General features: G+C 40.2%; 1 long non-coding RNA gene across 2 annotated transcripts; it reads left to right on the plus strand.

Moving 5' to 3' along the window:
- Nucleotides 1–19963: 19963 nt before the first annotated feature.
- LOC124554105 lies at nucleotides 19964–49522 on the plus strand. 2 transcript variants are annotated; one of them, XR_006968242.1, is made up of 4 exons: nucleotides 19964–20085; nucleotides 48705–48815; nucleotides 48896–48949; nucleotides 49135–49522. It is a non-coding gene; the product is annotated as an uncharacterized LOC124554105 (long non-coding RNA). The 2 variants fall into 2 exon arrangements; XR_006968241.1 differs by lacking the exon at nucleotides 19964–20085 and having other exon boundaries at nucleotides 47928–48815.
- The last annotated feature ends 22567 nt before the right edge of the window (nucleotides 49523–72089 follow it).

The following is a 72089-nucleotide window of genomic DNA, read 5'->3' on the forward strand; positions in this document are numbered from 1 at the left end:
AATAAATAAAATTCTCTACTTTGGCCCACTAATCGAGCAAGTGCTTCCAACTGCTGGTGAGATTCTAATGAGCGACTTGCTGTTACGTTAATTCAAATGTAGATCTGACTCTCGATGTAAATTACACACTTTCCCATACTGTCGCCATCTGTACATGAGCGTGTCGTTATTTCCTAACTTTCGTCACCTGAGTCTACGACGTTTAATAAAAATGACGGAACGAGCAGCGGGGATGTCAAAAACAAAACGCACTACGACAACTAACTTTTAAAACACGGTTCCTGTGACAGCAGTGCTGCACTGGAGCGAATACCTGGTGGGGGAAGAGATACATGTCCAGTGTGCACAGAGGGGGTTCTTATATAAAGTGTCAAGCGATGTGAAAGACTCATAAAATGTTGACGTCGAAAGGGAACTGGCTGGATTGAGCGTGGGAGGTTCCTTTCCCTATCGACAGCAACTTATTTTTCCAGGTTTCAGTGTGACGCTGCAGCTAGGGGAACAGTGCAGAATACAGCAGCAGTGGCGGCGGCGAGCGGGAAGGCGTTCTCCGCGCATGCGCCGGCAGCGGATTCGCCGCGCGGCGTGACGGTGAGTGGCTGGGGTGAAGGCTCGCGAGCCAGCCGTGGGGCCGCGACAGAGACTCGCGCCCGCCAGCCTCCAGTACTCGGCTGCGAGACGGACCTGCAACTTCCCCTCAGTCAGCATCGGCCGCCAGGGCCCACCTGTGGCGCAGCAGGCGGTCACGTGTGTAACCGCTACACGGCGAGACAAACAACTTAGACCCACACATTCACACCAGGCTATGATCGGAAACATAAAACACACTAAATTTTCTGAATATCGCAGTATAATAAAGGAACAACACCCATGGCTTCACAATATTCGGGAAACCGACAGCCACGAAGCATCGCCGTTCACAAACCGCCGAATCACCCGGTGCCGCACAAGCTTCAGATTCGGACTCCACAGACTGAACAGAACATCCGTAAGCAAACACCATTACAGACAGGAGATAGACACAATAAAAAATACCAGAGGAAATTAATGGCAAGTCCCATATGATCGAGAAATTAAACTAACAAATTAGTAGAGACAAAAGGAACACACGCGCGCGCACACACACACACACACACACACACACACACACACACACACACACAGAGAGAGAGAGAGAGAGAGAGAGAGAGAGAGAGAGAGACCGATAGTGTAAACAAAATTAAAATTCGTCGCCAAATACTCTCGAGAAAAGTTGAACGCTAACGGCTTTAGCAAACACAACGTGTGTTTGTGTGTGCAGTGCCCTCAGAACGCAAAAAGAATGATGTCGCAAAAAAATTGAGCAATAACATGTATACGCTAAATGTTTTGACGCCAAAATTACGTCGCTGAATAATCAAGAGGTGTGCAGTGCAGGACACCATACAGATAGTCCTGCAAAACTGCGTATGTAAAAATCACGGTAAGAAGAAAAAAAAACTTTCTTTAGGCCTGTCTTTGTTAGATCAATTAAAACATAAAATATGTTCACTTTCTAAAGCTTACAATAATCAGATGTCCACTGGGTATGGCACAGAGGTGCCTAAACATGTTTGGGTAACAAGAGAAATTACTCTTTCTGCATAAAAGGGGAACCTGTTTTCAATAATGTATGTAGATATTCGCCATTTACTGTAAGAGTTATTTTCACAACTGCAATGTCGCCTTTGGGCTCTGAACAAGATTTCATCTCGGCACATGTCAGACTTCAAACTCCTCCGACACACACACACACACACACACACACGTCCCGATTTTTGTAACTTCATGTGGTGAACCGTTTCACCTATTCAAATGCTAACTGTTTTACTGCATTCTTTAATAAATGTACTGTGATGGCGTCTTGGAATTTACTTCAAATGGGTTAGCTACTCTCACCACCAAATTGGACACACAGATCGCCTGCTTGCATCTAAATAGCTATCCGTTCTGCTGCAAGAACTGCCCAAGTGGCCATATCAGCGAGAGACGTACGAAGAACAAGCAGGAGGGATTGCGGTGCGTCGGCTCATTAACATCGTACAGGAAATAGTTAAGTGTAGCAGTCTCGGGAGGGAAGTTACGGTGTCATTATTGCTTCCTTCGCAGTCGTGGCTACATTCAGAAACATGTACGGAGATTTCGTACCAAATGGGGGTCTTGCGCGTAAAAAAGCGTTCGGAAGAGAAGTAACGAGTAAATATTTGTACAAAGAACGGGTGTTCAAAAATTACAGACTGTATAGACTGAGGACAACCGGAAATCTGGGAAGAACCCGTGAATTTTTTCATTGTTTTAGTTTTCAGATAATTTTTTGTAATTTTGGCTGGTGGGAACTGATTCTGTGGCAAATTGTATCCCGCTATTGGAGAATAACACTGCAGCAATGAAACATGAACGGGAGGGAAAAAAATAAATCTTTAGTTGCAAAGGAAATGCGCCATTTACGACAAGAAAACACAGCTAAAAATATGTCAAAGGCCTTGGGGCGAAGACGATGTGATACTTTGTAACAGGAAACTCCTTTCTGTGAGCGTGACGTCACAGCTGCTAACGTCAGGTTCATCTGGGCAGTCGCCAGCGGGCTGTTGCGCATGCGCAGTTGACTCGCCCGCTGCTCGGACTGCTCCGGCCGTTAGCTGTACTGCGCGCCCTGGCTGCCGCATTCGCGCATGCGCAGAGTTATCTGAGTTGCAGGGGGGCGGGGGGGGGGTAGTGTCCACGTGACCCGTGTTTGCGTTCAGTGATTTGGCTGCTTCCTCTTCATTTACAGCTCCCACGTCTAATGAACACAATACGTATTTCTGTGGCCGGGAGCTATCAAGCGACTTAAAATGCATTCACATATTTAGTGAAGGCGAAAATATATTATTAGTTTCAGTTTTCTGGATTTTGTTTCAAAGTTTCTGCCAGTCAAGCATTAATTGCTTTGCAGCAGAAAGATGAAGTTATTGTTGTTAGTTTCCTAAAGAAATTTGGCGTTACTATTCTCGCTGAGGAAGTCAATTTATTTGAAACGAAGTGTTTCATTCCACAGCTGTTCGTTGAATGTAAAGTGCACGTTTCCATGTTCTGCCATGTATGGCATTATGTCATAATGAAGAGAAAAAAAAACATGAGATGCTACAGTACTGCTACTCAAAGAAAACTTACGTCGCAAAAACCACACCGAAAAGCATAATGTCAGGTGGGACCTACTTAATTGTGAATCTGGACAGTGTGCACTTCAGACCGAAGTATTCACGTTAGTATAGTTTACGAAATTCTGATGCACTCGGAGTATCCTCTGACGTCCTGTTTCTTTTATGGCGTAATGTAACACCTCTTTGTGCTTTATACACACAAACATGCGGCCTTCTTACGTCACTGCAGCTGCACACGCGCAGTAATGCCTGTTTTCTGGCGCTCTCTGGCTACTGCTAAGCCGAAGGTATTTGTGACAGTCTGGGGATAGTTTTGCGAATGGTGGTTTGAAAAGTGTTACTTTCAAAGTAAATATGCTTCTACGCAGGATGAATTATGTTACGTGTGAGGAAGTGGGATGAATGTCTTAAAAAAACAGAGCGTTCGACTCTCGTTTCGAGCCCTGAAGACCAGACATTTACGTCAGTATTTTAAATTTACTGGCAAATTTGTGCGACGTACCTCAGAGTACAACACACGCAATAAACGTCGATATTGTATGTGAAAGCTTGGCTTTTCTTGTTGCTGCACTTCATATTTTAATGTAAACCCCTAACTTTTCCTATTTGTGTGTTCGCGCTACGTAGGTGATTGCTATTGGCTTAATACAGCGCGTGTCCTATGCTCTGAATGTCTGCTGTCATCGGCTGGCCAAGTCACGTGCCATGACGTCGCAATCTCGATTTCAAAGCTCGGGAAACTAGGGTGCCGTGTTTGGTGCAATCCAAATTTATAGTTTCGTAATACGAAAATATGCGGCGTAGGACTATATGCTGCTGGAAATGAAAGGCCGTTCAAAAACTTCTCTCCACGTTCCATTTTTTCCAGGAAGTTCCACGCCAGTGTATAAACCGTAAACCATTCAAAGGATTGATAAGTTTTACAGTTCCGAGGGAAAATTTACTGGAAACCTACCGTCACTTAGCACGGAAAAAGTGTATTTTCACCCGGGGAAAAGCATATTTTTACGCCCTGAATTACCAGTAAAAGAATCAACCAAAAAAGAGGTGAGAATCCTGGAGGCCAAAGAAAATGCGTGACCTTTAAGAAGCAGCAAATACACTTTCCCACAACGTAAGTAAGACGTCGGGTAAGAATTATTCTCTGTATCAGGAACCTGACTTCGATGCGCTCTGCCCCTAAAATCTCGGGTAAATTACTCTAAAAGCTGACTGATATTGTCGTGTTGGTTCCACTAGCGATGGGAACTACAGGAATTGCCGAGAATAAGTACCATTCATTTCGTTTACCACTATTATTCATGTGCAACAGGTGTATTTACCGGTTTCCGCTACTTGCAGAAGACTCCAAAGGTTGGAAGGCTTCGCCGTAAAACACGTAACGTGGTAATTGATGTACTCGCTGTCCCCGGTCTGCGACTCGTATTTGTTACATTAGAGGGTGCTGTGGCGTGGCTGGAGGATGCGATATCTTTCATTTCGATAACTCTGCTCAGATGCATGCAGACGAACCCGTTAAATACTTCGGAGCAGACTTTGAATAACGTAAACAGTAAACGTAGGTGACTGGACGATTAGTCGGAAAACAGACTGCGCGCCGCTAAACAGAAAGGTGGCAGCTGAAGGGCGTGTTGCGCGATGCCACGGAAGTAGCAGCAGGCAGGAGGCAACATTCTTTCTGAGAGTGTGGCTCATGTCCAGTGTGAGAGGGGCCGTGCAGATCCTGATCTACATCTACATGATTACTCTGCAATTCACACTTAGGTGCCTGGCGGAGGGTTGATCGAACCACCTTCAAGCTACTCCCCTACCGTTCCACCCTCGAACAGTCGCGGGAGAAACAAACACTTACATCTCCCCATGAGAGCTCTGACTTGTCTTGTTTCGTTATGAAGATCATTTCTACCTGTGTAGGTGGGCGGCAAAAAAGTATTATCGTACTCTGAGGAGAAAGCTGGCGATTGAAATTGCATGGGAAGGTCCTGCCGTAGCAAGAAACGGCTTCGTTTTGACGGCTGTCATGTTAATTGCTGTATCATATCCGTAGCGCTGTCTCGCCCATTTCGCGGTAATACGAGACGACCTGCCTTTCTTTGAACTTTTTCGATCTCTTCCGTGAATCCTGTCTGAGGCGGGTCCCACACTGCGCAGCAGTACTCGAGAAGGGGGCGTGCAAGTGTCTCTTTAGTGTACCTGTCACGTCCTCTACTTCTTCTGTCAGTAAATCGTAGTCTCTAGCTTGCTATCTGCACAACATTATCCATGTCATCGTTGCAGTTTAAGGTATAAACAACTTAAACTCTAAGTATTTAGCTGAATTTATATCCCTCAGATTTTTGTGATTTATCGTCTTAGTGGTTTCTTTGTCGTGCTCATGTGGACGACTTCACACTTTCCATGATTTGTACTCAATTACCACTCCTTGCACCATTCTGATACCTTGTCTAAGTCATTTTGCAATTCGTTTTGGTCATCTGATGACATTGCATAACGGTAAGTGGCTGCACCAGCTAGACACTGTCTAAGAGCACTGCTCAGATTGTCTCGTAAGTGGTGTACGGAGACCAGCAACAGCAGAGGGCCTCTTAACACTTACTTTGGAGAACGCCAGGCGTTACTTCTGTTTTACTCGATGACTTTCCGTCAGTTACTAAGAACTGTGACTTTTCCAACGTGAAATCACGAATCCAGTCACACGACTCCACAGGTGCGCGATTTAACCAGAAGGGACGGTGTCAAAAGCGATATGGAAACCTTAAAACTACGTAATCAAATTGACGTTCCTTGTCAATAGCAGTCATTAGTTCGTGGTAATAAAGAGCTAGTTGTGTTTCACAAGAGCTTTATTTTCTAAATGCCTGCTGGCTGTTTCTAAATAAATCGTATTCTTCGAGGTGGTTCATAGTGTTCGAGTGCAGTATATGTTCCAAAACACTACTGCAAACCGAGGTTAGTGATGTGGGTCTGTTATTCAGTGGATTACTCTTATCCCGTTCCTTGGCTATTGGTGTGACTTGCGCAACTTTCCATTCTGCTGGGTACGGAGCTTTCTGCCAGCGAGCAGTTGTATATGGTTGCTAAGTGTGCAGCTATTGTATCAGCATACTGTGAGAGTAACAGACTGGTATACAATCTGGACCGCAAGCTTTGCCTTCCTTGTGGTTTAAGCTGTTTTGCTGCACCAAGAATTTCTGCTTCTGAATTACTCATATTGGCAGTTGTCCTCGATTCGAGTTCTGGAATGTTTACTTCGTCCTCTCCTGTGAAAGAAAGTCGGAAAACGGTTTGGTAACTCTGCCTTCGTGGCGCTGTCATCAAAAAGATCACCATTGCCATCGCGCAGTGAAGGTATCGATTGCGTCTTCACGGTGTATGTGATCCGGGAGAACTGGGAAATCCGCGAGAAACCCGGGAATTTTTTCATCCGGAAGAAAACTAGGAAAAACGTGGTATATTTAAAATGCCGCGAATTTATCATTGTTTTAGTCTGCAGTCAAACTTCCGTAAGTTTGACTGGTAAGAACTGATAAACGGCAAAATGTGTCAAAGGCTTCAGGACGAAGGCTGTGGAGTACCTCATAGCAATAAACTGCTGCCGACGAGTGTGACGTCACACCTGTTTGCATCAAGTTCAAAAAATGGCTGTGAGCACTATGGGACTTGACATCTGAGGTCATCAGTCCCGTAGAACTTTGAAGTACTTAAACCTAACTAACCTAAGGACATCACATACATACATGGCCGAGGCAGGATTCGAACCTGCGACCGTAGCAGCAGCGCGGTTCCGGACTGGAGCGCCTAGAACCGCTCGGCCACAACGGCCGGCTAAATATCACACCGACGCATCCTTTTAAGCGCAAAACAGCGTAGGCTCTGAAAAGATAAACTGTTTCACGCGTCCCTTGTCTTCCTACTACTTTCTGTTCACGAAATGTCCTATACTAAGTGCGTGGTTTGAAGGAACCTGTTTTAAAAAAATCAAATGCCTCACCAATGCAACTTTTTCGCACCTCATTCGCCTTTCTACCGTCTTCTACAGACGACTTAAATTTGCTACTTGGCAGTCAGATGCCGCATGTGTGTGGCTTTTTGTGCACAAAACAGCTAGGCCTGAGGCGGTGAACTTTTAACGTTTCATTACACCAATTTCCGCTGTCGGTTTGGTTGCGTGCTAGAGTGCATTCCAACCTCCTTGTTCACTTACGTAGCTCGCGATACCTGTTGCGGAAATTTTTCATTTTCCTCTAAGATCAGAAAAGAAGTTTTGTTTGAGGAGCCCGCCGGCCGGCCGAAGTGGCCGTGCGGTTAAAGGCGCTGCAGTCTGGAACCGCAAGACCGCTGCGGTCGCAGGTTCGAATCCTGCCTCGCGCATGGATGTGTGTGATGTCCTTAGGTTAGTTAGGTTTAGGTAGTTCTAAGTTCTAGGGTACTGATGACCTCAGATGTTAAGTCCCATAGTGCTCACAGCCATTTTTGAAGGAGCCCGCCTTGTGCGTTGCGCGGTTCTGATGCTTTCTTCTCGTCGTCATTTCGCTACACGGGACCAGCCGTAGTGCTTCTGGAATCTCGACACGCCGGCTTAGACCGCTGTGTAGTTTACCTCCCATCTTTTGCGATCCTGCTGACATATTCTTGTGTAGCCGTGCGGCAGGCAGATTGTAAACGTTGTAATAACCAACTCCAGACTGTATCGAGCAACAACTGGTCATTTTCAGAGTTCTCCTTCACTATCGCGAAATTAGTGGGGTGATACGATACCGCAGATGGGGTGGCAGAGATTAAAATAGTGGCGCTTTTCCGTGCGGCGAGATGTTATACGAAATTTCGGTCACCGGCTTTCTGATCGCAATACGAAAATGTTTTGCTGCCGTGCAACACGTAGGGAAGAATCTTTTCAAAGCCTTAGTGAGTATTTGTGCAGGTTTTTTTGCGACGTTGTACCAGTAAGTACGGATAGCGGAAGTGCTCTCTCCACGACAGACTTTGGTGACGTCACAACACGGACAGCCGCGAAGAATTTATCGCGAGCGATTTCGCACCATGACGTATACCCTAGTGAGCTTGTCCTCGTGTTCTTCTCTCCTATATAATACATTTAGTACCCTGAAGGATTCACCCTTTTATGACGAAACAAAGAGTTTTGGATTCTATTGTGTCTACCTTTTGTTATAATATAGTTGCGCTACACCTTGAAGACACACAATTGACGGACATCTGTCAGACCGTTTCTTACGCTCCGGGTTAGAAGCGCCAAACGAGTACCTGTTTCCCGCTTTATTCCTGCCTCTACAAGCCGGTCACGTGACCTGTGCTGGCTGCAGGTCACCACTGCTGTAACGTCTTCCGTCTCGAAGTTCTGCTGCAGTCTGCTCCATATTCAGGGCGTATATTAAAACTATCACTTACAATGGAACAGACATGTCGAAATCTACTCTGAAATTTTTTACAGAGGAAGAAAACATCGAAAGAAATGGATTGCCAAACTTTTAGCTGCTAAGGAGCACTGCAAGTATTTTGTAAAAAAATGTTGAAGTTACGGTGCACCCTTTTTTTGCCGCGCCGAGAGCAGCTTACGAGAGCGGTCTGTACAACCCTGCCCGGCTAGCGCGGGACACGCAGACAGAAATTCTGAGCACCTGAAGCCTGGCTTACGTTGTGTCTAGGAATCCTACATACTCGGTTCGCTAGACATAAACAGTCAAACAACTCGTACGAATCAATTTCATTGCGAAACACAATTACGATTACTCAACTTTGATACGTGTCGCAGGCAACGGGCGGGATACAGAATGGTCAGCCTGCATCGTAAGAGACGAACAAGTCTGTGCTACGCAGGGGCAGCTGCCGCCGAAGCCGCGGTCCGCCTCGAGTCGGGGGCGGCGCCGACGCCGCCTCCACGCGGGGGCCGCTGGTGGCGCGTTGTCGTCCTGGAGGGAGGCCGTTCTCTGGTGTGCGGCTGGAACCGTCTGTACGGAGGAGAACTGCCTGTGAACGCTGTCTTACTGGTTTCTACTCTCTGGAGCTAATACTCGGCACACAGGGTACAGCTCCGTCCTGCTACAGCCACAACGCGAAACTTTGGTGTTCAGTGAGGATTATTTTGCGTGTCAAGCGCACTCTTGTTGACGGAGCATCCAAAATGGAGCAGGGAAGCAGGAATTTAAGTGTCTCAATTTGTACGGAAGCGTGACATGCGCGGAGATCGTGCACTTTGCACTGGAATTGCATCTCCATCTCTCGTTAGCACTGGTCCAAAGTTTTCCTCGTATGTCGGCTGCCGCCTTTCCCTGGCTTCTCACTACCACTGAGGGAAAATTACAAGCAGGACGCCAGTTACCGACTTCGAGTATCATCTGAAGAGGAGGCGACACAGCTAGCGTTTCCACTAGGTTTGTAACGTCTAATGGTCACATTCTTTTTTGTTCCTTTTTTTTCTCTAAAAGATCTATGATGTAGTGGCAAAGCGCCCGCTTCGTGATCCAGAGAGAGCGGGATCAAATCCCGTTCAGACCACAACTGCTTTCACTGTGATTTCTAACCGAGCATGCACTTCCTCAGACGTTGGAGTGGCCACGAAAGACACGTGGTTGGGATTCCACGTCAAACCGCAGGTGTCCACTTTGCGATCAGGTGACAGGGGAGGGCCAGGGAAGCGCCAGCAGCTGCAGTGCGGCCGCCAGAGAGACCTGCAAGAGGCCTGCCGGGCGGGTTCTCTGCCGCTCGCGCTCGTCAGCCCGTCTGCCGCTGTGGAAACCTGCCTTGAACTGTGCAGACAACTGTCTGAATAACTTCATACCGGCTGTTGCACTCTTGCACGTGTATCAGTGGCTAGCAGAGACAGTAAAATCATGGCAGTGTCTGATGTGGCAGGCGACTTCCATCAGTGAGGACTTGTAACTTGTTGAACTGGAATGTGTCTTGCAGTACCACATTTTATAACATTTCCTGTAGGCCATTCCTTGCAATGATGATCGAATGTTGTACATTTGACTATCAGTGAAGCAGTTGTTTGTTTATTCTGTGTAGTCGTCACAAAAATGCAAAGTGTCTGTCGAATGAGAAAAAGAAACCGGACAAAGGAAACATTGATGCAGCGACCACTATTTTTATTTAGACAGAACTGGGATGGAGTCACAAGTGGTCCCGGCCATTGTTCTGCACATTGCGCTTCATTCCAGGCGTGACTGACGTAATTCGTAAAGTGTGGCCAAGAGAACTGGCGATGCACGAATGGCGGTAGCTGAAGAATACTCTTCCGCTGATAAACCTGAAACGAGAGAGAGGTATCGGAAATGATGTTGTCTGGTAATTTCCTCATAAAATGCTTTCCACTGTCGAAAACAGCCTTTATCGAGAGGTCGAATCGCACTAGTGATTCCAGGCGGAATCCACATTACGTCCACAGATTTTTCGTCACCCATCACAAAAACAGAGGCGTCGTTATGTGCAGAACATGAGTGCAACGAAAGCAATGAATTGGTTTCTGCAGCTGGTAGGAATACTTCTCGAACGAAATGTTGAAAATTATTCTTTCCCATTTTTACAGATTTTGATATATTGACCACAAGATCTTTGGCACTAGACAGTCGATTCTCTATTTTTGGTCCCTACTTTGTGTTGCGGTTCTCGCAGACAGATGTACAGCTGCGGAAACAGTAAACCGCCCACACTTCCTACCGGCATTGTGGTACAAGAATGTGTCGTTGCACTCACTGGGTGGGCTGCCGACTCCGCCCCTTTTCCACCCCGACACGATAAAGAGCGGGCCGCACGCAGTTCTCTCACCAAACCCGACTGATCGGCGCTGTAAACACCAGTTGAGGGGATGGCGGCAGGTTTCGCCCCTGAGTCAGCCGCGAATTCCCGTGCAGCACTGCCCGCCACCGGCAGCTGCTCCACACGGTCACGTGACGTAAACCCGGTGGTTCTGCGGCCTCCTGCTCTGTGCGACTCCTGGAAGCCGCGCAGCCGGCCGGCCAGAGGCCCAGAGCCGGCAGTGGCCGCGCCGGCTGCAGCCCCGCACACCTCCGCCGCTGACGGCGCACAGCCTCTCCATCCGGCCAGTCCCCCATCTCCCCCCGACAGGTTTTCCACTCAGCTGGCCTGGGGCCTCCGTTTGGCGCGTATTCCTTACGTCCTGTAATTCCTTCTTCCACTTCTACAGTTCACGCTCCGACTGTACGAAACGGAAACGCCTTCGCACACTGCGTAACTTCGAGCGTTTTCCCGTCCTTCGTCTAACCGATACTTCGCTGCCTTCTCTTTGTCGCTGAAAGCTGTTGCAGTACGTGTGTTGTTTGCAGACTTGGGAGGTATTCTCCTTCACAACTTTTACTGGCACTGCAGACGCCGTCCCAACCACAGTTCACGGAATCGTCACCGTTATTTCGTATTTCTTCTCACGTATCCACAGTTTCAAACGAAATGTCGACATCATTCGAATGAATGTCAAGGAAATCAACTAACAAATGACAAATATGTACGTCCTCAGGAGAAGTAGGTCATTTCGGCTGGAAGCCACGTTGTCCATATTTCATCGTTGCTAAATTGAGAACGTTAATTCGAATCCACATTATTGTGAAACAAGAACAAAAAAAAATCTTCTGTTAGTAGGCGTGCCTTCCCGAACCTCACTAAATATTAACTCAGCTCTATCTTTATTCTCAGTAGCTCCCAATACTGCAAAATACAACTGATAATTTGTAATACATGTTTCTTGACTGGCTAATTCCAGAGAATAGTAACATTGTACTATAGTGTCCGAGAAACTATCAAGGAAAGGTTACCTGAGACGTCCTTTACAAACTACAGTTGGGGTTGTGTCGTGTTTCCTGTTTATAAATGCACCACCGATGTCGGCTGTGTTGCGCATGCGCAGCTGCTGCAGCATCAGTAGGGGTGTACATATCTACCGCCGCCTGGCGCGCAACGCATTTGGCAATTTTCAACGATTTTGTAAAATATTTGCAGTGCCTCTTAGCAGCTAATATTTTGACAGTGCATTTCTTTCGCTGCCTTCTTCCTGTGAAAAAAATTAGATGGCTGTGTTTCGACTTGTCTTATTGGATCATTACCTTGTTAGTTTTCTTGATCACTATGTGAAACGAATAAAAAATTGTAATCCTTATCTCCTCTTCTAAACTTAGCCATCCGCCTTATTTAACTACTGGACATCATAAAGTTGTTCCATAAATCTGCGCGATTCGAATGTCTATGCCTTCTTCCAAAATCATTGCCCACTGTGGGACAAAAGCATCTACTTTTCATCCAAATTTATTCGTTGTCTTGCGAAAGGCATTCCATACAGTTTCGCACGCCCGCCTGATCAACAAAATAAGGAGCGTAAGGAATATGAGACCAGCTGTGTGACTGGACAGAAGAGCGCCCAGCAAACGGAACACAGCGTATCATCCTGAACGGAGAGAAGTCTTCGGACTTCAGAGTAACTTAAGCGGGCATTACACGAGGATTCGCCGCGAAAGGTACTGGTCTAGCGCGACAGCCATCTGGCGGTACAACGGGTGAAACTACGAAATTTAGCGGACAAATTACCCACAGTGCGTACTGCTTGTTGTTTGGTTGCTGCTAGGTGTCCAGCGGCTAAATTCAGATTTTCGTGTTGGGAAGTTTTCGCGTTGGGGATCTTACACATTTTATTTTTCAGTAAGCAGGTTTCATAAATGCAGTAGACTCTTTCATATTAGCCGTTTGAGAAAGGATTTTTCTATTGATAGCTTCGTATTCTAGAAACGAAATGCAGCAAAGAGGTGTTAAGCGTCTTAAATGAGGCATACAGCGAGGACGGCCATTTATGACCCACTCTATCATATTAAGCTACATCGTAAGTCGTTTCTTTCCGGGTAATATGCATATAACGTAAAGGATATTTATTACAATGTTGGCATCACATATATTCTGCACAGTCACAAATACAGTTTACATTTATGCTAATGGTAATCAAGGTTGCTATGGAGGCACAAGTATTAGTAAAAATGGATAGAGTTTTGCTTGTAATGGTTTAATTACATTAGCAAAACTTGCCACTCGCTAGAAGATATCAGAAGTAGCCCGAAACTTTTACTGTTATTACCAATTGAATTAGTTGTTGTGAAGAGAGGCAACCTATGTAGAGTAAAGATTTGTACTCATGAAAAATAAGTTTATTCATAGCAAGATGGCATTTGATGTTAAGCATTTCCGTGACAGAAATAAATTCAATTGTGATCTCACAGACATTGTGAAATAAACCAAAGTCTTGTTCCTTACTGCAGTTAAATATGTCCATGCAAGCCCATAAAAATTCTGATAAAATGAACTTTGCAAATATTAATGCTTGAAAATTATAAATATGCAAAGTATTTATAATGTTAATTTGAGGGTGAAGCCAATATTTAATATCTAATTAAATATTTTGTAGTGGCTGATTGTGCACCATTACAACAAAAGCCAGATGGCCAACCTTCTACAGACTACACTTTAAATTATTTTTCACTTAAACGTTTCCCCAGAGAGGAAGAGATTTTGAGTAGGAACAGGAGAAATTCACTTTTAACCATATATTACAAAATAAAATACGTATGTCAAATATCTAGCGTGTCAGAATACCAAAGCGATTTAATTCTTAAACATCACAGACAAAAGTAGTAGTCAGTCTTTGAAACAGCTGCTTTTTTCAATTTTAATGAGATTTGATAATAAAATACATTTTGTTTACATTTTTAACAGAAATATCACTGAGTTGCAGGTTTTATAGTTACTTGTTGTATTAGTTATGGTTTTCATCACAGAAATACAGTTTTGTGCTTTCTTTACACTGGACATTTAGACATGTGGTATATGTTTAGCTTCATTTTTATAGGGCTTTCCAGGAGAAGTCACACCCTTCAGCAAGTGTGCAAAGTGTAGTAGTCACTAACAGGCAAAAGCCACCATTCGAAGCAGTTTTTTTTATAAATACACTAAACACAAACTGATTAGTCTAAGGATAACTTTAAAAATTAACAGTGGACTTCAAAAAACAACTCATACAGATTCAGATTCAGCAAATATTTGAGCAAATATTTGAAACACTACACAGGACACTATCATCTGTGTACCTACTGGAAAACTCAAAACTACTCTGTGTTAAACATTACAGCTAAGGCGAATTTACATCCTTAAGTTTGTGTTCTGGAAAAATATACAAAAAGAGTCTAGTAAGATAATTTCTGAAAATTCATGGGTACTGCAGAATGTTTCTGCTTCATGTTGTAATATTCCTAACTTTTCACATTTTGTAGTTCTTGTTGTCAGTCTTGAAAAGATGTTTGTTCACCATCCAGTGGTGTATTACAAGTTCACTTTCATTCATCAGTGCTCTAATCCTAAGATTGGATTGTGTAGAGTACTTTCCAGATAAAATACCACAGGTCAACACTTCACATAATATGAGAGGCTTAACACAGCTTTTAAAGTGTTAACGCAGGCATTATAAGGCGTAGTGAATACCAGCTTCACACTCTCTGAAAACTACATGTTTACAATTTTATTCTGGGGTACTCACGAGTTACATAAAGAAACAGATTGTGCATAAGTTCATTGCTAGGCCCCAACTCTGATAGATTTGTACGTCAACAACTGTGTGATGACTTATGCTTTGTGCATGATCCCTATTTATAGGTGAAAGAATTACAAAAACTATACATACACAAAATACTCATCTATTACATTTTAGCTGTTAATTAGAAGATAGCAAACTTAGAGGGTCCAAAGGTGCTGTTGTTGTTGCGGTCTTCAGTCCTGAGACTGGTTTGATGCAGTTCTCCATGCTACTCTATCCTGTGCAAGCTTCTTCATCTCCCAGAACCTACTGCAACCTACATCCTTCTGAATCTGCTTAGTCTATTCATCTCTTGATCTCCCCCTACGATTTTTACCCTCCATGCTGCCCTCCAATGCTAAATTGGTGATCCCTTGATGCCTCAGAACATGTCCTACCAACCGATCCCTTCTTCTGGTCAAGTTGTGCCACAAACTCCTCTTCTCCTCAATCCTATTCAGTACCTCCTCATTAGTTATGTGATCTACCCATCTAATCTTCAGCATTCTTCTGTAGCACCACATTTCGAAAGCTTCTATTCTCTTCTTGTCCAAACTATTTACCATCCATGTTTCACTTCCATACATGGCTAAACTCCATACAAATACTTTCAGAAACGACTTCCTGACACTGAAATCTATACTCGATGTTAACAAATTTCTCTTCTTCAGAAACGCTTTACTTGCCATTGCCAGTCTACATTTTATATCCTCTCTACTTCGACCATCATCAGTTATTTTGCTCCCCAAATAGCAAAACACCTCTACTACTTTAAGTGTCTCATTTCCTAATCTAATTCCCTCAACATCACCTGACGTAATTCGACTACATTCCATTATCCTCGTTTTGCTTTTGTTGATGTTCATCTTATATCCTCCCTTCAAGACACCATCCATTCCGTTCAACTGCTCTTCCAAGTCCTTTGCTGTCTCTGACAGAATTACAATGTCATCTGCGAACCTCAAAGTTTTTATTTCTTCTCCATGGATTTTAATACCTACTCTGAATTTTTCTTTTGTTTCCTTTACTGCTTGCTCAATATACAGATTGAATAACATCGGGGAGAGGCTACAACCCTGTTTTACTCCCTTCCCAACCACTGCTTCCCTTTCATGTCCCTCGACTCTTATAACTGCCATCTGGTTTCTGTACAAATTGTAAATAGCCTTTCGCTCCCTGTATTTTACCCCTGCCACCTTTAGAATTTGAAAGAGAGTATTCCAGTCAACACTGTCAAAAGCTTTCTCTAAGTCTACAAATGCTAGAAACATAGGTTTGCCTTTCCTTAATCTTTCTTCTAAGATAAGTCGTAAGGTCAGTATTGCCTCACGTGTTCCAGTGTTTCTACGGAATCCAAACTGATCTTCCCCGAGGTCGGCTTCTACTAGTTTTTCCATTCGTCTGTAAAGAATTCGTGTTAGTATTTTGCAGCTGTGGCTTATTAAACTGATTGTTCGGTAATTCTCACATCTGTCAACACCTGCTTTCTTTGGGATTGGAATTATTATATTCTTCTTGAAGTCTGAGGGTATTTCACCTGTTTCATACATCTTGCTCACCAGATGGTAGAGTTTTGTCAGGACTGGCTCTCCCAAGGCCGTCAGTAGTTCGAATGGAATGTTGTCTACTCCAGGGGCCTTGTTTCGACTCAGGTCTTTCAGTGCTCTGTCATACTCTTCACACAGTATCGTATCTCCCATTTGATCTTCATCTACATCCTCTTCCATTTCCATTATATTGTCCTCAAGTACATCACCCTTGTATAGACCCTCTATATACTGCTTCCACCTTTCTGCCTTCCCTTCTTTGCTTAGAACTGGGTTTCCATCTGAGCTCTTGATGTTCATACAAGTGGTTCTCTTATCTCCAAAGGTCTCTTTAATTTTCCTGTAGGCAGTATCTATCTTACCCCTAGTGAGATAAGCCTCTACATCCTTACATTTGTCCTCTAGCCATCCCTGCTTAGCCATTTTGCACTTCCTGTCGATCTCATTTTTGAGACATTTGTATTCCTTTTTGCCTGCTTCATTTACTGCATTTTTATATTTTCTTCTTTCATCAATTAAATTCAATATTTCTTCTGTTACCCAAGGATTTCTACTAGCCCTCGTCTTTTTACCTACTTGATCCTCTGCTGCCTTCACTACTTCATCCCTCAAAGCTACCCATTCTTCTTCTACTGTATTTCTTTCCCCCATTCCTGTCAATTGTTCCCTTATGCTCTCCCTGAAACTCTGTACAACCTCTGGTTCTTTCAGTTTATCCAGGTCCCATCTCCTTAAGTTCCCACCTTTTTGCAGTTTCTTCACTTTTAATCTACAGTTCATAACCAATAGATTGTGGTCAGAGTCCACATCTGCCCCTGGAAATGTCTTACAATTTAAAACCTGGTTCCTAAATCTCTGTCTTACCTTTATATAATCTATCTGATACCTTTTAGTAGCTCCAGGGTTCTTCCATGTATACAACCTTCTATCATGATTCTTAAACCAAGTGTTAGCTATGATTAAGTTGTGCTCTGTGCAAAATTCTACCAGGCGGCTTCCTCTTTCATTTCTTAGCCCCAATCCATATTCACCTACTACGTTTCCTTCTCTCCCTTTTCCTACACTCGAATTCCAGTCACCCATGACTATTAAATTTTTGCCTCCCTTCACTATCTGAATAATTTCTTTTATTTCATCATACATTTCTTCAATTTCTTCGTCATCTACAGAGCTAGTTGGCATATAAACATGTACTACTGTAGTAGGTGTGGGCTTCGTATCTATCTTGGCCACAATAATGCGTTCACTAAGCTGTTTGTAGTAGCTTACCCGCGTTCCTATTTTCCTATTCATTATTAAACCTACCCCTGCATTACCCCTATTTGACTTTGTGTTTATAACCCTGTAGTCACCTGACCAGAAGTCTTGTTCCTCCTGCCACCGAACTTCACTAATTCCCACTATATCTAACTTTAACCTATCCATTTCCCTTTTTAAATTTTCTAACCTACCTTCCCTATTAAGGGACCTGACATTCCACGCTCCGATCCGTGGAACGCCAGTTTTCTTTCTCCTGATAACGACATCCTCTTGAGTAGTCCCCGCCTGGAGATCCGAATGGGGGACTATTTTACCTCCGGAATATTTTACCCAAGAGGACGCCATCATCATTTAATCATACAGTAAAGCTGCATGCCCTCGGGAAAAATTACGGCCGTAGTTTCCCCTTGCTTTCAGCCGTTCGCAGTACCAGCACAGCAAGGCCGTTTTGGTTATTGTTACAAGGCCAGATCAGTCAATCATCCAGACTGTTGCCCTTGCAACTACTGAAAAGGCTGCTGCCCCTCTTCAGGAACCACACATTTGTCTGGCCTCTCAGCAGATACCCCTCCGTTGTGATTGTACCTACGGTACGGCTGTCCGTACCGCTGAGGCACGCAAGCCTCCCCACCAGCGGCAAGGTCCATGGTCATGGGTTGTCCAAAGATACTGATTCTGAAAATAGACCAGAAAGTTTAGAGAAAGTATGCTTTAAACTTGGATAGTTAAATAGAAGTATGCATTTAATAAACAGAAAAACGAAGCCTCCAAACCTATTTTAATGGATTGTGAAAATAACTTGATTTTAGTATTTGAACACTGTAGATAAAAATTATGACTATATAGTTTTTGGGAAAAGTGTTTATTGAACATAGGAAAATGATTGCTTTTCAATACACTATAAGAATCTGAAAACAAGAAATCTAGCAACATGGAAAATTTTTTATCTTTTGCATGTATAGTAAATTAAAAATAATTTAGATTCAAATGTAGCATTATCAGAAGTTTGAAATTGTCACTGTCAATAAATTTTAACAGATGTTCAAATGAGATGAGTAAAAATGAAGCATGAGAGAAGAGTTCAACAGCGTGCAGAAAACACTATGAAGCCTCAAGTTTCTGTGGAACAATGCCCTGTTTTCTCGTGTTTTTTTGGAGATTAGTATTTTCTCAGTACCTCTGAAAGGACATAGGTGTACATTCCATCATACAGGGCAATTATGAGGTCAGTAGAAGCCATTGAACAATTTAAAGAAAGCCATGTGCTTGAACAAGGGAAGCAGAGAAAGTTATTTCAGAAGAGCATTTCAAAAACATTTCACTGGTTCCTAGAAGATAATTAAGCAAAATGACTTCCCAAATTAACAGGAAACAATTTTGTCAGGGCGTTAGAGACAATGAAGCAAAGGCTAATTTCAAACAAAAATACTCAAATCCTACATGAAAGATATGAATATTTTGTACATTAAGAAATGGCCCTGTGACATTGCAAGCCCACTGTTAGAAGGGCAAGAACATTAGGACCTTTTGAGAATTTTCAAATGTAACCAAAGTTGTGTTGATGTACTCCCTGTAGTACATCAGAGAAAGAGTCTTCCATACAGTTTTGACAGCACTGCATAATTAACTTTTTTGCAATCTACTTTGATGTTTATTTCGGTTGTGGGACCTCCACTGCACGTATGGAACCCCAAAAATTACATCAAAGTAAGGATGAAAACAGGCATGCCGATATCCTATACTAAAAGGCTAATCTGCATGCACAGCAGTGAGTGATACTTCAAGTTGCAGAATCTTTACGCATGTCCTGATTTTGTTAGGAATACAGCACTGCAGATAAGGAACTAAGTTAACATTAACAAGTGGTCCAGGTGTGAGCACAGCTTTCCATGTACAAAGGGTCCAAGTTCCCTGGTATCAGCAAGCTTGTGCTCACTGAATGTAGGCCCTTGAGAAACCTTAAGACAGATGAACCACAGTCCCAGAGTCTGATACTACTGGTTCTTTACTGCAGCCGTCCACCTGTTGTCACATAGAAAGTGCACTCAAACCTTCCCAGCTACTGCAACACACATGACTTACGTAACATCAATTTAAGCATATGTTAAGTCCCTGTCCCCTCCTGACATTTAACAAATGTGCAAATAAATAGTTCTTTCACAGGTATACCTACACTGAAGTCTAGGAGAAGCATTTTTGGCTTTATTGCAATGTGGGTTACTTCACTGTTTCAGTTATGAACCCAACACATTTATACTGAGCCGATACAGTAACATTCTTTAGGAATGCTGTGAGTGTGAGTGCTTGAGTTCCTATACAAAGGGCAACTGAGAGATGCTTATAGATACTCCTTTAGCAGGACCTCATGAAAAAACCCCTACACCATTTGGATAAACCTGCCTTTGTTTCAGGCAGTGTCAAACAACTCACGTGGCAGACATGGGAGAGCAAACAACTGCTCAGCTGCTTGAGCAGTGATAGCAGATGTTGATGAAATGTATTTGTAGTATGTCAGCTGAACCAGTACTGAGGTTACAATGTAAGTGACATTAAATATTTGAAAATTTAAGGATACTGAAATGTGTTTTAATTACCTGATAGCAGCAAGTTGCAGCCTGCAGTGCTTTGCTGGCATAATGTACAAAATCTGTGCATTGCTCCATAGTGTTATTTTCTGACAAATGTGTGAACTACTGCAGTTCACACAGAATGATTGATGTTTTTGTACCCAAGGACGACCTTCATTATGTGAAAGGGTCAGAAAGGAACTCACCTCATATTAATATGGACCAGGATGCCACCATACTTTGCCTTTTTAAGTCTACATTAAGGGAACATTTTTTGTTGCTGTTGCTTCTGTGACACTTTGCTGTCTCTACCATGAATTGGAAAGAGCAGATTTTTATGTATAGGTGGCAGCACACACTCAACAGTAAGTTGGTAGTAATGCTCTATTTTGTGGACACTATGCATTTCACACCTCAAACCATGGAGGTATTGGAAGAGGAGGAGTATGGGGCAATAAAATTCTGTGTTTTTTAAAACTGTACAGCCACCAACACATACACAAACCTGCGGTAAGTTTATAGTGAAGATGCACTACTTTGAGCAACAATTTTTAAATAATTCAACCACTTAAAGAAGGCCACCTTGTCTGTGTTAAACAAGGTGATCTTTGTGTTTTGGCTTCTACTATGACTGAAGTCAACATCACCAGCATGCTGCAACTGTCCATAAGGATCAGCAGGTAACATTATGTAACCTCAAAGCAGTATTAAAAATTTCATATGTCAGTGTCCTCAAAATTATGCAGGATCATATCCTTATAACCCATGCTTGTACCTGCTTGTACCTGTTCAAACAAAATGCTGTGTCAGTAGCAACAAGCCATGACGTGCTGCACCTCTTTGCTGATGGAGGGGATCTGTGTTTGGAATCTAATATCACTGGTGACGAGTCACAGTTCAGATGCATCATTACGATCTTTAAGGAGAATGAGCCAGCACGGTGAAGAAACCACTCAGTTTTCCAACTCCAAAAGATAACTGAAAGTTTTTCCATCTGCAGGGAAGTCCTGGAATGATTTACTGGCATGCAGATCCTTCACACTACTGTTACAGCAGCATACTGCATGTCAGTATTGGCTGAACTGGTGAAGCACACTGCAAGCAAAGACCAGAAGTTCCTCAGACTGGATGACAACTTCATAACAATGTGCAGCCTCACATCACAAATCAAGTTTTCCAGTTTCTGGTTCAGTTCAACATTACCTGTGTGCTGCATCCACATTATAGCCCCAGTCTTGCACTCTGTGATTTTCTTTTTAATTCCTTTCACTAAAGGCAAAACTTTGAGGCCTTTTATTTGAGGACTGTAAGCATTGCTGAAGAAGTGAGCAGTGCTTAAGAAGTGAGGATTCTCAAGGACCTGATAAAAAATTGTCTGCAGTGTGTGTTTGAGCACTAGCAGAGATGCTATAGAAGGTGCATTTCAGTAGGAGGGAAGTACTTTGGAAAAGTTGCTACCATTTGAATGGAGTAATAAACATCTGTGAACAAAATTAGTCTGTCTGTTAATCAGCCCTCTTAAATCACATGATGTGGAGTGATTCATGGTAGAAACCAAAGTAGTAGATACCGGTTGACATGCCACTTGGACACACACACTTCTGAAGTAAGGACATTCGTGAATAAGCAGTGCTAGTGTGTTGGGCTTCAACAGTGTACCATTAACCTAAGTTCATAACTTTGAGTCAGGTCAGGACTGTACACAGAATTTTACATATCTTACTTTAAAGTGGCAGAAGTCATCGAATTATTTATACTTGAACTGCCAGATGAAAGCATAACATCTCTACACCAGAGGCTTCAATGAAAAAACCATTACAAACTCAGGAAGTTTAACCCCTGAACATAAAACCCTGAGTTCTGGGTTTTATTGTCTGACAGAAATGTAAAATCCTGAGTACACTAAGTCAACTCAAGAACAGAGCTTTAAAACATTAAACCCTGCATTTGTCTGTTTCAAGACTGGTAGTCAGGTTCTACATTTGTAGCGTGTTTCAGTTGAGGTGGTTGCCAATAGATACCTTTACTGTGTACAGTTTTGGATACTCAAAACACACACTTTCAGACTCTCCTGTATTGTTTAAACAATGCTTTCAAAAAAGGATGGCAACAGTGAACCTGTGTTTTACACAGAAACATTAAATTATTGATTAAATTATTTAATTGGACACATAAAAAATCTACTCATCAACCAGCGGCAGAACACACTCATAAAAGATTGTTGTCAATGGCAAGCTTTCAGAGCCAGTGGGTCCTTCTTCGGGCAGAAGGGTTGAAGGGGAAGGAAGAAGGGAGAAGGAAAAGGACTGGAGCGGTCTAGGAAAGGGGTAGATTTTAGGAAAGTAACCGAGAACTGTGGGTTGGGGAGACTTTCCATACGGAATGAGAAGGAAAGACTGATTGTTGGGGAATGCATTGGATCTGAAAACCTCAGAGCTTACAGGTGGAAGACAGGGTAATATGCAAGCACTACTAAATCATTGTGCATGAGTTAGTAAGAGTGAGAAGCTAAGTGCATTGTGTGTAACAGAGGTGGGAGGGATCAGTGAAAAAAGATGGGAAAGACAGTAAATGATGTAGAACAGAGTGAAGCAAAGAGTAGTTTCAGTGAAGAAAAGCTGAGATGGAAGAAATTAATGTCAATTAAGGTCAGGTGGGTGGCAAGAGCCAGGGACATGTTGTAGTGCTACTTCCCACCTGCGGAATTCTGAGAAACTGATGTCTGAAGAGGGTGTTGTGAGTTGTCGGTATATACCCTCTGCCTATGCCCATTTATCCTAATTGATTATTTGGTGGTAGTCATACCAATGTAGAAGACTGAACAGTGTTTACATAATAGCTGGATGGGGCTTTCCTGGGGATCCGTAAGTCTTGAGACTTCTGGTTTGGTTTGAATACTTGATGACATATTTACCATATGGACTCATGGTGATGCTGAACTGCTTAAATTCCTGGAGTCTCATAATACCTTCTCCCAGTTAAATTTCACATAGTCTTATTCCAAATCATGTGCCACTTTCATTGATGTTGATCTCGTACTCACCGAAGGCCAGCTACACACTTCTGTCCACATTAAACCTACCAGCAAACAACAGTACTTACATTTTGACAGCTGCCATCCATTCCATGTTGAACATTCCCTCCCATACAGCCTTGGCATCCGAGGCAAATGTATTTGTTCAGATGCAGACACTTTACAGCAATACACCACCATTTTCACCTCAGCCTTCACTGCATATAATTACAGCACCAGTCTAGTTGAAAAGCCAATTTCTCAGGCCATTACATTCAATCCTGGTACTGCCGATCCCTCCACAAAACAGCTTCAGAGCACACTATTGGTGACTCCCGGTCTGGAATGTGTTAATCAGCTACTTTGACAGGACCATGACTTCCTAAAATCGTGTCCTGAAATGAGATCCATTCTGTCAGACATTTTTCCCACTGCATCTATAATAGCTTTCCATCGCTCTCTCCATCTCCGCAATATTCTTGTCAGACCCTATGCTCCTTCTGCACCCATGTCCCTACCCTATGGCTCCTACCCCTGTCATGATCCCCTACGCACCCTCCTGCCACCACCTGTAACAGCCCTGTAACTGGCAAAACATGTACTATCAAACGGAAAGCCACCTGGAAAACATCTGACATATACCAGCTAATACGTAAACACTGTTCATCCTTCTACATTGGCATGACTCCCACCAAATTATCAATCAGGATGAATGGGCACAGGCATAGAGTATATACTGGCAACTTGCAATATCATGTTGCAGACCACGCTCTACAACATGACATTCACGACATCGGTGCCTGTTTCTCCACTTGTCTGGATTCTTCTCTCAGACACCAGTTTCTCAGAACTCCACAGGTGTCAACTAGCTATACAACATGTCCTTGGTTCTCACCACCAACATGACTTTAATTTACGTTAATTTCTCAGCTTTTCTTTGCTGTAACTACTCTCTGCTTCAGTCCGTTTTATTTTTCTACATCTTTCATTATCTTTCCCATCTATTTTTCATCGCCCACTCCCACCCCCTTTACATACAATGCACTTAGCTTCTCACTCTTATTAACTTGTACACAACGTTTTAGTAGTAATCTCTGTCTTGTGTATTACCCTTTCTTCCGCCTTTAAGCACTAATTTTTCAACCTTGTCCGTTGCAGTCCTCAACAATCAATCTTGCCTTCTCATTCCATACTTTAAGTCTCCTCTGACTTGCAGTTCTGGATGACTTTCCCAAAATCTACCCCTTTTCCTAGACCTCTCCAGTCCTTTTCCTTCACCCTTCTTCCTTCCCTTCAACTCTTCTGCCTGAAGAGGGAACCACTGTCTCCGAAAGCTTGCCAACCACAACTGTCTAATGTGTGTGTTCTGCCACCGCTTGGTGAGTACATTGTTTATCTATCCACTTTAATGAGCTTGACACTGAATTTAGTGGCCAAGAAAGTGAAGAATATTGTTGTTTCATTGGTTACTGAAAGCAATGATAGTTTGTCAGTTGAGTTACAGGTGCTCACCACTGTTTACAGATAAATACATTCACTGTGCTCCAGCCAGCTCCACCACTTATGTACACAAGAAATTTTTGTGGAATACATGGTTGGACTTCATAGCTACACACATCCAAAAATAACTTCAGGTTTCAGGATATATTAGTCAAAGTCCAGTGCATGAATATATGAGGTCTGTTCAAAAAAATTTTGCAAATTACTCCACAAAATTTTTCTACACTTGTCTTTTACTTATTGTGTATGGTCTACTATGAAATACTCTTCCACAATTGGTAGACTGCTTCCAACACCATTTCCACTTCTGGAAGCAGTCTTGGCACACCACTTGCTAGACTGTGCAGAGTACTGTCTACAAATTTTTAACTCATCTATCACTGCAAAATCTTCATCCTTTTGACAGAGTTTTCAACTTTAGAAACAAAAGAAGTCCACGGCTTCCACGTCTGGGGAGTATGGAGGATGAGGCAGCACACTGATTTTGTGTTGTGGAATAGTCACGCACCAACAGGGATGAATGTGTGGTTGCATTATTGTGACGCAAGAGCCATGAATTCTCTCTCCACATTTGAGGCCATTTCCTTCTCACAATTTCTCACAGATGTCGCAACATATCTTGATAGTACAATTAATTGACAGTTTGTCCCTGAACTAATCCTTCAAAGGAAACTATCAGCATGGCTTTGACATCTGACCTGGCCTGATGAGCTTTTGTTGGTCTCTGAGAACCTTTCCCAACTCAATGTGAAAGTTGAACCTCAGCCTCAGCGTCATAACCATAGATCCACATCTCATCATGAGTTATGATTCTCTTAATGAACAGCTCTCTCTCTCTCATTTGTGTGACCCAAAAGCTCTTCACAGATTCCAAGGAGAAGCTCTTTCTTTCGTCATGAACCATGGAATGAACTTGGTGGCTACATTACGCATTCCAAGAAACTGTGTCAGGATTTCATGACATGCTCCAACTGATATGTTACATTCTTCTGCAGTCTCTCAGACAGTCAGTCTTTGATTGGCAGACACAGTTTCAATGACATTCCTGATATGAGCATCGTCTGTGGACATCAGAGGGAGTCCTGAATGAGGATCATCTTTAACTTCTGTCCGGCCATTTTCAAACCGTGTGAACCATTTGTAACACAGAGTACAGCTTAAGTACTCATCACCATAGGCTTCCTGCATCACCTGACGTCTCTATAAAAGTTTTCTTGAGTTTCACGCAAAATTTAATACACACGTGTTGCTCCTCTAACTGCCTTTTTGAAATTCGCTAACTGTGGAATGCAACATTCTACTCAACAAAGCATTATGGCATTGAACAACAACTCACAGACGTACAACAATGCAAGTTCTGGCAGTTACACATTAAAAGCAAGTGTGTGCATGGATGTCAACTGCATTTTACTCCAACACACCACTGCTGCAAAATTAGGAGAGTTTAGAAATTTTTTGCACAGACCTTGTACTCTAGAGTTTATTGTTTGTAATATTCAAAATTTTATAACTTATTTTGAACTTTAAAAGCTGTCTTTATATGTCAGTCATGATTTTCATTAATGGAAAGTATTCTTTGGAACAATTTGAAAAAAGAAAAAAAAAAATGTTAAGAGGTTATTTGTGTGTGTATCCAAGCAACAGTCTTAATGACATCAGGCCACTACTCACGATCACAGAATCCTGTCAGTGTGTGTTTTGGATCTTATAGTGAGAAATAGTTGGTATTTGTTTTACTCAGCACTAAGGCGCACCAAATGTCTAAATTTAATCCTCTACTTCTGTTAAGGTAGTTCTGTGCTTTTGAATTTGTGTGGTCTGTACATCCTAGCTTAGTAATGATTGGATTAAACCACAGTAGCCGAGATATGAATTTGGGGCTTCTTTGTCCCAGTGCATGACCTATATTTGCTTATTTATCTGTTGTCTGACCAATCCTTGACCAAGAGTTACCAAGTTTTTCACGGCAGTTGCTTTCAAATGCATGTACCTACATGCCCTGCAATCACTGCCATCCAAGTTGATGGATTCTATTGACTGCAGCTTGACATCCACCCAGTACAAACACTTGTTGCCAGTGTTTACAGTTATTTCGTTGGGCCAGCGCACGCCAACTGTCGCAATCTTCAGTTTGTTGCCCCAGTCACACCAGAACATTGACCTGCAGAACAAATGATCATTGGCTTGCATGTCTTGTCAGATTAACAATTCTGAAAATAAAATTTAAACAGAGGAGGGTATAATTAGAAAACACAAAAATAAAATATCTTGTTCTGATAGAGACGCCATGGCTTACATCATCATACAGTTAGCAACTTCTAATCAGCTCCTAGTGCAAACCAAGAAGCTCAGCACAGTTCAAAACATAAAGCATTACAGTATATCCTACACTTAATACCATATACATTGAATCAATTCAGTATCACTATAGCCTATTCAAGTGAGATTACTGTAGTCAACTGTCCTAAAAGCAAAAATTCCCACAAGATGATTAAAACTACACTACATATTAAAAGCATGTTGTGCTGTTACAGCTACAAATATTTAATTCATCACTATCACAGGGTGTCTCTCCAGTCTTAAGTACATCACGCTGGAACACCTCAAATGTAGGACAGATAACTGACCTATGAACTAATGCTTTGGAAAAGAAAATTTAAAGTATTGAAAATGAGCATATGCAACTAGATTCTAAGCCAGTCACAGGTTGTACTCTCCACTGAATTTAGGATTTAAAATTGACAGCATTTTGGATTATGTTAAAATTCCATTGACAGCATTTTAGACTATTAATGACAATATTTCATTCATCATGATTTGTGTAATGTGTCCATGACAATTAACAAAATCATCATCTTTTGAAGAAGCTTTAAGCTTGTGACTTTCAAAGCATAGTTACTAAATGGTTCACTTAACGTTTAACTGATCAGAAGCATGAAGAGAGATACTGTGGAAGTCTGACTTGTTTGGGAGTGGGAAATAAAAGGACAGGCTGGTCCCAGCAAGAAGTTTTGTGGAACAGTGTAGTGCACCGTCACCTCTCCTATTCTTTGTGATTTTTGACAACAGTGACCAAGGTGGCAGAAGAAACTGGAGAAGACAAGACATAAGGAATACTGTTTAGGCAAAAGCAATACTGTTTGTATTGGTTATGATCTGGGTAAACAGGATATTCATGAACATCTGCATGCTTGGGAATAAGCAGTAGGGGATGAAATTTATTGTAAACAAATGTGAGATTCTGCTTCCAAGTAGAAAGATAGACCAAATAGCAGAATAAGGATAGGAGGAACAATTGAAAGTGGAGAGTGTGAAGTACTTGAGAAGTGTGGCAGAGGAAAATGGAAGAAGTGAGCCTTCAGTGAATGTGGCAGACAGGCTGAGGAATTCTTGCTAAGTGTTAAAAACCTGGTTTGGAGCAAGGATGCCCCACAAAACCAAAGAAGTGATGTACGGAAGTCACTACCATCTGAAACATGGGTAATGAAGGAAATATGTGAGCAGATTACAGGTGTGTGAAATGAAGTTTCTCAGAAGCAGGACGGCAGTAAGAAGAAGAGATGATATGGAATGGAAATGTGAGAAAAATAGTAAAAAGGAATGCTTACAGAGCAGGATAGAAACAACAAGGCTACAATGGCACCAAGGCTATGATGGTATGGGCACTTAAATTGAATGGAAAACAAGAGGGTTCCAAGAAGAGACATGAAATGGAGATGTGAAAGAAACAACAAAGAGGAAAGGCAAGGGGACAGATGGCTGAAAAATGTGAAGCAGTGCTGAAAATGAGAGACAAGGACTGGACCAGAGTGAACGCAGACAGTGAGGAAACAGGACTATATGGTGAGGCTTATGTTCCAAACAACCCAGCCTGGGGCTGGAAAATGTTCAAGATAAGCAAAATGTGGTAGACAGCTCACACAGCTCTGGTGAATATTCTAATGGCATTTAACAGGACCCACTCTTTCTTCTCAAGCAAATCACCTATCTCATACCAAAAAGATAAATTAGGCTCACTTATGATTCTTATGTGATCAGCATAGTATACAACAGAGCTGCAATAGCACAACAAGAGTGCTGCAGCAGCAGTACAAGTAATTAGTTAAGGTCTTCATCCTTAATAAATGGAGTTTTACTTAGAAAGACTGTGCAAGGCAAGAATATCAACAATTCAGCACAGGAAGGGAACCTCAACATTTAAGACCTCACTATTCCCAAATGTCCACATTTCTGAATGTGCATTTTCCACAATTAGCAGGAAGTCACAACCAGATCTTTCCAAATGCTCCTTAAATTCAAAATCAGAAATTTAATGTACTTTGTCTACGTCCATTCTATGTTAAATGGACTAATTTTCTGTGACAATTCCAGACAAACTACTCCTTGCACAGAAAGATAACATACTGTGTATCCTTACTTCAAGAAGACAACTGTCTAAAAGCATGAAGCTGTTATGTCTTATGTTTTTACCGAGTTTGTTGGAGAGAATTGTGCGACATTTGACAATAATTTTCATAAAACAGTATAACACTAGGAGCAAACAACCACCACTAGCCACACTCCTGGACAAAGGGGAGCAAAGTACAATGCCATAATCCATTGTGAATTAAATAATGATGTTGAAGTATTTGCAGAGGCCCTACAGAAACTGATACTACACCTCAATAAGTGGCCTAAATATAGGATTTTAATTGTTAGTGACATAAATATTGATATAAGGCAAAACACTCCTAAACAACTTAATCTTCTGAATATGCTAAGATCACATGACTTGCACTGCATTAATGGAAACCCAAGAAGACAGTCTGCCTGCCTTGAGTATGTAATCACAAATGTTGAGACAAATCGGTATGAACTAGGGCTATTCAATACTCATTATTTATCAGACCATAAAGGTATTTGGTTAAAATTGATAACAAAAGAGCCAGAATCTGTCTCCAATAAAATTAAATACATTAGGCTTTTGAATGAAGAGAACATTGATAACTACAGAACACAAATAAAGATGACAAATTGGAATTACATTCTGCTAGAAAGTAATCATATCGAAAAGGCATTTACATTATTCATTAGTGCATTGTCAGATACATTTAAAACTTGCTGCCCTAAAGTAATGAGAAAAAATAAGGGAACTATGAGGAAACATGGTCTCACATCGGTGCATAACTGGTTCACACCTGACCTACAAAGGCTCAGAACTCTGTTAATGATTTCCTATGACAAATCAAAAAATAGTGAAGCCAAAAAAAGCAAACTACATAAGTTTGAGGAACAAATACAAGGCAGAAAATAGGTTAAGCAATTGCAAGGCAAATGATGATTATATTAGTAAGTCCCAAAATAAATGCAAAGCAGCCTGGACTGTTATCAAGACTCATCTGGGTAGAAATAAAGATGCTAACAAAAGTAATTCGTGTTATGCTTGTATCACACCAGATGAACATATCCATAAATATGACAACAACCATATCTCAAATAATAGAAATTCATTTCTACAAAATTTTGAGGGTATGGTTCCTGTGTTTAAATGGAAAGAAGTAAAAGTAACAGGTATTAAGACTGCAATAGCAAAATTAAGTTACTCAAAATCAGAAGACATTTATGGTCTCTCCAATTTTGTAATAAAAAAAATAGCAGATGTAATAGCACATCCACTCTGTTCTCTTATGAACCGGATGTTTGTCAGTGGCTGTTTCCCTTCATCCTTAAAAATGGCAGTCGTTACTCCACTGCACAAGAAAGGTGACAAGTCTTGTCCTAATAATTACTGTCCAATCTCCCTTGTACCCATCATATCAAAAGTAGTGGAATATTGCATACAGCTCCAAATCAGTCAACATCTGTCTGTGAATAATATTCTTAGTGACTCTCAGTATGGCTTCAGGTCTATGGCAAAAGCAGTTGAAGATGTTGTTTCATATATATTGACATCATTCGAATCAGAATTATCAGTTAATGCCACTTTTGTGGACCTCAGCAAGGCATTTGACTCTATCAGTCACAGGATACTATTAGAAAAACTGCACTGCTATGTTATTAGAGGCTCAGAACTATCTCTGATCAGATCCTATATGAGCAACAGAAAACAAATTGTGCACTTTAACAATATGAGGTCAAATGTCTTGGATATCATGCAGGGTGTACCACAAGCCTCTGTATTTGGTCCTTTACTTTTTATAATATATGTAAATGACTTGCCCAGAACCATGTTATGTAAATCCACACTCTATGCAAATGATAAAACTTTTGTTAGAGCAGGGAAAGATTTAGGAAAATTAAATGAGGAAAGTGAAGCTCATCTCAGAGCAGCCATCAAGTGGTTCCAGCTCAATGACTTGCATATAAATCATGATAAAACTGTAAATATTCTCTTTAGCTTGTGTGTTAAGAGTGATAAGATTGATTGAGTCTCAACTAAACTACTTGGGATCCATCTTGACTCAAAATTAACATGGAAGAGTCATACCGATTATATTTGTACTAAGTTAGCACATGTGACATATTTGTTAGGTAAACTAAGGTCATGTGTTAGTGATAAGTTATTACTCAATGCATACTATGCCTTTTTCCACAACCATTTAACATACGCCACTATGTTGCGGGGAAACTCAGCTGGAGCAAAACAAGTTTTCATTTGGCAAAAGAGGGCAGTCAGATGCATCCATGGAGTCAGAAATAATGAGTCTTGTAGACCATATTTCAAAAATCTAAAAATACTAACAGTTGCAGCCCTCTTTATACTAAGTTGTCTGATACACACAAAAGAAAACCAACACAGTCACAAACTACGACAATCTATCCATCACCATGACACATGTTTAAACAGAAAATTGACATCCCAGTTGCTAGACTAAAGAAAACTCAAGATAGTTACAGGTGCATGGGAGTAAAACTATTTAACATGTTGCCAATAGAGGCACATAATGCGTCACTGAATGAGTTTAAAAGTGTCACAAAGAAATGGCTGAGAGAAAAAGCTTTTTATTGAATAGAAGAGTTTATAATGTGCACTAAAGATGATCTTAAGTACTGGTACTAATAGAGTTTCACTTAGATTAAACTTATACATGTAAATATAATGCAAATACCTTGTGCAGCATCAAGAACAAATTTTTGTACCTTATTAGACAATAATGATCTACAATATATTAGACCATTTCTGTTACTTATGTAAACTGTATATGTACACAAATGATGACATCAATTGCATTTTTAATGCCTAAAGATGGATAATTAAATAAATAAATGTCTGCTTGTGTTTGTGTATGTGCAGATGGATGTGTGTGTGTGTGTGTGTGTATGTGTGTGTGTGTGCGCGCGAGTGTGTGCCTGTCCTTTTTTCCCCCTAGGGTGGGTCTTTCCGCTCCCGGGATTGGGGTGACTCCTTGCCCTCTCCCTTGGAACCCACATCCTTTCGTCTTTCCCTCTTTCTTGGTGGGGCAGCCGTTGGTTGCGAGGGCTGGAATTTCGTGTGTATGTTTGTGTTTGTTTGTGTGCCAATCGGCCTGCCGGCGCTTTCGTTCGGTGAGTCACATCATCTTTGTTTTTGGATATATAAAATAAATAAATGTGCTGGAAGATAAAGATGTTGACAAGGAATTTCAAAATTCTGGAAAATTGAGTATATTTAAACTACAAAAATTAGGACTAAAATTATTTGGATTGATGCTGTTTTACTGTAGCTGTTTTGAAAGTACTGAAAATTGTTCACAGTCCAAACATTATTGGCAGGTGGTGAAAATATCTTATGTATCAATAGTTTATTTCAAATTCACTTATAACAGGAACTAAATACATGTAAGAAAGATGGAACATTTATCTGTTCAGCAAATGGTAAATGTGTGCTTTCAGAAAATGTGTGAGAGTACACAACTCTGTTCAACTAAATTTGGGACCTTTTCACCATAAGCATTAGAAGTGCCAAGCTTTCTGTATCCTTATCTGCAAATGGAGATATGCACCATTAATTTAATGTTTAAGATTATACTTTATTTATATTTTATATATAGGATATTCTCTATTGCTGGCCGGAGTGGCCGAGTGGTTCTAGGTGCTTCAGCCTGGAATTGCGCGACCGCTACGGTTGCAGGTTTGAATCCTGCCTCGGGCATGGATGTGTGTGATGTCCTTAGGTTAGTTAGGTTTAAGTAGTTCTAAGTTCTAGGGGACTGATCACCTCAGAAGTTAAGTCCTATAGTGCTCAGAGCCATTTGAATGATTTTTTTATTCTCTATTAGTGCAAAAATTTGTATTGTAGAGGTACTTCAGCACCAAGCAGTCGTTTTAGTTCATCAGGAGACATCTTTATGCCGCAGGAAATTTTGCAAAGCTAACACCACACAGACCACCCCAAGGGGACCTTTTAATAGCCAACTATATGAGTTGCCAATGAAAATGAGAAACGTCAAGAACTTATGTAGTTTTGGCATTTTGAATGCTCTTATGCATTCTTTCACCACCATCTAAGATTTCATTTTCTTATAATAATCCTATAAGAAAAGAAATCCTATAAGAAAAGAAATTTTCTTATAATAATCCTCCCCCCCCATGAACCATGGACCTTGCCGTTGGTGGGGAGGCTTGCGTGCCTCAGCGATACAGATAGCCGTACCGTAGGTGCAACCACAACGGAGGGGTATCTGTTGAGAGGCCAGACAAACGTGTGGTTCCTGAAGAGGGGCAGCAGCCTTTTCAGTAGTTGCAAGGGCAACAGTCTGGATGATTGACTGATGTGGCCTTGTAACAATAACCAAAACGGCCTTGCTGTGCTGGTACTGCGAACGGCTGAAAGCAAGGGGAAACTACAGCCGTAATTTTTCCTGAGGGCATGCAGCTTTACTGTATGATTACATGATGATGGCGTCCTCTTGGGTAAAATATTCCGGAGGTAAAATAGTCCCCCATTCGGATCTCCGGGCGGGGACTACTCAAGAGGATGTCGTTATCAGGAGAAAGAAAACTGGCGTTCTACGGATCGGAGCGTGGAATGTCAGATCCCTTAATCGGGCAGGTAGGTTAGAAAATTTAAAAAGGGAAATAGATAGGTTGAAGTTAGATATATTGGGAATTAGTGAAGTTCGGTGGCAGGAGGAACAAGACTTCTGGTCAGGTGACTACAGGGTTATAAACACAAAATCAAATAGGGGTAATGCAGGAGTAGGTTTAATAATGAATAGGAAAATAGGAATGCGGGTAAGCTACTACAAACAGCATAGTGAACGCATTATTGTGGCCAAGATAGATACGAAGCCCACGCCTACTACAGTAGTACAAGTTTATATGCCAACTAGCTCTGCAGATGACGAAGAAATTGAAGAAATGTACGATGAAATAAAAGAAATTATTCAGATTGTGAAGGGAGACGAAAATTTAATAGTCATGGGTGACTGGAATTCGAGTGTAGGAAAAGGGAGAGAAGGAAACATAGTAGGTGAATATGGATTGGGGGACAGAAATGAAAGAGGAAGCCGCCTGGTCGAATTTTGCACAGAGCACAACATAATCATAACTAACACTTGGTTTAAGAATCATGAAAGAAGGTTGTATACATGGAAGAACCCTGGAGATACTAAAAGGTATCAGATAGATTATATAATGGTAAGACAGAGATTTAGGAACCAGGTTTTAAATTGTAAGACATTTCCTGGGGCAGATGTGGACTCTGACCACAATCTATTGGTTATGACCTGTAGATTAAAACTGAAGAAACTGCAAAAAGGTGGGAATTTAAGGAGATGGGACCTGGATAAACTAAAAGAACCAGAGGTTGTACAGAGATTCAGGGAGAGCATAAGGGAGCAATTGACAGGAATGGGGGAAAGAAATACAGTAGAAGAAGAATGGGTAGCTTTGAGGGATGAAGTGGTGAAGGCAGCAGAGGATCAAGTAGGTAAAAAGACAAGGGCTAGTAGAAATCCTTGGGTAACAGAAGAAATATTGAATTTAATTGATGAAAGGAGAAAATATAAAAAATGCAGTAAGTGAAACAGGCAAAAAGGAATACAAACGTCTCAAAAATGAGATCGACAGGAAGTGCAAAATGGCTAAGCAGGGATGGCTAGAGGACAAATGTAAGGATGTAGAGGCCTATCTCACTAAGGGTAAGATAGATACCGCCTACAGGAAAATTAAAGAGACCTTTGGAGATAAGAGAACGACTTGTATGAATATCAAGAGCTCAGATGGAAACCCAGTTCTAAGCAAAGAAGGGAAAGCAGAAAGGTGGAAGGAGTATATAGAGGGTCTATATAAGGGCGATGTACTTGAGGACAATATAATGGAAATGGAAGAGGATGTAGATGAAGATGAAATGGGAGATATGATACTGCGTGAAGAGTTTGACAGAGCACTGAAAGACCTGAGTCGAAACAAGGCCCCCGGAGTAGACAATATTCCATTGGAACTACTGACGGCCGTGGGAGAGCCAGTCCTGACAAAACTCTACCATCTGGTGAGCAAGATGTATGAAACAGGCGAAATACCCTCAGACTTCAAGAAGAATATAATAATTCCAATCCCAAAGAAAGCAGGTGTTGACAGATGTGAAAATTACCGAACTATCAGCTTAATAAGTCACAGCTGCAAAATACTAACACGAATTCTTTACATACGAATGGAAAAACTAGTAGAAGCCAACCTCGGGGAAGATCAGTTTGGATTCCGTAGAAACACTGGAACACGTGAGGCAATACTGACCTTACGACTTATCTTAGAAGAAAGATTAAGGAAAGGCAAACCTACGTTTCTAGCATTTGTAGACTTAGAGAAAGCTTTTGACAATGTTGACTGGAATACTCTCTTTCAAATTCTAAAGGTGGCAGGGGTAAAATACAGGGAGCGAAAGGCTATTTACAATTTGTACAGAAACCAGATGGCAGTTATAAGAGTCGAGGGACATGAAAGGGAAGCAGTGGTTGGGAAGGGAGTAAGACAGGGTTGTAGCCTCTCCCCGATGTTGTTCAATCTGTATAATGAGCAAGCAGTAAAGGAAACAAAAGAAAAATTCGGAGTAGGTATTAAAATTCATGGAGACGAAATAAAAACTTTGAGGTTCGCCGATGACATTGTAATTCTGTCAGAGACAGCAAAGGACTTGGAAGAGCAGTTGAATGGAATGGACAGTGTCTTGAAAGGAGGATATAAGATGAACATCAACAAAAGCAAAACAAGGATAATGGAATGTAGTCTAATTAAGTCGGGTGATGCTGAGGGAATTAGATTAGGAAATGAGGCACTTAAAGTAGTAAAGGAGTTTTGCTATTTGGGGAGCAAAATAACTGATGATGGTCGAAGTAGAGAGGATATAAAATGTAGGCTGGCAATGGCAAGGAAAGCGTTTCTGAAGAAGAGAAATTTGTTAACATCCAGTATAGATTTAAGTGTCAGGAAGTCATTTCTGAAAGTATTCGTATGGAGTGTAGCCATGTATGGAAGTGAAACATGGACGATAAATAGTTTGGACAAGAAGAGAATAGAAGCTTTCGAAATGTGATGCTACAGAAGAATGCTGAAGATTAGATGGGTAGATCACATAACTAATGAGGAAGTATTGAATAGGATTGGGGAGAAGAGAAGTTTGTGGCACAACTTGACCAGAAGAAGGGATCGGTTGGTAGGACATGTTCTGAGGCATCAAGGGATCACCAATTTAGTATTGGAGGGCAGCGTGGAGGGTAAAAATCGTAGAGGGAGACCAAGAGATGAATACACTAAGCAGATTCAGAAGGATGTAGGTTGCAGTAGGTACTGGGAGATGAAGAAGCTTGCACAGGATAGAGTAGCATGGAGAGCTGCATCAAACCAGTCTCAGGACTGAAGACCACAACAACAACATAATAATCCTCTTGGCAGGAAAAAATTTGAATGCGGAGGAAGGTTCACGTGTGATGTCTAAGTTAAACTGTAGTATCTTGTGGGTCTTATTTAATAGACAGTATAATTATTCTACCTTTATATATAGCTGCTGTATTGCACAGAAGAACTTAATGTGGTCTTTGCATCTAGCTAATACTTAAACATTAAAGTTTCATTGGCTTTCTTTAACCCACTTTTACAAAGGCAATCCTAAGTGAAATTTACATTTTTTTATTCTTTATGGACTGTATACCAACATTTAAAGTTCCACTGCATTTTCCATTCCCCAAGAACAAAATTAAGTCTTTACCATCTGCAGAGAAACCAACACAATTGTCACTTGCTTCAGATTGATCATCTGATGTTTCAACACTTCAGTGTTCCTATATATTCAAGACTTTTTGCTTGTCTCATAGTACTTTATGAAAAATATTTGTCTCAGTTATGATGATGACATTGCCCACAACTTTTATTTGTCATTAATAGGAAAGTTACATGCAGACTGGTAGTGCCAATTCTTGGTTAAGGATTATTTTGTGGCAACTGATGCTATAAAATTATTCAAATTCTTCAGTTATCTTATAACTTACAGGAAACTTACTGCATCCTTAAGAGGTAAAATACATAAAGTGAAGCTGATAGGAAGTGATTTTAAAGGAGGAAAGTGTTGTAGCCCACACATTTTAGTCTGTACATGCAAGAAAAACAAAAATATGGAAAAGAAAAATAAAACATGTAAATGATACTTAAATTCCACCAGATGGCAAGTATTTAAAAACAGTGATTGATACTTCCTTGGAAAGAGGCTTGAAGACTAAAAGTACAACACTAGAGAGATGAGAGGTTAGCTTCAGATATGAGAAAGGTGTAGTAAAGTTACTGGCAATGTCAGAAATACAGAAGATATAAAATGTAGTTTGTGTACAGCGAGAAAAGCTTTCCTTGGAGTTAAATTTCTTTATCAACACATTATCTTATCTTGGAAAGTAGATTAAGGAAAGCCAAACCTACGTTTGAACATTACCAACACATTTTCTTTCTCGCCCTTCCCTCCTTGTTTTATTCCTTCTTATTATTACTATTTTAACTTTATTTATTTAATTTCCCTATCCACCAGTTACCCACTGTGTACCCTAATCCTGTATCACATTATTTACATTTATTCCGGAATCATGCATTCACTGTGGCCAAACTGCAACCCCACATACTTTTCCTCCGGTCCTGCTTAAACATTGGAATTACCCCTAAAGGACTTACCTTAAAAGTTCCCATCCCTTGGTGCAATCCCTCCTTCCACCAGTCTCTCCCAGACTTCCAGAACCTTCAGTCCTTAGCCCTTACCCAAATTGTCCTGAATCTCTGCACTATTTCGTCTAACCACCACTCCCAATGGCTCCTATCTCTCATCAAAGTCCTCCACCTCTCAGACCCCTGCTTGGAGAACACACTCAGGAACATCATCCTAAAAGCAAGCTGTAAACTTGAATTCCATACCACACACCACCTGAAAAAACTATCCACAGTGCTAGTGCAACACTTAAGAAGTGGGGTCCCTCTCCCTATCCCTCACAAACACCAACCACAACAGAACCTGCAACAAACCCCCCTCATAGCCAACAAACCTAGCCTTGCCACCCTACTCAATCTCCCAATCCCAGCACATACCCCACACAGGCCAAATCTCAACTATAACCACAGTCAAATGCCTCATATCACCAGTCCCAATTCAGTTCTAAACCTCTCATCCAGATCCCTCTCTCCTCCAGAGATATCTGTTCTATCAAAAGGCTTAACCTTTAGCCCCACATCTAAATTCAACCACACTGCCCTGGTTAAAGATCTTCTCTCATTCACCCAGAACCTCAACTTGACCACCCAAACACAGCCCCCAAATAGTAGACCCAGTGTTGAACCCTGTCTAGAACAGCTCCGACTGTCTTCTCAAAGGGATCCTCCTCCCTTCCCCCAAAACCATCCCTTGCAGACATTTCATGAATTCCTCACATCCAGTGTTTCCTCCCAGTCCTTTTTGAAGAACATTCCGACAACCCCCTAACATCACCCCAGCTGAATCCCGTGCCATTAAGGAGCTGAAAACAGACCACTCTATTGTCATCCTCCCTGCAGATAAAGGCTCCACAGCTGTGGTACTTGACCATGTGGAGTAGGTGGCAGAAGGACTGCGTCAACTCTCCAACACCTTAACCTACAAAGCTGTTACCCAGGATCCCATTCCTCCCATCCAGACTGAGCTGCAGAAAATCCTAAAAATCGAAGGTCCCTTACAAGGCCTCACAACGGCCTCCATAGACCTACTCACTCCATCTGAGTCACGTACCCCTACCTTATACCTATTACCCAAAATCCACAAAGAGAACCATCCTGACCGTCCCATTGTGACAGGCTTCAAAGGCCCAACAGAACGTATCTCAGCTCTGGTAGACCAACACCTCCAACCTATCACCCGCAGACTCCCATCCTACATCAAAGACACAAACCACTTCCACGAATGCCTCAAATCCATTCCCACTCCCCTCCCACCTGAAACCTTTCTTGTCACCATAGATGTTACATCCCTTTACACAAACATCCCACATACCCTCTGCCCTTGAACACTACCTCTCCCAATGCCCACCCAAAGATCTTCGAAAAACCTCGTTCCTTATCACACTTACCAACTTCATCCTCACCCATAATTACTTCACTTTTGAAGTCCAGACCTACAAACAAATCAGGGGAACGGCCATGGGAATCAGGATGGCTCCATCCTATGCCAACCTCTTCATGGGCCGCATGAAAGAGGCTTTCCTGTAGACCCAACAGCTGCTTTCCCTGGCCTGGTATAGGTTTATAGATGACATCTTTGTGGTCTGGACTCATGGTGAAGAAACACTCCTTAATTTCCTCCATAACCTCAACTCCTCTTCGAATCTGAATTTCACCTGGTCATTCTCCAAAACCCAAGCCACCTTGCTAGATGTTGACCTTCATCTTGTTGAAGCTCACATCCACACCTCTGTCCACATCAAACCCACAAACAAACAACAGTGCCTTCACTTTGATAGCTTCCATCCATTCCACATCAAACGCTCCCTTCCGTACAGCCTAGGTATTCATGGCAAACGTATCTGCTCCAGTGACGAATCCGTCAACAATTACACCAAAAACCTGACCAGTGCTTTCCTCTCCCGCAACCATCCTGCAGACCTTGTCCACAAACATATCTCCCGAGCAATACATTCCTCCCCATCCCACAAGAATGTTCCTATCCCCAGACCACACAGAAGCACCCCCTTGTCACCCAATATTATCCTGGCCTCGAATACATCAACAAATTACTCTGCCAGGAATATGACTTTCTCAAGTCAAGCCCTGAAATGAGATCATCCCTTGACAATATTCTCCTCACACAACCCAGAATTGCCTTTCATCACCCCCCCCCCCCCCCCCTAACCTCCGTAACATCCTTGTCAAACCCTACAATATTTCCACACCACCTTCTCTACCCAGCGGTTCCTACCCCTGTAACCGACCACGCTGCAAAACCTGCCCCATGCATCCCCCACAACCAACTACTCCAGCCTCGCTACTGGTAAAACATACACAATTAAAGGCAGGGCCACATGTGAAACAACACATGTCATTTATCAGCTGACATGCCTGCACTGCCAAGCCTTTTACATAGGTATGACGACAACTAAACTGGCTGAGCGCATGAACGGGTGCAGACAAACTGTCCGCCTAGGAGGTGTCCAATACCTAGTAGTGGAGCATGCCCTCCACCATAATTCTCGGGACCTAGGAACCTGCTACACTGTAAATGCCATTTGGCTTCTCCCACCCAACACCAGTCCCTTGGAAATGCGGAGATGGGAACTTGCACTGCAACACATTCTTTCATCCCACCAAACCCCTGGACTGAACCTACGTTATCCAACCTCACTCCCATTTACTCTTCAGTCTTCTCCTCTTTCCCTTTCCTCTTTAGCCATTCACACATCTTTTCATCCTACATAGTTGTGTTTATCTTTTACTATATACCTCTTCACTTGTATATGCATCCTCTTTGGTTTGAAGCTGGCACAGTACTTACAGTAGAATATCTATGGCTTCCCTCTGACACCCATGCCTCCATCTTTGCTACCCTCCCTGTTTACCTTTCTCCTGTTGCTTCATAACCTGGGTTGTGAGTAACTGAATCCACTTTCCCTTCTTCCCCTTCTTTTCCCCTCTCTCCTCCCTGACGAAGGAACAAAGTTCCAAAAGATAGGATAAAAATGTTCTGTTCTGTTTTGTGTATCTATTGTCTGTACTGAGCTGAGGTAAGTACTGGCCAGCCCCTCTATCTCTTTGTTAGTATTTGTTTCAAACCTACGTTTCTAGCATTTGTAAAGTGATTACATGGAAGGATCATACTGAGGCATCAGAGTAATTTGGCACTGGAAGGAAATGTAAGAGCATAATAATAAAAGAGAGACCAAGGCTTGAATACAGTTTAGTATGTTCAAATGGACGTAGCATATAGAGAGATGAAGATGCTTGCATAGTGTGATCTGGAGGCATTTTTTGCCCATCATGACAGGCAGTTAAAAGAGTGTGTCATGTACCTTATTAGGAAGGTTAGGTGCTAAACATCTCATAGTATCCTCACATCCATTGAAGAGATACCTACATATCAGCCTAGCTGTAACGTGACATAGCAAGAGCAGCACTTCCACCCTTACCTATTCCGTGTCACAAGAGACATTCCTCTGGGCTTCTGGACATCCTCGTTCATGAGCACAGTGCATTCTGTCCCAGTTTTTGTGCAGACTCCAATGTAGCTCTCCTCACCATTGGTGAAGTAGATGTTGCCCATTATGAGGTCCAATGCCAGGTCTTCTGGTAGACTCAAACCTATAAGTTTTGAACCATGTCAATTTACACTTCTCTGTGCCAACTGTGCTAACTCCATAATCCTTATTGAACCCATTAACAGAAAACTGTCTGTGACCCAAATATGAACACCACGTCACAGAGCAAAAGGACATTTTCCCCACTAATAAATCTCTGGTAAAGGTGAAAGGGGCAACAAATGAAAAATTTTTAAAATCACTGGGGATTGACAACCCAAACCTTTGGCTCTTGGCCTACACCCAGTGAAAATCAAAGCCACAGATCCTTTCTCATATATTTCACCAAAACTTAATTTTTCTTTTCGAAACTATACACAAAAATTGGAATCAAAGTGTTCTTCCTTATACACTAGGCATGTACTGTAGAAGAAACAGTTTCCTCTAAAGTTAACAACAGAACAGTGACACTGATACAGTACTGTTTTGTATTCAGTACTCTTCGACAAATGTAAATGTCTTCATTTGTCAGAAATTAGTTTCAGTATTATGATTTCTTGTAAGCAACAATTTTTTTAATTTGCTGTGAAGTAGACACATTGGCTGTGTCAGAGATGTTTCTTTATATCAAGTCTATACTCTAATCTGGACTGAAGGAAAGATAATTGACATAAGAGCATGGAATACAGAGTCTGCAGAACAGTAAACTGTGAAAGAGTAGGGGCTCAAAATTCCCATTACAAACTTTGAGAACTTTTAGAGGGGATTGAGTATGTACCATTTTGAATAGCAACCCATGTCTGGAAACATGCTGTTTCTGTTGTGCAATAGTTTCATTTCAGATGTCTAGCTCTTCTGTTTCTGGTAGATGAATTTAATTAGGTGTGATGCAGTATAATTATTAGATAAAAATTCAAAAGGAAACTTAACAAAACATCCATTTATCACTTTAGCACATTTGTATTAACACTTTTTACATTATGTGTTTACATTATTCCGAAATGAAAAAGAACCCAGCATAATGTACTTAAAAGACAGTACCGATGGATTATGACAGCAACTCAATGTTGTGACCACTAATGTTACTGACATTGTACTTCTGAAGCATGTTTTACACTCCATCCCACTAATGTCTCTTCAGTTTCTGGTGCAACAGCCAGAACTCATGCCAGTAGATCCTCCTCCTGTCTCTACGGGAGTCAAAAACTTTACATGCAAAATAGTCCACAGGAATTAAATCTGTCAATTGTGTCAGCTAAGCGGTTGGACCAACTTAGCCTGTCCATTTTTCACTATACCATATTGTCTGTTGATGTGTGTGTGAGCTGCATGTCTGAGATGAAGTGGTGCCCATCATGCTGAAACCACATTTCGTGACAGACATTCAGTGATACAGCTTTCAAGAACTGGTCTGACAAGTTTTTAGGAAGATTGAGGTTGCAGGACCATTTCCAATTATCATGAGTTGCACTTCCTTTCACTCAAGCTGTCTTAGAACAGAAACAATATGTTTCCTGACAGGTTGATATTCAAAATATTGTTTATCCACTCCCCCTACAGGTCCTTGAAGTTTGTCACAGGAATTTCTGAACAGCCTGTAGATGCCAACTAGCTGCAAGTGACACATGGTGGCAGTAAGTATGCCTCCAGCATGGAGACCTAGGGCAGTAACACTTTGTGGATGAGAGAGCCAATACAATTCTGCTGGGTCAGAGAACAATGTTAATTTATTAAGAGGCTTCAACAGAACTTTGAAGGACCAGTACAGTTTGGCCAAATTATGCCTAGAATAATTCACATCTGGAAGAGATTCCACAGTTAACATTATTATCCTGAGCTAATACATGATGCCAGCAGCTTCACAGTTAATAAAACCTGTTTTACACGGACGACTTTCCGCTGAAAATTGACTACTCGATTCGGGTGTGTGTTTCGAGGGTCTGCGTGTAGATCAGGAGCCAACCACGACTCGAGCGGATCAGTGACGTCAATGATCACCTACATCTGCATCTACGTTTATAATTCACAAACCACCAAACAGTGTGTGGTGGAGGGCACTTTACATGCCACTGTCATTACCTCCCTTTCCTGTTTCAGTTGTGTATGGTTCGCAGGAAGAACAACTGCCAGAAAACCTCTGAGTGCACTCGAATCTCTCTAATTTTACATTCGTGATCTCCTCGGGAGGTATAAGTAGGGGGAAGCAATATATTCGATACCTCATCCAGAAATGCACCCTCTCGAAACCTGGACAGCAAGCTACACTGTGTTGCAGAACACCTCTCTTGCAGAGTCTGCCACTCGAGTTTGCTAAACATCTCCGTAACGCTATCACGCTTACCAAATAATATGATCATTCCACTTCAAATTGTTCTGTACGCATACTCCCAGATATTTTACAGAAGTAACTGCTACCAGTGTTTGTTCCGCTATGTTATAATCATACAATAAAGGATCCTTCTTTCTATGTATTCACAATAGATTACATTTCTCTATGTTAAGGGTCAGTTTCCACTCCCTGCACCAAGTGCCTTTCTGCTGCAGATCTTCCTGCATTCCGCTGCAATTTTCTAATGCTGCAACTTCTCTGTATACTACAGCATCATCTGCGAAAAGCCACATGGAACTTCCGACACTATCTACTAGGTCATTTATATATATTTTGAAAAGCAATGAGCCCATAACACTCCCCTGTGGCATGCCAGAGATTACTTAGACGTCTGTAGACGTCTCTCCATTGAGAACAACATGCTGTGTTCTGTTTGCTAAATCTCTTCATTACAGCCACACAGCTGTTCTGATATTCTGTAGACTCTTACTCTGTTTATCAGGCGACAGTGCGGAACTGTATCAAACGCCTACCTCGGAGCCTGTATCTAATATTTTCTATGCCGAGTGCGGAGTTCTAAAATTCGGAGAACGCGGAATACTGCACATGCACAGAAGGCATAGGCGTGCCATATTTGTTTACAGTTGTGGATTTACAGCAAAAGACAGACAGAACATTTTTGAGCACAATTCTCATAGTGAGTATCCATCATCAATTGTTAATAAATGTTGCTCATATTTTGGTATTGTCACAGTATATATGAATATAAATTATTTGTATTTTATAATTTCGTGTTATTTTTTAGAAATGGAATGGACAAAGAATTTCATCACTGCCCTGATTTCTGCATATCAGGGCAAAAACTTTCTAATAGTTGCAGAACATTCACTGAACCACAACAAGGTAAACTTGTAACTTCTGTAACGTTCTTTGTGGTCCTTGTATCTTTATACTACTTATAGGTGCAAGTAGATACATAAACGTGTAGAGAAGTATTATCGACAAATCTTGTATTTTTTCTAGAATGCAAGGAAAGAGTGTTTGGAACATGTAGCAACAAAAGTGGCCAAAGTCTTGCAAGGCATTACCGCCGATGACTACAAGGCCAAATTCTCAACTTTGTGGTCTCACTATGGCGCTGAACTGAAGAAAACAGGCCAGAGCGAGAGCATTGGCTCATCCAGTGCCGTATACAGGCCAAGAGTCTGGTAGTTTGATGTTTTACATTTCCTGAAAGACTTCATTACACCACGCGAAAGCTGGTGTAACATTCCGAACAGTGTTGTAAGTATTTTTAGTTAACTTTTTATTCTCATGTACAGCAGTTTGTAACAGTGCTTTCTATTGACAAAGTTAAGTTTGTTAATGCTGTTGGTGCTGCTCTGAAATGAAGAAAAAGATTTTAGTGAATTTTAAATAAAATATTGAGCATAGTTTTGAGATAAGCTATTAAATGTAGGAAGAAGAGAGAGCTGAAATTGCATGTATTATCAGTAAAGGAAAATGTAGTTAACTTTTACTGAGTAACTGAATATATTACTTGAAGCAGTAACTCCAGAGGCGTTCAGTGAATGTAGCATAGCTGGCAGTTATAGAACATTAGCTCTATTTAGTATGTGCATTTGTCCATTGCATCTATAACAGCAGTAACTGCTGCAGATATATCTTGCCAGATTCACTGAACTTGTACACTACTTTTTGCAGAATTAATTTCTTAAAATGCTTCATGAATGAAACATGTATTTTACATCTAACTTTACAATTCATGCTCAGCTTGTACATTTAAACGAACCATACAGGAATAGAAAATTGAATACTGTGCAATAAAAGTGCATATATTTATGGACTGAGTAGAAGCATGACTGCGTGTGTTTTTTTAATGTAGTTTATATCACAGGTAGATTTCTCAGTGAGTTTAGCAGTGTAATCTGCACTGGTACTGTAAGCAAGTGTTTTCTTGTGTGGTGGTTTATGCTGAGCATGGTGTTACTTTAATGATCAGCTTCTTTACCAGTTAAATATATGTTAAAGAGTTGAAATGTTTGGCAAATAGAAATGCTTGGCAGAGAAAGTATGTCAAGTGCTGTGAAAACAAATTTAATTTCCTTATTTAATTCCATTCATTCTGGAGGTTTTATTCTGTATTTAAAGGTATTCACCTTACTGGATAGTGTCCTAAGAATATTACATTTTAATTTAGGCACAACTGAGTGTAACATGCTAAGTGCTCATAACTGTTTAGACTGTGGTACAAGATTTTTCAGTTCTTAAGACATGACAGCCACTACTTAACTTACCATTAACAAACTCAATATTCCACATCACCTTTACTTCAGTTGTTGAGCTATTTATGTGATTATCATTGTTCATTCCTTCAGCAGGTCTTCTTTATTTATTTAGAACCTACATTAATGCGAGATTCATAGCAAGCATGTGGTATTTTGTGGTATTTACACATTTTATGGACACTACTCTCATTGTGGCCGTAGGTTCTTATCAGTTGCTATCCTTCCTCCTTCCCAGCCTAGATCCTGGATATACTCTAGATTTAGTTTACTTTGCAATTCCACTACATTACTGTCCAGAGATTTTTCTACTGGCATTGTACTCATACTTAGCATTACTTTTAGAAACAGAGAAATATTGGTGACAAAGGGTTAGTGTTTTAGTGCTAATTCCCCTCATCTCCCTTCTTCCCCTCCACCCCCCACTCCCCATTTACACGATTTCTTGGTTGTGTTGGCATACTGATGTGTAACATAGCCCGAGGTCTCGTTTAGATTATGTGGTGTCAGTTTCATTGAAAGTTTGGGGAGCTGACATTTGTGAATGCAAACAAAATGTGTGGTATGCACCACATGTGACTTTCTTTTTAACCTGCAACATGTTAATGTAATACCTCGACCATAACCAACAAGTGTGAAGACTTGTGGGCCACAAATTACCAGGAATAGGAGTCACTATATGGGTGTTCAATGTATCCCCTGAGTGTTACATATCTTTGGTAGTGTGGTGGGATTAAAGTGAATAAAACAATTTGTCTGATAATGTATTTTACTCCATGGGATAGTACCTACACAATGTACCCTGAGCTTTCCTCCAGCAACTAGGCAGTTCTCTGTTGGGTTGGTGGCAATGGTAGGAGAGTATTCTGGTATGTTATGGTTAAATAGTATGGGGGTGTCTCTCAGCTGCAAAGCCCACTTATAATCTGACAGGGAATCCACAGGGTCTTCTCCAATGTTAGCAGTTTTGGATAACTCAGTGCCACCAACATCAATGTCATTGTCACTTAGCTCTGAAGTGGTGTGGAAAGTAAACATGTGGAAGTACTCATGGATCTTCTTCTTTGGAAGGAAAATACTTAGCACTAATTCAGTTGATTCTGTGATGTTACATTCATTTAGGGATAATGAAGAAGATGTATCTATTTGGAGTAAGGGACCCTTTTCCAGAAATGACAGTCAGAAGTTATAAGTGGAAACCACTCTGGTGCCTTTGACTATGACACTTTTCTGCTGCAAGGTTTTTGCTTACCATATTTTGGGAGTAAGTAGTATGGATCAAGACAAGAAAAAAATTGTCTGGTAAACATGGGTCCTAAAACACTTACCTTAGGAGCTATGATCAATTAGTCAGTATAAGAGATGTTTCATAGTAGCAAATATGAATAAGTGTTTATACAGCTCTTGATGTGTGCACTTTCAAGCCCATGCATACTGGATTTTTTTTATTGATTTGGTTTGTACTACCTCCTCCAAGAAATACAGAAAGCAAAGAGATTACAATACAAGAGTTTCTCTGTCAGAGGTATGAGAACAATTTTCGCGTATGACTTACAGCTTTGCTGTTTTTCAACTAGGGCTTCTTACCTCAAAATGATACATTTACCTCCCCCCATCATATATCAAAGTTGGTAACATCTTTACAGACTCTCCCTGTAATACTTTTATTTCATTGTTCAAGCGGACTGTACTGATTAAGGTGCAGTGAATGTTGTGTACCAAGTGTAGTCAAAATTATGAATGCTCTCTCCCAATGCAAGACCAAAGTAATAACAAAAAGTATGCAATCAGATATACCATTTCTTCCACCTTCAACTATTAATACACAATGATGGTCAATGGTGTTCAGTTTTTGTTGTTGTTCTTTTACTGAATATGCAGTTTGACACATCACTGGCTAGTTACATATTACTTAACCACTTAATTGGTCTCCAGCTTAAATGACATTTACTTCATTATATTTACATAATTATTTTTTTACTTCTCGGCTGTATTTCACTCATTACTTATTTTCCAAAAAAATTGCCTCAATTACAATAATATGACACCCCTACAATTACTGTTTACTAACCACAGGACACTAAACATTTGAAATAATTTGATATGTCTTAGCTGTAAATGGTGTAGAGAATTCTCACAGTTCTCAGTGGACTAGGCAGTATAATATTCATGTTGACTGCTTACAAAAACAGCTTATTCTTGATGAGTTTTGTTTAGTGAGACCTTCATTAATGTGTAACCAGACCAGATAGCAGCTTAACATCACTCACTGTGGATAGTAGAAAACTAGAGCACAAGTATGTTGAGTAATTGTTCATGGCATGAAGACTTGATTTCAGTAAAATTTTGGGTAACATTTGTGATAAATGTGGTTGTTCGGATGGATAATGATATATGATATTGTCAATACACAGTGACCAAATGTGTTATCAATAAGGCTCATCAATTTGGAAATTCTCTTTTGATATATGTGGCCTTGTGATCCATTTAATGTAGAAATGAATTCCAGTTTGCTACAATTAAATGTTTAATGAAAAAACAGCAGAATAAAACTCTTTAGTATTTATGTAGTCAGTTCAGTTGATTAGCCTCCTTGTAAGTCATCAGTCATGTTTCATTAAATGTCACATTATTAGATCTGCATGGAACAATTTCAGTTATATGTTGATAAAATATTATATACAACATTGGGTCATATAGTTACTGGTTTGTCCTCTCTGCAGCCATGCTCAAAGCAATCTGAGGTCTAATACACAACTAAAATGAGGGAATTTTACAGGTGCCTCACAACTCTGGTACAGAAATCCCGAGGACTAGGAAGACGCCTGACAACTCAGTGATAGAAATCAACAGGACTGAGATCATAATTTTTTATGATGAGAGTAGTAATGTAAGTCAGGTCAATAAGATTTTTCCTTTTTATTGTACAGTAAGTAATAATTGATATACTGAAACATTTTTTTCCCTTAGATCGATAGCCCACCATGTACATCAAATAGTGAACGCCCAGATATCACAATTGATGTAAGTAAAAGACTTGCTTGAGGTAATGTTCATAACCTCCTACACAAATAAGTTCATTCCAGCTTGCAAATACAGAGATTAAATCTTAACCTCCCAGCGTTACTTTTATTGATAACAGTAGCCATTAATGAAATTAAACAAACTTAAACAGTCCTCTTGAACACTAATGCCATTTTTCATTACAGAATATGGATGTGGTGGTAGTTAACAACAGTGCTGAATTTGAGGTGCCTAGTACTCCAGTGGTTTCTGGTGCATATTCCACTACACCAAAAGTTCGGAAGATGAGAAAGAGTGATAGTAATCCCTTACTAAATACAGTACTGGAGAACTTAAACTCAAAATTAACCCAAAAGGCATTAGACCCATCTCCACATGATGCTTTGGGACACTTCATTGTTGAAGAGTTGTCCAGAATAAGAAATCCAATGACTGTGAGAGACACAAAACATAAGATACTGAAATTTATCATGGAAGCTCAAATAATGGATGATAATTGTTGAATTGTATGCATTTAGTGTTTATTACTTTGAAAATACATTACCATTCAAAAATTGAAGTTTTTAATTGACTCCATTGCCAAGGGACAGAAACACTCGTATTAAAATATTCACAGTATTCACAGACTTCCTTTGCTTGCCTCACAGTTCTGCTGGTGTACGCTACCCCACAGAGCACCAGCACGCTATGACCCTTCCTCCATCGTACAAGACTCCGTGTTTTCCACGCCTCTGGTTGACATATATGTGCTGTCTGTTTCATCAATCTAAAAAAATATGTAAAATGCAAAGTGTTTCCGTAATTAATTCCACTTTGTCTACAGCAAGTTTAATAGTTGTCAGTAATATTCAGAAAAGGTTGCTCAGAATACCAAAGGCATTTTCAACAACTCGTCTTGCCCTTGATAATCTGTAATTGAAAACATTTTTGTGAGTTTCATTTTTATAGTCTTTATAGGGCTTCATGCTGTATGACTGGAGTCTGAAAGCGTCATCTGCCACAACAACATGTGGAAGAGATATGTTGCTGTTTTTTAGCACTTTTTCTTGTGGAACTTGCAACCAATTTTCCCTTAGTGCAGAGCTTATTTTACATTGCTGAAAGACTCCTCCATCGCTTACTCGCCCATTGCACCCAATGTCAATCAGAGAAAACCAATACTTAGCATCAACGATTGCCTGTAATACAATGCTATTAAATTTTTTGTAATTATAATAAAGTGAGTCAGCTGATCTTGGTGCAGCAATCGCAACATGTTTCCCATCCATTGCACCTGTCAATAAAACAACAGAGATGATTTGTCAATTTTGTTTAAGTAGATTTTATTTGGAGACAGTTATAATAAACTACACAAAATGTAAATTCCTTGATTAAGTAGCATACCTAAGCAATTTGGGAACTGCCACAGTTCATCAAACATGTCATCAGTCAGCTGCCACTCTCTTTCTGTTGTTGGAGCCTACAGAATGGTGACAGCAGTGAGACATTGATGACATTGTTTTCACAGTAATGATGGAGGATATTGGTTTTGGTGGGACGATACGTCAACTACAGCTTTAAAGAACACACTTACATTCAAATATTTATCTTTCAGTACATCTCGAATTGCTGTGCATACTTGCATGATAATATGTGAAATACTCAGCACAAATATTCTGTGCAAGAATGACAAACTCTTGTAACTTTCCCCTGTTGCCAAGAACCTGAGAGTAACAGCAAGCCTGTAAAAAATTTTTTATTCATTCACACATCAAGTTCAATAGATCCAATACTGAATGACTCAAGACATGTACAAGAGGCAGAAGCAATATATGCTGGCTGTTTCTATATTCTATACTAGCAACAAAATGATGACTAGCATCAATCTACTCAGTTATGGTAATTATTTGTAGATTATATAAGTATGTTACAATAAAACACCTTTTTTGAGAAAGACAACTGCTTCATTGCTCAGCTGCTGCTGTATAATACCTCACACAAACCAGTATAAGCTGTCTATATACAGGCAAAGTAAGGTTGCACCCTAATACTAACATTACTGTTATGCAGAAATCACATTCTGGGGTCCCAGTATTCAAGTATCTTAGAGTGGCTAAAGAAACACTCATTTCCTTTATATTTAAATATATCAAATTTTCAGTCTCCTGCTTGATGTCCACTGGTAACTTGTTAGATGCTACTACATTAGAATGTAAAACTCCTCTCTGTTACCTTTAGTATTGTGGCTGTGAATTACTGAGTTCAAACTAAATACTATTTGGCGTTATTATTATTGGCATGTAAGAATCCCTAGGTCTTTGAAACTTCAGCAAGATGTTAAATTAGCAATTTCCTAATACACTGTTACTGCACAGTTTGTAAAATGGTTACGTATCCACCATGCTTGTAACATCTCAGTTAATTATCCATCTAATGCCCACAAACTTAACATTTGGAGTCTTATAAACTGAATTCCCTATTAATCACTACTTCTGGTACCTGTTAAGTCATTTTGATATGTTTGTAATTTCATATTAAGGTTAAAGGTAGTGGCTGTGAACCAGCTGTAGGCCTTTATTATTCTGCTGGTTGACTCTAGTATTGATATGTTTGGACATTTTATCAGTACAGTAGCGCCATCAGCAGACATTAGAGATTTTGAAGTCACATGTTTCTTATAAATTGTTTATGTAGACCAGGAACAGGTGTCAGCTAAGCACTAAACTTAGCAGAACAGCATATTAATATTTTCCCACTGTCAATTTATTCTTATTCCCATTTTATTTACTAGCCTCCATTTTCCAGTGTTAATATATGACTGTCAGTATGTGGGGGAGACCACTACTCCCATACCATATTACTTTCCCTAGCAGAATTTTATAATCTACACATTCAAAGGCCTATACAAGATCACAAAAAATGCCTATTAGATTTTTTAGTTAGTTTTACAACAATTTATGAGATTATTGCATCTTCAGTAGAGAAGCCTTTTCAAAAGCCAAATTGAGCTGTTACAAGGTTATCCAGAAGACTTATTTACATTGATGGTTGCAGAATGAATAGTGATATATATACAAATTATATAACGATACTGAAGTTAGGAGTAATCAAATATTAAAAGAACAAATGCAATCTAAATTACCACTCAAAATCCCGCTGTATACATCAATGTGCAAAGTTGCCTGAATACGGTGAAATCTGGAAAACATAACTGCTACAGGATATAATGCATTTGAATTACAAATGAGAGGCCAAAAATAATACTAACAGTGCTAGATTACCGTGATTTTTCTGTGTAAACCGTAAATAATTTAGCATAAAAGTGCTCTTCAGCAGCTTAATGATGTAGTGGAAGGGCACATAAACATTCCATTTGGTCTTAGTAAAAGTTAATATGTGCAACTGGTATGCATTCAAATACACTTTTCCAGTTATGTTTACAGTGCCACTGATTGTACCCTACCAATGAACGAAACTTTGTTGGTATTCTCAGACTCTAAATGACAACCCACTTGCAGTATTGTTGAAGAAATCACCACAAAGTAAATACAGACAGTACACACACAAAAATTGTAATCCTAACAATATGGTATATTGCAGTACATACAATCCTACCTTCGACTAGGAGAAATTGATTCCTTCATAACGGTGTCTTTGTGACAAATGTTATCATTGATGAACGACAGCAATTTGTCATAACATGACTTGTCCATGCCTACAAAATTGCAGAATTCATTGGGGTCCTCTGGTTCCATTTTGTTCATCGCATGTTGTATATACCCCTCACTTCTTCACGTCTCTGCAGCCAATGTCGAGCCCAACAACCTCTTTTTCTGCCTCTTCTGTCCTTCTTTCCCACTTCCAGTGCAGCGATTGCTATCATTGCTGTAGCAATTTCTAGCAGATTCCTATCCATTGCTGTGTTTTCAGAACATTGAAACAAGTATGTAGTTGCACACGGTTAAATGCAGATCATAAATTCACAGAATACGGTGCATATGATATAAATGCATGTCCACAAATAAATTAGATATACCTTTAGAACTGAGATACGACACTCAACAACTATTCATGGGTTGTTTAGAGGAAGCCTTCTTAGTTAGCCAGGCCTGCCAACCCAAAGTTTGGTACAGATTAATTGATGACATCTTCATGATCTGGACTCACAGTGAAGAAGAACTCCAGAATTTCCTCTCCAACCTCAACTCCTTTGGTTCCATCAGATTCACCTGGTCTTACTCCAAATCCCATGCCACTTTCCTTGACGTTGACCTCCATCTGTCCAATGGCCAGCTTCACACGTCCGTCCACATCAAACCCACCAACAAGCAACAGTTACCCCCATTATGACAGCTGCCACCCATTCCACATCAAACAGTCCCTTCCCTACAGCCTAGGTCTTCGTGGCAAATGAATCTGCTCCAGTCCAGAATCCTTGAACCATTACACCAACAACCTGAAAGCAGCTTTCGCATCCCGCAACTACCCTCCCGACCTGGTACAGAAGCAAATAACCAGAGCCACTTCCTCATCTCCTCAAACCCAGAACCTCCCACAGAAGAACCACAAAAGTGCCCCAGTTGTGACAGGATACTTTCCGGGACTGGATCAGACTCTGAATGTGGCTCTCCAGCAGGGATACGACTTCCTCAAATCCTGCCCTGAAATGAGATCCATCCTTCATGAAATCCTCCCCACTCCACCAAGAGTGTCTTTCCGCCATCCACCTAACCTTCGTAACCTCTTAGTTCATCCCTATGAAATCCCCAAACCACCTTCCCTACCCTCTGGCTCCTACCCTTGTAACTGCCCCCAGTGTAAAACCTGGCCCGTGCACCCTCCCACTACCACCTACTCCAGTCCTGTAACCTGGAAGGTGTACACGATCAAAGGCAGAGCCACGTGTGAAAGCACCCATGTGATTTACCAAATGACCTGCCTACACTGTGAAGCTTTCTATGTGGGAATGACCAGCAACAAACTGTCCATTTGCATGAATGGACACAGGCAGACAGTGTTTGTTGGTAATGAGGATCACCCTGTGGCTAAACATGCCTTGGTGCACGGCCAGCACATCGTGGCACAGTGTTACACCGTCCGGGTTATCTGGATACTTCCCACTAACACCAACCTGTCAGAACTCTGGAGATGGGAACTTGCCCTTCAGTATATCCTCTCTTCTCGTTATCCACCAGGCCTCAACCTCCGCTAATTTCAAGTTGCTGCCGCTCATACCTCACCTGTCTTTCAACAACATCTTTGCCTCTTTACTTCCGCCTCAACTGACATCTCTGCCCAAACTCTTTGCCTTTACAAATGTCTGCTTGTGTCTGTGTATGTGCGGATGGATATGTGTGTGTGTGCAAGTGTATACCCGTCCTTTTTTCCCCCTAAGGTAAGTCTTTCTGCTCCCGGGATTGGAATGACTCCTTACCCTCTCCCTTAAAACCCACATCCTTTCGTCTTTCCCCCTCCTTCCCTCTTTCCTGACGAAGCAACCATTGGTTGCGAAAGCTAGAATTTTGTGTGTATGTTTGTGTTTGTTTGTGTGTCTATCGACCTGGCAGCGCTTTTGTTTGGTAAGTCTCATCATCTTTGTTTTTAGAAATAAATTATTTTGTTATGTTTTTGAGCTTCCACTGCAATGTGTGTGAATGCTGAATCCTTCCTGGTGTTGCTGACAAAGTTTTATTAATTTGTTTGTAACATTATAGACACTGGAAATTAAAATGTCCTATGTTGACTCTCAGGCCAAAGTCAGCCTATTTGACGTCCTACCACCCTTAATATACATCATACACAGCATCCAGAAGTCAACAGTTGATGCTGCTTCATCACACGTTTTGGGTAACATTACTGCGATGAGTGGACAAGATACAAAATTTTCTTCCCCCAACTCACTGCAAACAGCATATATAATCCAATGTTTACTGTTGTGTAAATCTTACTTTGGGAGAAAATTAAAACTGTCATGTTCTTAGCATAACACTAAATTGTCTACACAATTCATACAAATAGAAACAAGCACTAATTCAATGTAAAAATCCAAGTAGAGGAACAATCCATTTTCCCCTGATATCAACAATGCTTACACATTAATTTACTTTTCAGCTACTTACAGGTTTAAATGTAAGTACAAGGTAAATCAAGTATGTCTGCACAAAATTCTTACCTGTAATAGTAGAATTATGTTATAGTGAGTACCATTAAAATATGAGAAACAAAATGACAGTAGCTGTACCACTGCCTTTTTGTTTCATGGAAATGAGTCCATTGACAATAGCCTACTTTCACCGCCAACTTATCAGCCACTTTTCTAAGGTGGTCCTGGCTATCGAGGATGTGTGCACAGGTGAACAGTATAGGCTCCAGTGTGTTCAGATTTGACTTTGTTGTTACCTTGCAATTCTAAACTTATGTGACTGTTAACCACCTTTTCTTGTGGACAATGTGAGTGCAGCTCAACACTTAACAATTCCTACAGTTCTTCTCGCACTTAATTTCTAAACAGCCTGTAGATGCCAACTAGCTGCAAGTGACACAGGGTGGCAGTAAGTATGCCTCCAGCATGGAGACCTAGGACAGTAACACTTTGTGGATGAGAGAGCCAATATAATTCTGCTGGGTCAGAGAACAATGTTAATTTATTAAGAGGCTTCAGCAGAACTTTGAAGTACCAGTATAGTTTGGCCAAAGTATGCCTAGAATAATTCACAACTGGAAGAGCAGCCACAGTTAACATTACTGTGCTGAGCTAATACACGATGCCAGCAGCTTCACAGTAATGCTGGGCCATCTCAGACTCAGTTCTGTGAAAGACTTTCTATCCTCTGGGGAGGTTTTCGGACAAAACAGTTGTACATACTTAATGATTCTTCTATAGTTGCTACTGATCCATGTAACTTACCACAACCAGGGTCGACATTCTGTTATCCTTAACACTGATAATCACATGAGCTCCAGAAACTTCAGTTTGAGAGAAACTTAGCCTTACTTTCTGGCAGTTATGTAAGTTGAGAAACAATTTCTTGTTGATTAATCAAATTCCCTATGCAAATATTTTACTGCAATCGATTTTACTAACTTTTGTAAGGAACATTTGGTAATTGCCAAAAATATTGAATGTGGAAGAAGAGTTTACTTTAACTCTCAGCCAAACGTACTAACGATTTTTGTGTGTCTCGATAAATGTGAATATCAGTGTCTTTGTATTCTAATGATTTGTCATCAGCTGTCATTATCAAATTACACTAATGGTACCTTGACCTTTCAAAGTCTCAAACATCTACGATGCATGCACACAGACTGAAGTGGCAAATGAAAATTTGTAGAGAGGCCAAGATTTGAGCCCACTTCTCCTCACTGCCTCACTATGCGGATGCACTACCACTACACCATCCTTGCACAGTGTCTTTGGACACCTGCACAAACTATCTTAGCCTGACTCCTTCAATCCAGTTTTCTATTCACACCTTGTCCAATGCTGAGATGCTATTCCAATACATTTGGAGAACCTGTGCAATGTTGGTCAAGTTTGGGGGGAATACCATGTGGGCTGAGTTGTGAACAGGAATGTCGATTGAGGAGACATCTGCTAGGGTAGTCTGCAGTTGTGCAAAGCCACTGCGCCAGTGTGGTGTAGTGGTTGGTGCATCCGCGTAGTGAGCGGCAGGTGTGGGTAAAAATTTTCATTTGTCTGACCTGTCTGCACATATAGATTGATATCTATGTTTCCAACACTGAATTTTAAGTATTTTGAATGGTTCATTTTCCAAAAGGAATAACAGTTAAGATAACTTTAACAATACACTTATAATTATGCCACAATGCAGTAATTCAGTTTTGATCTCAAAGAGCTTAATCTTGAGTGCTCATTATGTACTCCAATTTTTCTAATGACTTCCTGTGAGCCATGACTTTTTGTCTACACCCATATTACTAATTTTTATGTACACTTAATTTTAATCAAATGTAAGTGGTTTCAGTAGTCATCAATTTTAGGACTGGCAACCTTATTTCTTTGTATAACTGAAGTTTCATTTAACTGCAGTTTCTTTAATAACTAATTCAACTATTCAAAATTTATTTGTAATTATGAGTGTTTCCATTTATTAAGATAGTATCCACTTGTGGAGAAGTGTAGAACTAATCTTCACATTTCAGTTTGTTTTCTTTGGAATCTATGCCTTTCTGATAACTAGGTAAGCTTAATCATAGTCAGTATCAAAGTAAACTGAAGGATGTGGGTGGATTACAAGGTCACTCAATACTGATTCCATACCATTCAACAGCAGTCAAAGTTCCAAATTTATTATCCTGTCTTGCACTGAATTTTGACTATACTAAGGCTTTCTACATGGTTGTATGAACTAGGCTGTGGGAAATATCCTGAAGTACGGTTTTCTCACTACACCCAGTGAAGGTTGTATAATGGTTATTCAAATACACCTCCATTCCCTTTCCCACTTCATATGTTTTGACTATAACAACTAAGCTGTTAGTCAATAATCCAGTATTCTAATGACACAGAGAAATGTAAACCAGTGTTTTTAATGTTTTTTGAGCTTACTGCTCTGTCCTGATTTGCTCCAACATTTGGATTATCATTTAAAGGTAACATACACCAAAAATTACCTAAACAATTCAGGACTATTTTCTACAATTTTTAAATCATTAATGCCTGAACAATGAAGCTCAGTTTGGACATGCATTTGGTGAACAAGCAACCCTCTACATCAACTACAAATGTTAAAACAAATTCAAAGGAGATTAATGATTTCTCATTGTTCTAATTCTTAAATGCCCAAGTACTACTGTTACTGATGAAAAAAATATTGCCATTGTTTGAGCAATGATTTAGTAATACCGAAATGAGTATTGCTCAAACATTGGGCATTGGTGTGATAATGTAACATCAGCAGTTCAATTTGAAAAGTTTTAATGGATTATCCATAAACTGACTAAACAACACCAATAGGTGGAGAAAAAAACTGCAACAGCACTTTAAATTTATTTGTAATACTGTTACTGGTGGGTTTTCACTGTTGTGATCCTGAAAAGAAGTCCATCAGCTGAGCACACATTTTGAACAGAATCTAAGCCTGCTGAATTACTGATGACTGACGACAGTAAATAGAGGACTGATGTCTCACAACATACCGGCACCCTAATCTATGAAGCAGAGGCAATTTTATAGCCTAGAATATAATTTTCATGCAGTTGCCTGGCAAACTTACCATGGTTATTACACTGACACAGATATTTTGGATATTTTCAGTTTTGCAAAAATATAAAATATAATGTAATGGAAAAATGAAAATTCTGATGATGATTTTTTTTTTTTTTTTTTTTTGCAAAATTTATAGGAGAATTTGGAGACTTTCATTTTTACCACATTGTGGTCATCTTTGGTCAGTCAATAGATGAAAAGTGAGGACTGATGCCTACAAAACCTCCACAGCAAACATTTACTTAAGAAAATCCTAACCTAAAGCACATGGTGAAACAGTTTATTTTGCTTATAATGTTGGCAACAGCCTAGAAAGTTAAAACACTGGCAGTATTAAATCCCTCTACTAGCAGTTCAATATATAAAAAAAAACTAATTTGAAGGTAATATAAATGAACTTAAAGCAAGCAATGCTGTAGAGTTTATTTCTTACTCTAGTCTATGCACTGCCAGAGTTATTTGGTTAGTGGGTATGGCCAAAGCAAAGAGAACAAAGTGCAGACTGCCAATAGCTGTAGAAGTTTCTCTGAAAAACTTGTGGCAAAATCAAAATTTTAAGTGTCAGGATCTCCTGAAGAAATTTATTTGGAGTGTGGAATTTTGTGCTAGGGAAACACTGACAGTGCAGAGAAGAATAGAACACTTTTGAAATACAGTCTCACAGAAGAATGCTAATGATTAGTTGGGTATATCTGATAACTTAGGAAGTATCTATATGGGTAAAGGGGAAAGCAAAGACACAGTGAGGCATGTAACTGCTCTTCAGACAATATTCCAGTGCAAACCATAGTGACTGAAAGAATTACAACAGCACCTAGAAACTGTAACAAAAGTGTTAAAGCACGCAACAAAACTGCTTAAACATGCAAATCAAAGTAATTAATGCTTTTATATAAAAATTAAAAATCTGGCACAATTTGCTTTCTTTCAGCTATATCCTCTTGGACTATGTTTTACCTGACTTTGTCTATATGTATCTGTCTTTTAGGATGTTGTTGTTGTTTTGGTCTTCAGTCCTGAGACTGGTTTGATGCAGCTCTCCATGCTACTCTATCCTGTGCAGGCTTCCTCATCTCCCAGTACCTACTGCAGCCTACATCCTTCTGAATCTGCTTAGTGTATTCATCTCTATGTCTCCCTCTATGATTTTTACCCTCCACGCTGCCCTCCAATACTAAATTGGTGATCCCTTGATGCCTCAGAACATGTCCTACCAACCGATCCCTTCTTCTGGTCAAGTTGTGCCACAAACTCCTCTTCTCCTCAATCCTATTCAGTACCTCCTCATTAGTTATGTGATCTGCCCATCTAATCTTCAGCATTCTTCCGTAGCACCACATTTCATAAGCTTCTACTCTCTTCTTGTCCAAACTATTTATCGTCCATGTTTCACTTCCATACATGGCTGCACTCCATAGAAATACTTTCAGAAACGACTTCCTGTCACTTAAATATATACTCGATGTTAACAAATTTCTCTTATTCAGAAACGCTTTCCTTGTCATTGCCAGTCTACATTTTATATCCTCTCTACTTCGACCATCATCAGTTATTTTGCTCCCCAAATAGCAAACCTCCTTTACTACTTTAAGTGTCTCATTTCCTAATCTAATTCCTTCAGCATCGCTCGACTTCATTCAACTACACTCCATTATCCACGTTTTGCTTTTGTTGATGTTCATCTTATATCCTCCTTTCAAGACACTGTCCATTCCATTCAACTGCTCTTCCAAGTCTTTTGCTGTCTCTGACAGAATTATAATGTCATCGGCGAACCTCAGTTTTTATTTCTTCTCCATAGATTTTAATACCTACTCCAAATTTTTCTATTGTTTCTTTTACTGCTTGCTCAATATACAGATTGAATAACATCGGGGAGAGGCTACAACCCTGTCTCACTCCCTTCCCAACCACTGCTTCCCTTTCATGTCCTTTGACTCTTATAACTGCCATCTGGTTTCTGTACAAATTGTAAAAAGCTTATCGCTCCCTGTATTTTACCCCTGCCACCTTCAGAATTTGAAAGAGGCTATTCCAGTCAACATTGTCAAATGCTTTCTCTAAGTCTACTAATGCTAGAAACGTGGGTTTGCCTTTTCTTAATCTTTCTTTTAAGATAAGTCACGGGTCAGTGTTGCCTCACGTGTTCCCATACTTCTACGGAATCCAAACTGATCTTCCCTGAGGTTAGCTTCTACCAGTTTTTCCATTCGTCTGTAAAGAATTCACATCAGTATTTTGCAGCCATGACTTATTAAACAGATAGTTCAGTAATTTTCACATCTGTCAACACCTGCTTTCTTTGGGAGTGGAATTATTATATTCTTCTTGAAGTCTGAGGGTATATCGCCTGTCTCATACATTTTGTTCACCAGATGGTAGAGTTTTGTCAGGACTGGCTCTCCCAAGGCTGTTAGAAATTCTAATGGAATGTTGTCTACTCCTGGGGCCTTGTTTCGACTTAGGTCTTTCAGTGCTCTATCAAATTCTTCACGCTGTATCATATCTCCCATTTCATCTTCATCTACTTCCTCTTCCCTTTCTATAACATTGCCCTCAAGTACGTCACCTTTGTATAGTCCCTCTATATACTCCTTCCACCTTTCTGCTTTTCCTTCTTTGCTTAGGACTGGGTTTCCATCTGAGCTTTTGATATTCATGCAAGTGGTTCTCTTTTCTCCAAAGGTCTCTCTAATTTTCCTGTAGGCAGTATCTATCTTACCCCTAGTGATATAAGCCTCTACATCCTTACATTTGTTCTCTAGCCATGCCTGCTTAGCCATTTTGCACTTCCTGTCAATCTCATTTTTGAGACGTTTGTATTCCTTCTTGCCTGCTTCATTTACTGCATTTTTATATTTTCTCCTTTCATCAATTAAATTCAATATTTCTTCTGTTACCCAAGGATTTCTACTAGCCCTCGTCATTTTTACCTACTTGAACCTCTGCTGCCTTCACTACTTCATCCCTCAAAGCTACCCATTCTTCATCTACTGTATTTCTTTCCCCCATTCTTGTCAATTGTTGCCTTATGCTCTCCCTGAAACTCTGTACAACCTCTGGTTCTTTCATTTTATCCATGTCCCATCTCCTTAAATTCCAACCTTTTTGCAGTTTCTTCAGTTTTAATCTACATTTCATAACCAATAGATTGTGTTCAGAGTCCACATCTGCCCCTGGAAATATCTTACAATTTAAAACTTGGTTCCTAAATCTCCGTCTTACCGTTATATAATCTATCTGATACCTTTTAGTATCTCCAAGATTCTTCCATGTATACAACCATCTTTCATGATTCTTGAACCAAGTGTTAGCTATGATTAAGTTATGCTCTGCCCAAAATTCTACCAGACGGCTTCCTATTTCATTTCTTAGCCCCAATCCATATTCACCTACTATGTTTCCTTCTCTCTCTTTTCCTACTCTTTAATTCCAGTCACCCATGACTATTAAATTTTCGTCTCCCTTCACTACCTGAATAATATCTTTTATCTCATCATACATTTCTTCAATTTCTTCATCATCTGCAGAGCTAGTTGGTATATCGACTTGTACTACTGTAGTAGGCATGGGCTTCGTGTCTATCTTGTCCACAATAATGCATTCACTATGTTGTTTGTTGTAGCTTACCTGAGCTCCTATTTTTTTATTCATTATTAAACCTACTCTTGCATTACCCCTATTTGATTTTGTATTTATAACCCTGTATTCACCTGACCAAAAGTCTTGTTCCTCCTGCCACCGAAATTCACTAATTCCCACTATACCTATCCATTACCCTTTTAAAATTTTCTAATCTACCTGCCCGATTAAGTGATCTGACATTCCACACTCCAATCCGTAGAATGCCAGTTTTCTTTCTCCTGATAACGACGTCTTCCTGAGTAGTACCTCCCCTGAGATCCGAATGGGGGACTATTTTACCTCCAGAAAATTTGACCCAATTGGATGCCATCATCATTTATCCATACAGTTAAGCTGCATGCCCTCGGGAAAAATTACGGCTGTAGTTTCCCGTTGCTTTCAGCTGTTCACAGTACCAGCACAGCAAGGCCGTTTTGGTTAGTGTTACAAGGCCAGATCAGTCAATCATCCAGACTGTTGCCCCTGCAACTACTGAAAAGGCTGCTGCCCCTCTTCAGGAACCACATGTTTTTCTGGCCTCTCAACAGATAGCCCTCCATTGTGGTTGCACCTACAGTATGGCCATCTGTATCACTGAGGCACTCAAACTTCCCCACCAATGGCAAGGTCTATGGTTCATGGGGGAAGGGTTTTTAGGATAACATTACTTAATTTTTCTTTGCTCTAGGAAAATGACACTATCTGAAAAATTTCCTTAAAAAATTTCCCACCAAATTAAGTGGAAGTAAGATGGTCTCTAATTTAGGTGGTTAGATCAGAAAGTCTGGCAGCAGTATTGAACCTGCCTAGTTGGTTATTGGCTAAACTTTTTAGATGCTGTACCACATAAAAAAATACTGCTAACGGCGAGTTTTTACTAGCATTTTTGTACATCTGATGTGTTTATGCCAGTTGCATGAACTTTGTTTCATGTTTGTGTGAGGTTAATTCCTGATAAAGAGTATGTTAAAAGCACATGATTAATACTACATTAATATACATCATACTCGTCATCCAGAAGTCAACAGCTGATGCTGCTTCATCACATGTTTTGGGTCAGTTTACTGTGATGAGTGAACAAGATACAAAATTTTCTTCCCCCAACTCACTACAAACAGCATGTATAATCCAATGTTTACTGTTGTGTAAATCTTACTTTGGAAGAAAATTAAAACTGTCATGTTCTTAGCATAAGACTAAATTGTCTTCACAATTCATACAAAATAGAAACAAGCACTAATTCAATGTAAAAATCCAAGTAAAGGAACAATCCATTTTCCCCTGATATCAATAATGCTTACACATTAATTTATTTTTCAGGTAGTTGCAGGTTTAAATGTAAGTACAAGGTAAATGAAGTATGTCTGCACAAGATTCTTACCTGTAATAGTAGAATTGTGTTATAGTGAGTACCATTAAGATATGAGAAACAAAATGACAGCAGCTGTACCACTGCTGCTTTGTTTCATGGAAGTGAGTCCATTTCCTCACTGCCATAGCAGAAGGATGCGTTGTGCATATTTTGACACACTACTGCATCATATATATCTATGTGATTACTCTGCGATTCACAATAAAGTGCCTGGCAGAGGGTTCAATGAACCACCTTCAAGCTGTCTCTCAACTGTTCCACTCTTGAACGGCACATGGGAAAAACAAGCACTTAAATGTTTCTGTGTAAGCCCTGATTTCTCTTATTTTATCATGATGATCATTTCTTACTATGTAGGTGGTTGCCGACAGAACGTTTTCACAATCGGAGGACAAAACTGCTGATCGAAATTTAATGAGAAGATCCCGTCACAATGAAGAATGCCTTTGTTTTAATGATTGCCACTCCAATTCACATATCATGTCTGTGACACTATCTCTCCTATTTTGTAATAATACAAAACAAGCTGCCCTTCTTTGTACTTTTTTGACGCCATCCGTCAGTCCGACCTGATGTGGATCCCACACCGCACAGCAATACTTCAGAATAGGGCGGACAGTCTCTTTAGTAGACCTGTTGCACCTTCTAAGTGTTCTGTGAATGAATCACAGTTTTTGGTTTGCTCTACCCACAATATTATCTATGTGATCGTTCGAATTTAGGTTATGTGTAATTGTAATCCCTAAGTATTTAGTTGAATTTACAGCCTTTAGATTTGTGTGACTCATTGCATAATCGAAATTTAGCTGATTTCTTTTAGTACTCATGTGAATAACTTCACACTTTTCTTTATTCAGGGTCAACTGCCACTTTTTGCACCATACAGATATCTTATCTAAATGAGTTTACAAGTCATTTTAACCATCTGATGACTTAACAAGACGGTAAATGACAGCATCATCTGCAAACAGTCTAAGACGGCTACTCAGATTGTCTCCTATGTCATTAATATTGATCAGGAACAATAGAGGGCCTATAACACTTCCCTGGTTAACGCCGGATATTACTTCTGTTTTACTTGATGACTGTCCATCTATTACTATGAACTGTGACTTTTCTGACAGGAAATCATGAATCCAGTCACACAACTGAGGCGATACTCCATAGGCACTCAGTTTGTATAGAAGACACTTGTGAGGAACAATGTCGAAAGCCTTCTGGAAATCTAAAAATATGGAATCAATTTGACATCCCCTATTGATAGCACTTATTACTTCATTAGTATGAAGAGCTAGTTTTCTTTCACAAGAATGATATTTTCTGAAACCGTGCTGATTATGTGTTAATAAATCGTTTTTTTTTTTTCGAGGTACTTCATAATGTTCGAATACAGTATATGTTCCAAAACCATACTTCAAAACGACATTAGTGATACAGGCCTGTAAGTCAGCTGATTACTCCTAATCATATTCTAAACTGAAGCTTTACTGCTGAATAGATAGGTGTGTCCAAATAAATATCACCTACCAAATTTGTATGAGTCAAATTTGACTTAATTTTCTGGTTTTAGAAAACATTTACTGATCAGTCTAGCATTTGTAAGAACAAAGTGACATAATCAGGGGATGGTGTTTGAAGATATGTTACTGTCTATGAGATAGGGAAGGAAGTTACAGGAAAAAAGGTAAAGAGAGATTGATTAGATAATGGATGAACACCCCCCCCCCCCCCTTCCCACACACCATCTCAACAGTTACTGACAATCTGAAATTTTTCACTGTGTTCATTATACTTTAATTGTTTTTTCTTCTGTTTCTACATCTACATACATACTCCACAAGTACCATACATTGCATGTCAGAGGGTACCCTGTATCAGGACGAGCCATTGCTTTCCTGTTCCACTTGCAAACAGAACGAGGGGGAAATAATTGTCAATATGCCCCATATGAGCCCTAATTTCTCTTATCTTCATGGTCCTTAGACAGAATTTTTGCTGGGGCTGTAGAATCGTTCTGCAGTCAGCTTTTAACTTCTTTGATTGGGGGAAGATCCAAGCACCCCAGTAGCACTCAAGAATAGTTCATATGAGCACCCTATATGCAGTCACTTACCTAAAATTCTCCAATTATGTAGGTTTCAGACACCTGCAGGTGTTTTAGTCTTTGTATGACTGCACATCAAAAGTAGTTGCTACAATGCCAACAAGGGTTTATCAGTGTCCAAAACCTTTTGAGGTACTGAACAATTCTTTTACCTATTAACTAGGTCACAACAGGAATGCTAAGTAAATTTAGGCTGTAATTCAGTAATGTAACCAACAAGCAAGACCTGCAGGTTGTTTAACTTCACTACAGCTACTGAATTTCATGCACTTTGGCATGTATACATTCACATTTTGCTTAATGTCCTTAAGGACTCTCTAGTTCAGAATCTGTGAAGGCAACGTCAATTCGCTTGTCAGTATTTTCCCAAAATCCTCTGTATCACTGAGCATTCATCAACAGACATCCAACAGAGAAAGAAGAAAACTAGCAGGCAGATCTGTCTGCCACACTTGCCAGAAGATACGAGCACGTCAGTAACGGATCCGTAGGGGCCGCTCCGGACGACTGGCGCCTCTCCACTGTGGACGCTCGCCCAGTAGACGTACGGCCCGTAGTGAGCTACTCCTGCCGTGTGCTGCTGCCCGTCTGCCACCAACTTTTACACCTCTTTCCACATGAGGTACACCCGAGCAACTGTATTTGTTGACAAAAGCAAGATAGCTTCCCCTTCTACACAACAGCAAGAAGTAGAAGTAGTACAATTATTTCTCAAAGTATTACAACAATAAAGTATACAGAGCATACTGCCATCTTACTACTGGTTAGATAATCTGTACCATAGATCCCATTCAACATACCATATTTACACAAATAATCTGCACATTTTTCCTGAATTCAAGGACAAAAACTGGAGTGTGTGGAGGTAATTGTAATAAGATTGGTACTGCTCCACCAACAGTAGATCCTGTTATATTGTAGCACTGCAGCTTCAGTCTGACATGTCAGGTGCACATTAAAAGAACACCATAACACTAGAAACTGTGGGAAGAAAGTACGGTAGGAGTCAGGGTTGTATTCACAACTGGTGAAAGGTCTCCTATTACGGCTGCACGGTTACTGGTGAAATGTGCCTACTCCAACACTGGCTTCAGCCAAAGAACTAGGCATCTCTGTTTTCAAAACTAGCCTGGGCTGACTATTGGGATATTTGAATTGAAACTGATGAGAGAAGCTGAAGGAGTGATTTGATTTGTGCCACAGCTGGGACTAACCTGGTCTCCTGCTTATAAGTCAGATGTGCTGACTACTACACCGCTGTATCAGTAGGTTTAGCGCAGCTCCACGCTCTACACTAGTCCAGTGCCCTCCATAACATTAACATCTACTCACAACTTCAGCCCAGTTTTGCCTTCCCAAATAGTCAGCGAAGGTGTGAATTTAAATCTGTGTTAGGGAGACACTGGACTATGGCAGTCCGTGCACCTGTGTTAGCCATACTGCTACAGTGATGCAATGGTCAGCACATCTGCCTAGTGTGGCAGCAGACCAGGGTTCAAATCCCAGCTATGCCACAATTCTTAATTCATTTCTTCAGCTTCTATCATTGTTGAAGGTAAAGTTCAAATTCATGTAAGAAATTTTAGATCCATCAGATCAATGAAATGGATTAGATCCATGGAGGAAAACTACTGTCACTTCATAGCATTCAGGTGATGAAGAGAAGTGATTTTTCATCACTGCATGATCAATTTGCACTGTGAACATTTTTATATATTATTGCAAATTGGTAACAGATCAAATGCCAGTCCATTCTGAGATGCAACTCTATAAAGAACAGTGAATTGAAATCCAGCATCATGATATTAACTGGTGGTAATGAGAAGCAAAGATGAACAGTGATGTGTGTAACTGGTGATGGATGAAGGCTACCACCTTACACTATATTTTAAAGGAAAAGTACTCCAAAAATTTCAGTGAAAGGCATACTGGTGAGGGAAAAACTGAAGGAGTGGCTGGAAATGACTGTGGTCGACAGGGTGACCCGTGTTTGGCAACATCACCCTAGAGTTACTGGATAAGTGGAACTTGTTGGTCCTGGACAGTTTTCACAGACTTTAACAGAGAAAGTCATAGTTATGTTATGGAAAGTGAAAACTGACTACCATTATGCCCGGATGCCTAACAAAGTCCTGTTGCACTTCATGTTTGTTGTAATAAGTCATCCAAAGCTGCACTTAAACAGCAATACACATAATGGATGGCTGATGAAAACAAGTTCGCACCAAGTTGAAAATCAAGCAGCAAGATTTGTAAGTGGCTGAAATGTGCATAGGACTCCACATTCCACAAGCACTCGTGGAAAAAAATCCTTAAAACTTATCACATATTAATGAGATGGAACTGAGAACTATTCTCTGTGGGAAGATGGTGACAATGATTCTTCTACTAGTGATTAAGAATAGAGCCTTGTTAGAACAATTTTCTGTAAATAAAACAAATTAAAGCTGATATCTCTTTCCTCCCTTAAATTTAGGGTGCAGATTGGATGCCTCATTATGTAAATGTACACTATTTTAATTTTCGTGTAATGCTGGCCCACATAAGCTGCAAATTTTCCCCAAAATTTGTCCACAAAGTGTTTATATTTGTGATTCTGATATGTTTTTGCATAGCAGACTGGTGCTCATTTCTTAGAAATGGTGTAAAAATCTGGACAGTACCTGGAAATTGTACATGATGTAAAGATGGAATCATTTTGACATTTCAGTTTTAATACTGACCAATGTAATCAGTCAGTTATTTCACATGACAAGGGATGTACAGCGTTTCTGCAACTAGATAGTTAATTTTAGGCTTAACCAGTGGGTTGGAAGATCATAACAAAATCAATGAACCTTTAAATTCAGCATAGTTATGCAATTTTGAAACTTGAAGTTAATTGTTACATTTCTAACACAGAAGCCAACAGAATGGTTTTGACAAATCCAGAGTGTTCAGTGTTGATTCACTGAGCTGTAAACAGCTGTTTCACCACTGAAATACAAAAAAAAAGTTTGGGCAGATCTTTAATTCAAGATACAGTCAATTTCCTTGCATAATGTAAAGAGACAAAGTACTTATTTCTTGACAAGCTAATTAAGCCTTGGAAATTATTTGGACATACCACAGACATAATGCAAGCAGAAGTATTGGTTGGCATCCTAAGATTTTGTGTAACAGATTAAGTACCTAAATCTTTGGCCTGCAATGAGATTTTACTAAGTGTTCACTTAATCCAAATTCAACATAAACAGTCACCATATAAACCAGACAGTAGAGGTAATTGAATGTGCAGTCTTTTGGGAGATTCCAAGCAATACCATCATGGACTATGAAGGGACATGTACCTGATTAACTGTGTACAGAAAATCAGTGACTACAGTGATGTCAGTTACTACAGGAGAAAGAGAGCAACATCTTATGTTATAAGGATGTGTATAACAATTCTCAAACATAACTTCATTAGTCATTCAGTGACTTAAAGTAAAAGACAGGATGAGAACAAAACTGCCTGCAAGTTTCTGTTGAGTAAAGATGTGGGGAACACCTTTCTGCAGCTGTGGATTTTCCTCTCTGCTAGTATAAGATCAGTTGCATGCAAACTGCCAGTGACAGGGTGTGTCACAGGTGTGCATCTGATTATGATTTTTATAAGTTTTAAGACACCAAAAAATAAGCAGCAATACTACATCAAGTTTTCCCAAAAACTTGGCAACAGCCAAGTAAGAACCAATGAGAAGCACAAATATGTTTCCGATGACAGTGCCACGAGCAACTATCGGGTAAAAGTGTGGCACAACTGCTTCAAAAATGTCCAAAAATCACAGGGCAGAACCACATTATGGCAAATAGTGAAGATGAAGGGAATGACACTGAGTAAGTGTAAGCTATGGTCCAAAAGTTCATTGTATCATTCTAGAAGATCTTGTGACCAAGACAGGAGTAAGCACTGGATTTGTGCAGGGTGACACTCATTCAACTAAATGAAATAAAACCGTCATAACTTCTGAACTGAACAGTTGGCTGCAAGGCATGATGAGAATTAGTAAGCACCTTGTTGTTTGGTTTAGCAATTGTGCCCGCTTTCATTTGGACAGGTTCATCAGTGAGTGAAATTGGTGCATTTGGGGGACTGAGAATCCTCATTTTGGGATCAATATCTCTCTTCACCCTCAATGGGTGACTGTGTGGTGTGCAATGTCCAGTCACAGAATAATTGGTGTGATATTCCTCGATAGCACAGTGACTATGGAATGGTATGTGAAGGTTTTGGAAGATGATTTCATCACTGTTATCCAAAGTGACACTCATTTTGACAGGATGTGGTTAGTGCATGATAGAACTCGACCCCATCAAAGCAGAAAAGAGTTTGATGTCCTGGAGGAGCACTTTGGGGACCGCTTTCTGGCTCTGGGGTAACCAGAGATCACTGCCATGGGCCTCAATTGGCTGCCATATTTTCTGGACCTGAACATATTCTTGTGAAAATACATTATAAATCCATGTAGGACATGCTATTGTATTTAAATACAATATTCAGCAGTCATCATTATGAATATATGAATTCATTTACTCTACCTATATGAATGGATGCCTCTTTATTTTCTGTAAACTATGTCATATACTTAATATATTTTGTCCATGTTATACTAGACAAAATTTTGTTCATAGTCAAATATTACAGAACACAAAATGGGCTTAAAATAGAGTTAATTTTGTATTTTTATGTCCAATATCCTCCAAGGCATTAATTTTTTAACACAGACAAAATTGCCTGTATTCTGCAGACATGGATAAGTAGTGGGCTGGTACTGGTAGTGTTAAACTAATATGCTGGGAACAAATATGACATTGTACTATTTCCTGGGACATTCATGAAATAATGAAGCCTCTCTTTGTTGCCATCAATATGAGTATAGTGTTTAGTACAAGCAGGAATGAGTTCCTCCAAACAAGTGATACACATTAAATAAAATGCCTAGGAATACATGTCCAATATTCATGAAAGAGTAATGGGGCATATTTCACAAGAAATTTGTTGCTAGAAATTTGCTATCATTTGCCATCCATACCCACTAGAGTTCATGCACATTCTTCACATTGGTGATAAAAGGAAATTTGTTTATGTCTTCCACATTCTCAATGAGCACTGTCAACAGACTTTTACTCCAATTGAGTTTCATTGATGAAGAAGCTCTTCATATTCAAGTAAGGTTAACCAGAATAATATACACATATTGAGATGCAGAATGCTCTGGGAGTCAGTGAACATGAAAAATTTAAACGTTCATGCTTTGTGGCTTTTCTTACACGAAAATAGTAATGGTCCTGCTATTTTTGTGTAGCATTCTGAAATATTGCAAATGTGGCTTAATGGTTGCAGAGTAACATGTTCCACTTGTAACCGCTCAGGCTATAACATAACAGGGGTCAGTGTTGCATGATAATACATATCATAGCTGTGGCTATGTACTGGGGAAAATTTTGCAGAGGAAAGTCATTTAGACAAAATAACTCTCAAGACAAGACATCCACAATCAAACATTTCTACTTTAATGCACATAAGATTTAATTGTCTTTTGAATGAGAAGTTAGCAATCAATATTGAAAACAAAAAATAACATTTGAATAACACACTGTTGAACTGGAAGCTGTAAAAATAATAAGACTTTTGATTAGTTTATGTAGATTCCAAGGATGTGATCTAAAAGGAAAGTATATTTTATGACAATTATGAACTGAAGAAATTTTAAATTTTGCAACAAATAATTTTAATGAATATGATTTAAATGCTAAATATAAACGATGATTTGTGAGCAAATGCAGTTGGCTGCAGATGGAGTTTTGACTAGGATAGTAGTCATGTGACTGACAGAGCTGAGAACATGCAGGGATGTTTTGTAGTCTTTTGCTGACGGATGCCCATATGGTATCATTTATGTGGCAAAGTGATGCTTATGTATGTGAACTGAGTATGGCCTTCTGGAAGTATGTTTTGAGGATAGTACGGAAATGGGAGGTAGCGTTGCTCACATCCGTAGGTTTAACCTTAAAATACCCCACACGAGCCTCCTGGGTGGTGCTAATTGAGCAACAGTGATTACAGGCAGCCAGACTATCCATAGGATCTCTTGGCAATGACATATCAACTAAATAGGAGCAACAGTTCTTTTCAGAGTCCATCAACAAGAAACATTAGACCAACTATCAGACTCCTTCAACTGAATATCGAAAGCATTAGCAGGGCAAAGTGTGACTACCTGTCAAAATTTTTGCTGGGCAACTATATCAATGTCGTTCCATTCAAGAAACTCGTGTTTCCAGTGAAGAAATATTCCGAAGCTGAGGTTGAATTCCTGGATATTCTGCACTTGGTGTAACTTACCACGAGGTGTATGGAATTGCTACGTATGTCCGTAACAACATAAACGAAGCTTCACTGATTTCTGTAAGTGTGGAGGCAGATATACATATAGTTGTCATACAATTGCTCGGCATTACTATTACAAATGTTTACAAACCACCCAAAACAACATGGCCCGATTTTGTCCTACACACAGCAGAACATCCTGCTATTTACATAGGAGACTTTAATAGTCACCATGAACTTTGGAAGTACTCTCAAAATGATGAAAATGGGAGCATGCTTGCAGAATGGATCACAGCCAACACAGACCTGTAATAATACAAATTGGCTGCACTGTTCCTGTCATACGATCAACTCCGCATGCTCAATGGAATTTCCAGAAAGCTGACTGGATGAAGTTTTCAACAGAACTGGATAAGACCATTCGATGGATACCTCCATCACATAATAACTATCAACACTCCATTGGTGCAGTAACAGCAA

Source organism: Schistocerca americana, chromosome 11 (genome assembly GCF_021461395.2).
Source record: "Schistocerca americana isolate TAMUIC-IGC-003095 chromosome 11, iqSchAmer2.1, whole genome shotgun sequence".
NCBI classification, from domain to species: domain Eukaryota; kingdom Metazoa; phylum Arthropoda; class Insecta; order Orthoptera; family Acrididae; genus Schistocerca; species Schistocerca americana.